At 40.0% G+C, this 72,089-nt stretch overlaps 1 protein-coding gene across 1 annotated transcript; it reads right to left on the bottom strand.

The window, feature by feature from the left end:
* Window positions 1-31,726: 31,726 nt before the first annotated feature.
* Window positions 31,727-55,474, bottom strand: TMCO5A (transmembrane and coiled-coil domains 5A; the record flags this gene model as incomplete). Its single annotated transcript, XM_081114194.1, has 12 exons — window positions 55,358-55,474; window positions 54,749-54,793; window positions 46,536-46,685; window positions 45,986-46,109; window positions 45,380-45,430; window positions 44,298-44,369; window positions 40,944-41,000; window positions 40,061-40,120; window positions 39,562-39,626; window positions 38,386-38,443; window positions 36,103-36,143; window positions 31,727-31,925 (listed from the first exon to the last, which is right to left on the bottom strand). The coding sequence occupies exons 2-12, from the start codon at window positions 54,781-54,783 to the stop codon at window positions 31,727-31,729; spliced, it is 912 nt and encodes a 303-aa protein (XP_080970320.1). The 5' UTR covers window positions 54,784-54,793; window positions 55,358-55,474.
* Between the last annotated feature and the right edge of the window lie 16,615 nt (window positions 55,475-72,089).

A 72,089-nucleotide genomic window follows, 5' to 3' on the forward strand; every position in this document is an offset into this window, starting at 1 on the left:
TGAAAGATGGCCAGACCTAGTCTGGGGGACAGAAAAAGCTCCTAAGAAAATGCTATTTAAGCGGATATATGAAGCAATTGTGGTAACGAGAGGAAAGGAGCAGCATGGGAGAAGACCCACAGGTAAGAGGGAACCTACCATGGTTCTGGAAGTGAGAGAAGTTTAGCAAGGAGCAGCGGACAATGGTGGAGCTAGAGTGTTATATTAGTTGTCTATTGCTACTTAACAGACTTTAGAACATAGTGGATTAAAACAACAAACATTTATGATCTTATAGTTTCTGTGTAAGTCGGGTATCCAGGAGCGGCTTAGATGATGATTCTGGCTCATAATCTCTCATAAGGTTGTAATAAAAACATTGGTTGTGGCAGCAGTCATCTGAAGGATTGACTGGGGTTGGAGCATTTGCTTCCAAGCAGGCTCTCGCATATGGTAGCTGGCTGGATTCTTCAGTTCTCCCCTGGCTGTAGGCCAGGGACCTTGTTTTCTCACCACAGGGTCCATAGGGTGGCCCACAACAGGGCAGCTAACTTTGTCCAGAGTAAGTGACGCACAAGAGAGTTAGAGAGAGGCAGAGGATGTAATGATTTTTATGATCTAGTCTCAAAAGTGAGATGTCATCACTTTTACTATATGCTATTGGCCACCCAGACTAATATTGATACAACACAGGGCATACTTCACAAGAATGTTAACACCAGGAGGCTGGGATCATTGCAAATGGTAATGAAATAGAGGCTAGGTAGAGTAGGGTGTTTAGATCATACTAGGGTTTTTAGACTTTATTTTAAGAACCATGAGAAGACTTGGAAGAATTTTAAGTAGAATCCAGCCACAGGACTGGAGATTTAAGGGCAAGATTACTATCCTGGAGAGTGTGAGGGAGTGAGCAGCAGGACCTCATTCCCACGGCCTGGGTGTGCATTAGTTCACTCAGCCAATGTTTATTGTGGAGCACGGATGTGCCAGCCTATATATCAGATGTGAGAATGCAGAGATGCCAAGACCTATTCTTACCCTGACCTCCTGGGGCTTACAATCCAAGAGAAAACAGAGATTAGCAAGTGAGCTGTTATACTTCAGCACAGGAACTTCTATAATAGGGTAAAGTACAGGTTTCTATGACAACGCTGGGAAGGGAATATAACTCACTTTTGGGGAGCCAGGAAAGGACTTCTGGAGGAGGTACCATCTAAACAGGGACCTGAAGGATGAGTAGGCAAAGGGTAAATGTTCCATGTGTGAACATAGGCCAGGAAATGAGAAAGAGAATGGCTTGTTTGGGGGAACTGAAAGTAGTTGAATATGTCTGGATTCTAGATTGGAGGTGAGTGTGGGTGGAAGGGTGAGCAATACGAAGTCAGTGTGGTAACTGGGGTTTTTACCAGGATGAGCTCTTTATTCCTGTTAAGGAGTTTTGACTTTATTTAGGGAGCAAGAGGAAGTTATTGCAAAGCTTTAAGTTGAAAATAGACACTCTAGAATGATTACTCTGGTTGCAACATGGAGAATAATGTGAGAGCAGAAAATTTCGAGGCTTGGAGAGGAATTCAGAGGCCAGGATAATAATAATGCAGGTATGAATCGATGGTGGCCCACATTGAGGTTAGTGAAAATTGGAGTTAAGAGCTATTTAGAAGGTAAAGTTGCTAGAATCTGATGATTATTCAGTTGGGAGGTGAGGAAGAGGAAGTCTAGGGTAGTGCCAGCATCATGGCTTACTCTTCTGAGTTCCAGGCAGTGACTAAGACTAGCACAGAAGAAGGCAGGAAGGGATATGGTCATCGGAACTGAGGTACATGTTAACTGATCAGTTACTAGGGGTAGAAGGAGATCATCAGTAAGTATGGCTTTATTTTAAGTCTTCTGAAAGTTATGCCCTATGCCCTGGGAAGAGGGGAGCCTGCAAATGTGAAGTAGCTCCTCTTACCCTGGGGGCCTGAGGGCAGAAAATAAAGCAGTTTCTAAGAGTTTAAGAATTTCTTCAACTCTAAGAAATTCTTAGAGTTGAGGGCAAAGCAATGAAGAATGTTTATGTACCCCAGAAGACAATGGGGTGAATCCCATGAGACTTTACATGGTGCAAAAGAGAAGTTAATTCTTATCTGAGATATTTTTATCAAAAACATAGTTCTAGCTGGTTTTGCTCCATGGATAGAGTATCAGCCCACAGACTGAAGGGTCCCGGGGCCAGTTCCAGTCAAGGGCACGTACCTCAGTTTCAAGTTTGATCACAGGACCTGGTCAGGGAGGCAACCAATCAATCTCTCTCTCTCTCTCTCTCTCTCTCTCTCTCTCTCTCTCTCTCTCTCTTTCTCTCTCCCCCTTCCACTCTTTCTAAAAACCAATGGAAAAATATCCCCAGGTGAGGGTTAATAAAAAAAATTCTATATCAGCAAATTTGCCTACAATAAGAAACTATAACCTTTTTACTGGGATAAAAACCTCTTGCTCATAAATGTATATCAGTTGTTCATACTTTCTCTTTAAGCTTCTCAGTTCTAAGAGAGTTGAATTAGTGATGAAATCCACTTTACAATACCAATATCCCAAATGCCACTTCTTAGAGTAGTGAAATATTAGCAGCAACTACTCTGTGTGTGTGTGTGTGTGTGTGTGTGTGTGTGTGTGTGTGTAGATACTATATACATAATAGCCCCAAGTGAGACATATTTGATATTGGGTGTCAAGAGTTAAAATTATGTCAAACACAGAGAGCCAAATAACTTTCCATTTGGCTTTTTCTTCTCTCCACTTTATCCCAGATCATTACTACTCTTACTGGTCCCTTTATACACCCAAGCTAGTCTGATTCATCTGCTTCTCTTCCCTCCTTCCCTCCTACAGAAACTGCTAAAATTATTTTCTACTGAGTTTTAACAGCATTTCTCTAGAATCCCAAGCTCCACGTTTAGGTTCCATTGAAAATAGGCTCAAAGATAAGTCTTCACTTGGGATGATTTTTCTGACTTTCTTGGTTGTGTGGTCCATTTTATGACCTCATGGAAGAAGTGTTTGGGGTCCGTTGGGACTCACTATGCTGCATCAAATAAGCTGGAGACCTTTTCTGGCAGCAAAAGCAGCTTTCTCAAGCTGTTTGCTGCTCTGTCCCTCTCACCTTCTCCCACTGCAGCTCTGTGGACTCTCTCCCATTGATTGTAATTCTGGAAACCCTTTATGCAACCACAATTAACTTGACTTTTTTATTTTCCAAAAAATGACTCTGTAAGCAGAACTTGTGCTGTATTCACTTCCAGAATATTTGCGTATGAGACATTTCATAGAGAAATCAATCGGAGCAAAAGTGAGTTTGCACCATAGCTGCATTAGCTGCGAAGTATTGAATGGAATGTCAGCACTGGCTGAGCCAGCCACTCAAGTCAGAGGTTTGTCCCATGGGGCAGCTGCCATATAATGAAGCATGAGACAGGCTAAATGAATGTGGAGCTAGCAACTCACTCCTGAACTCTTGAACTCATTTCTCAGCCTGTTACCTGTGAGACTGGTCGTTTGAGCTATCTGTAACAAGTGCACAGACAAAAACGATTCTATTCAGCTCCACCTGAACATAATCACCACCAACCTCAAATATCTTTTCAGGTCTCTACATATAATTAAGTGTTATTCCCATTGTACAGATGAAGACAGTAAAGACTAGGGGTTAGGTGACTGTATCTAGTTACTATGTTACAGTGAGTAAGGAACTGAGCTAGACAAAGAAACCAATTCTCTTAATTTGTGGCTTAATATTAGATCCTCTCAAAACTCTCCAAATTTTAATTTTTCTTTTTCTTCAACAACAAGTGTTTAGAAGAGATGCAAGGCGCTGTCATATGTTAATGACAAAAGACACAGATCCGACTGGCATGTACCTTGTAGATATGTAGGTCCTGGGGATAATTGTATACTTAGAAATAAAAAAAATCAGTATACATGAAGATCATTCCAATTCACAAATACAGTGAAAAACAATGTGAGCGTGGTTTAGGAAAAGCTAGAAAAGGTGGAAATAAGGCATAAGATCCTTTTCATACTTTCTCTTTAAGCTTCTCAGTTCTAAGAGAATTGAATTAGTGATGAAATCCACTTTATAATACCGATATCACAAATCCCACTTCTTAGAATAGTGAAATATTAGCAGCAACCACTGTATGTGTGTGTGTGTGTGTGTGTATAGATACTATATACTAATATTGTGTGTGTGTGTGTGTGTGTGTGTGTGTGTGTGTATAGATACTATATACTAATATTCCCAATTGAGATCTAATTGACATTGGGGGTCAAGAGTTAAAATAATGTCAAACACAAAGAGCCAAATAGTTTTTCCATTTGGCTTCTTAAGGCTGGTAGGTGGGTTCTGGAGACAAGATGACTACTTTGGTTGAAGAAAGGATTTACATAGGGTAGTGCCTTGTAGGCTTGACTGCAGAGTCTTCCATAATAAACTGAGTGTGAATTTCCCTATGAAAGCTACTAACAAGTTCCTAAAATTTTGGGCGGCAAAATGATAGCTTTCCATAATATATTTATTGACATTTATATATCAGATACTGTCCTAGTGTAGAGATTCAACATTAAGTAAGACAGTGTCTGCATTATTACCAAATTTTCAGTTTAATGGAGACAGACAAGTAGACAGGCATCTATAAAATAATTCTACTGTTTATAATCACTCAAAAAATAAAATACTGAAGATATATCTAACAAAACATGTCCAGCACATGTGTACTAAAACTATAACATGCTGATGAAAGAAATCAAAGAAGATTACCTACATGGAGTGACATACTGTCCTTATTGATTGGAAAATCAAGAGTGTAAAGATGCAGTTCTCCCTAAATTGATATGCAGATTTAATGTACTCCATATCAATATACCGGGAAGATGTTTATGTAGATATAGATTAGACTATTCTAAAATTTATGAGGTAAGGCAAAAGCCTAGATCAATAAAACAATTTTGAAAAAAGCAAAAATAGTTGGAGGAACCAGTCTAACTGATTTCAAGACTTATTGAGTTACAGTACTCAAGATTGTGTGGTACTGGTGGAGGGATAGACACATAATCAATGGAATAGAATTGAGAACCCAAAAATAGATACACACAAATATGTCCAACTTATTTTTTAAAAATATGTTTTTACTAGAGGCCTGGTGCACAGGGGAACGGGCCTAAGCCGGCAGTCGGACATCTTTAGAGCTGTCATGGAGGCAGGAGAGGCTCCTGCCACCACTGCTGCACTCACCAGCCATGAGCCTGGCTTCTGGCTGAGTGGTGCTTCCCCTGTCAGAGTGCGCTGACCACTAGAGGACAGCTCCTGCATTGAGCATCTGCCCCCTAGTGGTCAGTGCACATCATAGCAACCGGTCGACCAGTCGACTGTCTGCCCCCTGGTGGTCAGTGAATGTCATAGCGAGTGGCTGAGCGGCCTTAGCATATCATTAACATATTACACTTTGATTGGTTGAACAGCTGACAGGACGACCAGACACTTAGCATATTAGGCTTTTATTATATAGGATTGACTTTAGAGAGAGATGAAAGGAAAGGGAGAGAGAGATAGAGACATCAATGAGAGAGCAATATTGATCAACTGCTTCCTGCATGGTCCCTACCAGGGATTGAGCTGGCAACCCCAGGCATGTGCCTTGACTGTGAATTGAACCAGTGACCACTTGGTGCATAGGATGACACTCAATCTACTGAGCCACACTGGACAGGCATGTCCAATTTATTTTTGACAAAAGTGAAAAATAAATTCAGTGGCAAGCTACAGACTGGGAGACAATATTGGCAAACCACATATCTGACAAAGGACCAATAACTGAAAAATATGAAAATCTCTTAAAACTCAACTACTTAAAAAATCCAATGAGAAAAATCCATGAATAGCTATTTCACTAAAGAGGATATACAGGTGGCAAGTAAACACATGAGATGTTCAATATTATTAGCCACCAGGAATTATAAATTATAACCACAATGGGCTATCACTCCACACCTAAAACAACAACAACCACAAAAATAAAAACACCTAGTGCTGGTGAGGATGCAGAGAAACTGGATTGAATTATTCATACATTGCTTGTAGGAATGTGAAAAATCATAGCCATTCTGGAAAATGTTTTGGCAGCTTCCTAAAACAAAACTAAACATGCAGCAACCATATGATCCAGCCATTATATTTTCTCATATTTATCCCAAAGAATAGAAATGTTATTTTCATTCAAAAATCTTTACATGGATATTTATAGTAGCTTTATTCATAAAAAAATACCCAAAAAACCAGATGGTTTTAATAAGTAAGTGATTGAACAAACCATGGTGCATTCATTCCATGGAATATTATCAGCAATAAAAAATTGAATTGTTGATATATGCAACAACATGGGTGATTTACCAGAGAATTTTGCTGAATGAAAAAAAGTCAATTTCCAAAGGTTATAAATTTATTACATAATTTAAATAACAATCTTGAAATAAAATTATAGAAAGGGAGAAAAGATTAGTGGTTGCTGGAGGTTAACAAGGGTATAGGGGTAGAAAGGAAGTGAATGACTATTATAGGAAAACTAGAGGCCCAGTGCACAAAAATTTGTGCATTCGGGGGGATCCCTCAGCCTGGCCTGTGCCCTTTCGAAGTCTGAGACCCCTTGGGGGATGACCACCTGCTGGTTTAGGCCTGCTCCCTGGGGAATTGAGCCTAAGCTGGCAATCAGACATCCCTCTGGCAGCCCAGGAGCCCTCGGGGGATGTCCACTTGCCAGGGGGGAGCAGGCCTAAACTGCAGTCAGACATCCTTAGCGTTCTTGCCAGCGGGGAGCAAGCCTAAACTGCAGTCAGACATCCTTAGCGTTGCTGAGGAGGCAGGAGAGGCTCCCACCACCACTGCTGTACTGGCAGCAGTCAGCCTGGCTTGTGGCTGAGAAGAGTTCCCCCTGTGAGAGTGCACTGACCACCAGGGGGTAGCTCCTGCTTTGAGTGTCTTCCCCCTAGTGGTCAGTGTGTGTCATAGTGACCAGTCATTCCCAGTCTTTCTGCTATTAGAGCCAGTTTGCATATTACCCTTTTATTATATAGGATAGAGGCCTAGTGCATGGGTGGGGGCCAGCTGGTTTGCCCTGAAGGGTGTCCCAGATAAGGGTGGGGGTCCCACTGGGGTGCCTGGCCAGCCTGGATGAGGGGCTGATGGGTGTTTGCAGGCTGGTCACACCCCCTTCAGGGTGGGGGTCCCCACTGGGGTGCCTGGCCAGCCTGGGTAAGGGGCTGATGGCTGTTTTCAGGCTGGCCACACCCCTTTTAGGGTGGGGGGGTCCCCACTGGGGTGCCTGGCCAGTCTGGGTGAGGGGCTGAGGGCCGTTTTCAGGCTGGCCAAGCCCCCCGGCGACGGAAGCTCTCAGCCTTTCCTTTTTTTCTTTAATTCTGGGATTTATTTACCTTCTATAATTGAAACTTGTTGCTTCGAGTGGAGCTCAGAGCTGGCTGGGAAGCTTGGCTTCCTCCATCACTGGAGCAACCAAGCCTCCTGCTCCCTTCAGCTCCGTGACTGCCGGCTGCCATCTTGGTTGGGTTAATTTGCATATAGTCGCTTTGATTGGCTGGTGGGCGTGGCTTAAGGCATAGCAAAGGTATGGTCAATTTGCATGTTTGTCTTTTATTAGATTAGATATGAGGAATCCTTGTGATGGAACTCTTTTATATCTTGACTATATCAATATCAATAGGCTCTGGTATTATACTATGGTTTTCTAAGATGATACCATTAGGGAAACTAGGTAAAGGGTACATGGATTATCTCTTATCTCTTTATTATGTCTTACAACTACATGTGAATATATAATTATCAAAGGTAAAACTTTAATTAAAAAAATTAAACTGTTTTTAAGATTGAGTTAGCCTAGAGGCGATAGGGGAGGAAGGCATTCCAGGTAGGTGGAAAAATGAACTGAAACTATGTCAGCAAAGCTGGAGTGCAGGGTACTTGTTGAGTGGAGATTAAGGTTGGAGGGGTCAATCAAGGCCAAATTATAAAAGCCATATTTTAAAGAATTTGAAAATTTTAAAACTTAACAAGAGCATTTGAGAAATTTTAAGTAGCAGAGTGATACAATCAGATTTTTGTTTATCGTGATAATTGGAGGACTAGAAATCCAGTCAATAGACAGGAGCTGACAGACTGGGGGAAAGGTGAGATGAAATATTTGGCGGTGTTGATAAGGTATAAGAATAGGCCTAGTGAGAATAAAGAGTAAGAAAAGGTAGAAAGATGCAATTTGGGGGTAGAATAGTTTTAGAAAATAGCAAAGAACTGGGTTTGGAATAAAAGTAAATTGATGAAATAAAGTGGAGAGTCAAAAGACTGTGGTCAGCTAGGTAGTGCACTTGGACATCAAATTCATCTGGAACCTAGAATGATGGCAGATCTAGAGAAGAAAGGAGGGTAATAAATACGAGCCAGGTGCCCAAATACGTAATAAATATGACTAGTAACTGGAAAGTCAATAATAACAACGACAATGGGAAGAGTGGGAGTTACAGATAGGTACTATAACCCTTAAAGGAGGTGTTTTTCTACAAAGCAGGAGGGGTAGTAATCTGAAGGGAGCAATATTGAGCAAGAAAAATAGGATTTTTATCCCTCTTATTATATGGGCAATGAGGCAAAGAGTAATTTAGGATTGGGAGGTGGAAATAAGCAAGTAGAGGGAGTGTTTGGGGGAAAGGTAGAAAATCGAGGATAGCTTACAAAGAACAAGGATCCTAGAGAGTTACATGAGAAGGGCTAAAGGATTTGTCAATAATGGAAGGGATGATAGGTGGATTTGGGGGCAGAGACACAGAACCGAATGGGGTGAAAATAGAAGAAAGGACACATGACCAGAGGGGCTTGCATTTTGGAAAGTGGTGAAGGATGACAGTCAGTGACAGGCATGGTTGAATTAACTGGCCTCCAATGCTGACTGGATTTCTGCCATCAGATGGCTTTTAGACTGGCAGAGCCATTAGGCCCTGGTGGTATCTGAGACAGGGTGACATATGTTGTTTGTGTCCTGGTCAGTGATTGCAGCGTAGCCTTCAGAAAGCAGTTGGTTTCTGTTCAGTAAAGTCCAATCCAAAGGATGAGGTTGGAAAGAATTTCCAGCATTGGCAAGACTCGGGTTTTGGGAGAGAAGGTTGATGTGGTTAAGTTCAGGCAGGCCTATCTCTAACATTTGTAGGGCCTGGAGCAAAAGGAGAAACGAAGGCCCCAGCCTGTGGTTCACCCCCTTGTCTTCACAGCCCTGGCTTTGTTCTGTAACAAGAGGAGTCCTGGGGATTCCCCAGCCCACACATCCAAGCTGTGTCCACTAAATCCGGGCAGCTGCCTCTTGGCTGCCATTCAGGTCTAGGGGAGAGGACACTGTTGTCCCAGCCCTTGCTCAGGAGGTGTGTTCTGGGAAAAAGTCCAGGTAGGCTTTGAAATGAGTTCCAGGCTATTGGTTGGGCAAGGAATTCTGAGGTTCTGGGCACCTAGACTCTTGTCTAGATAGGGTTGAGTATGGGCATCAGATTGGCATGTTCTCATGAACCCCTTGCCCTGTGGAAAGGGCACAACCGGATGATGGTCAGAAAGGGGCCATCCAAATGACAGGCACAGCTCTGGACACATGGGCCTGAGTCTAAGGGGGGCACTGGGCTCGAGTCAAGGTGAAGTGATGTTCTTGAGGTCTTTTGGCCTGAATGAAGCACAGCATGTGGCAGAAGGCAGTGACATGTTTAGAGCCATTCCTTTACCCTTCTTCCTTCTCTCCAGTTTCATCCTCCAGAGGTAACCAATGTACATGGATGAAGCATTCTTCCATTTATTGTTCAACAATTGCTTTTTGTTATTCTAAAGATCTCATGGATGTGCGTATCAGCTGTTGTACATAGAAATACAACATATTTTAAATGGTAACCTATTTTTTTTTTTAGTAATAGGGTTACTGTTATTTATTTAGCTAACATTAAGGTTGTTTATAAGTTTTTTCACTATTATAAACAATGTTGAAATTTACCCATTTATTTAACATATACTTATTGAGCACCCACTGCTCCAGGAATTATTTTGTCACTGGAAATACAAGCAAGGAACAATGACAGCAAAAGTGGGGTGTACATGCCACTGGAACAAGTTGGGCCATAAAAATAATTCAATTATATAGAATCTCAGATGAGGGTAAGTGCTGCAAAGAAAAATAAAACAGGGAAGGGTGTTGCAATTTTAAATAAGGTGGTCTAGGGAAATTAATATTCTTGAGAAGAACAAGGAGATGAGAGGACAGAGGCAACAAATGTCTGAAAAGAATATGTTTCAAGCAGAGACCAGTAGTGATTTTCTTTATGTCCTTGGGTTAATATTTACATAAAATAGATTCTTAGATGTGTTATAGCTGGGTCAAAAGCCAGGTGCCTTTTAAATGTAACTAATTTATACCTCTATCAGAGACTTGTCAAAACTCTTGAAAGCAGCTATTTTGGTGGGAATATATTTGGTAAGACTTTTAAGGTGGGGGATGTACCTCCAAATGAACTTGCTTTAGCTATAATAGTCTCTGAATTGTTTTCTCAAGAGGTTCCACCTAGCTATCTGAAAGAGTTTTATTGGTTTGTAATCATTTTTTGAATATTTTGGAGACCAACACTTCATTATGTGTGTTGCAAGTATTTCCACACATATAATATTGTCCCTAGGGGTGGTGGACCACAAGGTGGATGCATCCTGAGTTGCTGTATGACATCATAGAGAGCTACCTGCTGACCAGCAGCACTTCCTCTAAACCCAAATAAACTTCTTGTCCTTCAAGCAACTGAAATATTGTTGTTTATTTGTGAGGGCAGCTTAACTGACCCTAACTAATGCTTTCGATTTTCTAGGTAGATAATCATATCATCTAGTAAGAGTATATTTAGTTTTGTAAGAAACTGCCAACTGCCTTCAAAGTGGCTGTACCATTTTGCATTCCTACCACCAATGACTGAGAGGACCTGTTGCTCCACGTCTTCACTAGCATTTTGTGTCGTCAGCATTTATATTTTAACCATTCCAATAGGTGTGTAGTAGTATCTCACTTGTTTCCTAAGCCCATTTTGACATGGTCTAAAAAATGTCTTTGCTTAGAGAATCTTTAAATGCCATAGAATTAATTATGTTCCTCTACTGATTATATATATATATATATATATATATATATATATATATATATATATATGAGAGAGAGAGAGAGAGAGAGAGAGAGAGAGAGAGAGAGAGAGAGAGAAGCAGAAAGAGAACTTAACAGAGATGGAAATAAAATAAGCAATTTTAGGGTTGTGGGACGGGATTTTGTGTGTGTGGGCATGCACATGTTCTTACACTAAATAGGCCGTTTTCCCTTCTGTTTAGTAATCTAGAAATCTCTCCAACTCTTGAGAGTTCAAGACAATTCAAGAACATACAGAAAGGTTGATAGAGTAATTTAGTGGTATGTGGGAGGCTCTTGAGTCATTAGGTGTAGTAAATTTATAACCTAAAGTATTATCTATTTTATTGTTTAATAAAAAGGAATTACAAGGAGGAAGTTGGTTAAATAAAAATTTCTTAGGACGATTAAGAATAGTGGACCTGAAGAGAAACTAAAGGTATCTGGTGACCCATTATGGCACTTTGAGAACTAGGTAGGAAAGTTTAGAGACCCTTTTATATGAGAAAATATACCAGGTTACATTCAAGAGACTTAAAGTTTAGGAAGGACTGTATGATAGACAGAATAATGGCCTCCTGAAGATATACACACATTCATCTCTAGAACCTGTGACTATGTTGCCTTCCATAGCAAAAGATTTTGCAGATATGATTAAATTAACAACCTTCAGGTGGGGAGATTATCCTAGTGGGACCAACGTAATCACAAGAGTCCTTGAAAAAGGGAGGCAAGAGGAATGATCAAGCAGAAACTGTGAGGACTGAAGCAGTGGTCGGAGAAGAGGAAAGAGAGCCGTACACTGCTGGCTTTGAAGATAGAGGAAGGGGCCACGAGCTGAGGAATGCAGCTTGCCTCTGGAATCCTGAAAAGAAAAAGTGTTCTCCCACAGAGCCTCCACAAGGAACCTGAGCTCTCTAGGAGCCCACCGAGAGCCTGTGTTAGCACACACTCAGGTATGGCTGACGTGGGCTTATTATGAGTACCAAAAGATATTCCTTTTACTCCTGCCACTCAGGAAATTTCAAGAGTTTCAGAAATTTTTGTGTCAGGAACTGGGGAAGAAGACTGAAAATATATTTCTTATTATAGTTACAGTATCACAAGCAACTGTAGAAATCAAGTAATGATTTTTCTTAAAGTTTGGTATCTGGCAAAATAAAGTAGAAAAAAATACTATTCATGTGAGCTCTAGGAATCTTGCTAAGTGTGTTTTGTTTGTTATTTCCAGTCATTAAGTGTTAAATTAATAGAATGGGTCATTGGAACTATGAAACTCAAAATGTTCCGTAGATTGAATTAAGGAAAGACATCATGCATGGACTCATGTGTCTAAGACTCCCCTGGGTGTTAGCAGGCTCAGAGAGCTGAGACTAGAGCTGTGCCTCTTCATTGGTGATGCGAGTTCACCCCTCTCAGCTGGGAATCCACCCTGCATTGTCATGCCTGAAGTGGATCTTGTAACCATTTCTTCTTTACCTCCAGGCACCGTGTTAAGTTTTGTCAGTAGTGGGCAAAGAGGAAACCCTCCAGGCAGGGACTTTCCTTCCGGGTTCAGAGGTGCTTTTCTGTCCTTGTCCCTGTGGTGTTTGGCCATCCTGCTGCAGAACTGCCAGTGGAGGGGCTGGGCCAGCAAGCTTCAGCGGTCCCAACGCAGGCAGCTTCCTGAAAAGCGGGCTTCTCTGTGAGGCAAGCAGCATCCCTGTGGGTGGGGCCTGTGGGTGCCTCTGACAGCTTCCCATGAATGTCACAGCCGCCTCTGCTGGCGGCTTCCATTGGCACCCAGTGGTGGTTCCCTGCACCCCAGCCTTGGCCCTCTGACTGCAGAACAGCTGTGGCCTCAGGCAGTCCAGCAACTTCTCTTGCATCCCATAGGCTACCCCACAGCCTCTAACCAGGTCTGATAGCCAGCCTTGGGGAGGGTCCTCTATCTTCTTTGGGTTCCCTCACTCAGACCTAGGGTAATCTTTAGAGTTCGCTTTGATCCCCTTTTGGTAGCTGATCCCCTGGAAATAGTTCATAATTCTCCATGTTAAACCTTTCCTATCCAAATTACTATGGGGTTTCTGCATCTTGACTGGCCTTTGATTGATATTAAGACATGAAGCCAAGGAAAGAATTAGGTAGTGTTCCACATGGGGCTAAGTTCACACATTAACTGCACTTCCTTTCAGAATCCTCATCACAGTGTTATTTCTTTCGGATATATTTTTTTTGTCCTGGCTTGGGGTTTGATGTTGTTACAAACATTTCCTGAGTACATTTTGTGTACTTGAGAACTAATCGGAGTATCTAAAAGCAGTGCATAATGAACGATGCATACGTGCACATGAACACACACACACACACACCACACACACACACACACACTAATTTCATGAGGAATGAGACAATAGGCTCTAGACTCAACTCTGACCCTGACTCTGAGAGTAAGAGAGTGTCAGAGAGAAATCACTCGGAGCTTTGCTCTTCCAGAGTTTGATGAGGCAGAATTAAGATATTTTCTGCTCAAAGGTTCTATGAAATTTGATCTAAGTGGTATGAACATTCAAACAATAAAATGTTGCTGAAACAATAGGAAAGTTTTGAAGCTTAGATCCTGGGGTGGAGAGAGACACATGTGATCCTGAGACATAGAACATAGTCATTGAGAATGAGATGAGCCCTGGCTGGTGTGGCTCAGTTGGTTGGGCCTTAGCCTGTGCACTGAAAGTTTGCTAGTCTGGTTCCCGGTCAGGGCACGTGCCAGGGTTGTGGGCTTGATCCCCAGTAGGGGGTGTGCAGGAGGCAGCAGATGGCTGTTTTGCTCTCACATCGAAGTTTCTCTCTCTCCTCTTCTCCCTTCCTCTTTCTCTAATAATCAATAAAAAAATGTTTTGAAAAAGAGAATGAGAAGAGATGTAAGCTGGAAGTTATTCTCGTTGGGCCAAAGGCAGGGAAATCTAGAAAAGTCCTCTCATCAGAACAGTGACAGATAGAAGCCATTTCTAGGCAGCTGCATAGCCAACATTTTGTTTAGAGTTGGAGTGGTTATCCAAAAACACATGGAAACAGATGTAAAGTTACAAAAGTATTGTTGATACTTCTTTATTTTAAAGTCTGAGTTAAGCATTTGCAGATTGAAAGACTGGGATTTTATTTTATTTTTTATAAAACAGTCCTGCATTTTACAATAAGCAGATCAATGTGAGTTAGATTAGTTCAATATTTTTTTTTTTAAAAAAAATCAGCTGATTATGAAGAAGATCCAGGAAAACTATCAAATTAAAAAGATTGTGTGCAGTAATTATTCTGGTCTTGGACCTAGAGAATCACTTTTAACCAGGACAAAGAAGAAAAACAGGATGGGCTATCCCTTTGAGAGTAGGTTAAAAAAAGACGCTGGCTTCTATCTTCTCCCTCTCTCTCCATCTCTCTCTTGCTCGTTCTGATGAAGTCAGCAGCCATGGTGTGGGCTGCCCTATGGAGAAGCGCCTGGGACGAGGAACCGAGGGCAGCCTCTGCCCAGCACTCAGTGAGAATCCGAGGCCTGGAGGCTCCTGAAAGCCTGAATCCAAGTCCTGCCTGTTTTTCTCATTCAAGTGTAAAGCTGAGACCACAGCCCACACTTGGTCACAGTTTTTTAAGAGCCCGTGAGGCAGGGATGCCTTGCTGAGTTGTGCCAAGATTCCTGACCCACAGAAACTGAGACAAAATAAATGCTTGTAGCTTTACGCCACTGAGTTTTGTTATGCAGCAATAGAGAATTAACATCAATGTCTAAAAATAGCATATTCGTTTACTATGGCTGCTCTAACAAACTTGATGGCCCCTAGAACAACAGAAATTTGTTCTCTCTCAGGCCTGGAGGCCAGAAGAGCAAAATCTTTACCACTGGGCTGAAATCAAGGTGTGGGCAGGGCTGCACTCCCTCCAGAAGCTCTGGGGACAATCCTTTTCTCTTCCAGTTTCTGGTGGCTGCCGACATTCTTTGTCTTTTGACCACATCACTCCAGTCTTCAAGGCCAGATCCTTTAAATCTCTCTCTGCTTCATCTTCAAATTGGCTTTACCTGTGTGTGTGTGTGTGTGTGTGTGTGTGTGTGTGTGTGTGTGTGAGAGAGAGAGAGAGAGAGAGAGAGAGAGAGAGAGAGAGAGAGAGAAATCTCCCTCTGCCTCCCTTTGATAAGGATACCTGGGCTGCATTTAGGGCCTCCTCAGGTAATCCAGATATTCTGCCTGTCTCAAGCTCCTTAATTAATAACGTCTCCAAAAATGCTTGTTCCAGGTAAGGTAACATTTAAAAGTTCTGGGATTTTGGACATGAATATCTTTTGGAGGGCCATTTTCAGCCTACCACACATAGCTAACATTTAAAACTCTTATTATGCTCTAGATTCCATTGTAAATACTTTACATGTATTTACATGTGTTTATTTACATGGGTTATCATTCCTCATTTATGTACAAAGAAGCTGAGTCTCAGAGAGTTTCATGACTTTGACTACGTCACACAGCGAATATGCAGTGAAGCCAGGGGCACCCACGCAGTCTGACCTCCGAGCTTGTACATCTAACTGCTATGTTGTCTTGCCTCCCTATAGGTTCATGTGCTTGACCTCACTAATTAGAAAAGGGAATGTCTATTTTACTGCATGCCATATGTTCCGTGAGTTCTTGTTAACATTGTGTCTTTTGCTATCTTTTAAATCTTTAAGTTAAAAGAACCCTTTCAATTATTCTTAAGGAGAGACACTTGAACTGAGAGGACCTTACTTAACACTTAGAATAAAAATCCTGTCCCTATTGAAGATAGACCAAGTAACTCAGCTTCCATGCAGAACGGATCGTGGACGAGGTCTATGCCTCTTTGGATGTGCCACAGAAAACAGTCTCTGTGATGGAGGATCTAAAGAGCTGGAATAGCCCAAACCTCATTTTTTTGTGCAAGGCTCTCTAGGAAAACTGATTGCTTTGAGCACGTACAAGCACCTCTCCATCATTAGTTTTTGGTGGATTTATTTTTATCTTTCCTGGGAAACAAGGGTCTAGAGATGAAATATGAATGGAAAAAAAGAAGAAGAGGTTATGCTTGCATTGATCGATGTTCAAAATGAGAATGTAGGTAATGGATTCCAGATTAGGTTCTGCTTAACATTTGCTATGTTATTCCAACAATTTGCTGATTTTCTATGTATGACCTGGTAGTCTAAAAATTCCAGATCACACACAAACTCCAGCCCTGTGTAGATTTAAGCTTTGGGTTATGAATCTCCTTTCCAAATGTTTCTTCATGGAAGCAAGTAGATCCCAAATTTAAGAAAGTAATGGTGTTGGAGGCCTTAGGGCAAATCTTGAGCTTTTGCTTTCAATGCCACTGCATTAATGATGGCATGACCATCCCTTCCTCAATGTGACATGCCTGAGCAGGTGTGCACATGGTTAAAGGACTAGGGAGATGGAACTCAGATGGCAGATGGTGATACCTTGTCATGGTTCCAAGCACACTTTGAACATTCTGTTCCCCCTCAGACTTACGTCACTTCAGATGGCAACCTCATTTGGAGGTGAATTGTTCTTTGCTGTTGGTTGTTTTTTTGTTTTTTTTTTCATGTTGGAGTTGACCTCATGCCTGGCACTGTGTGAAATGGATTGGCCTGCTTTCTGCCCCAGGGATGACAGTGGCTTTTTGGTACTTAGTGTGTGCTTTGTCATTGATTTTAGAAAATAATGCCTGAAGAGATCCTCTAATTGTGTTGAGATTACTCAGTCACTGGCACTATTCTATTCACCTCAGAGCAGTATCTCTCCAAGAACAGGTGCTTCATGGAAGGAATTCTAGAGTCAAGTGAGTTGGGATGCTTCCCAGTAGAAAGTGTTTAGAGGGCAAATGAAGTAAGAGAATGTTGACATCCCCATGACCCCTGTCGCCAACATGTTGACACTCATACTTTCTCTCTTCATCACCTCTTTGAATATAGCCTTGGTAGATGTTTCTGACAGTTCACCTAGAGTGGTGAACTGTCATCTGGTTCAAACATCTGAGATTTCATAGGAAGTTTGCAGACATTATTTAGCCCAAGGATAACTAACTATGGCTTATGGACAAAACTCAGCCTGCTGTCTATTTTTTATAGCATGCAAGGTGAGAATAGTTTTACATTTGTAAATGGTTGAAAAACATTTTTAAAAAATAGTATTTCATGACAAATAAGAGGAAGAAGAAAAAGGTAAAGATACAAATCATGAACAACAAATACGCATCTATCAACAAGTGAATCTAAAAATCAAGTGAATAGCCGAAACCGGCTTGGCTCAGTGGATAGAGCGTCGGCCTGTGGACTGAAGGGTCCCAGGTTCGATTCCGGTCGGGGGCATGTACCTGGGTTGCGGGCATATCCCCAGTGGGAGATGTGCAGGAGGCAGCTGATTGATGTTTCTCTCTCATAGATGTTTCTAGCTCTCTATCTCTCTCCCTTCCTCTCTGTAAAAAAATCAATAAAATATATTTGAAAAAAAAAATAAAAATCAAGTGAATAAATAATCTGATGAACAGAATGAACTGGTGATTTTAATAGAATATGGGACATAGAAAGGGAATGAACTGACTATTCTTGGGGGGGAAAGGGGTGTGGGAGATGCGGGAAGAGACTGGAAAAAAATCGTGCACCTATGGATGAGGACAGTGGGTGGGGAGTGAGGGCGGAGGGTGGGGTGGGAACTGGGAGGAGGGGAGTTATGGGGAAAAAAAGAGGAACAAATGTAGTAATCTGAACAATAAAGATTTAATAAAATAAAAAAAAGTCAATGTGAAATTCCAGCTTTAGTGTCTATATATAAAGTTTTATTGGAACACAGAAACACCCATTTGTTTATGCACTGTCTATAGCAGCAATGGCAGAGCCAAGTAGTTGTAACAGAGACTGTATGATCCACAAGACTAAGATATTTACTGTCTGATCCTTTACAGAAAAAGTTTGCCAGTCCCTGATTCAGATTCTTAAAAAAATGAAAAGAATTGCATAAGTCCATATATGTATATCATCATCAGTCAATAGATGGTAGCAGATAAGTCAGAGAGTTGGGAGTAGTGCTTGGGAATTCTATTCCATGAAGCACTGCTAACAAGCTTCAGTGGATTTTGGACAAATGATACTGCATTTTAAAATATCAGTATCCTTATTTATAAAATGGAGGGACTGGACTGAGGCTTCTTAAACTCTATTAATGTTTTTAACTATTTTCTTAGATTCTGTATTTGTCTATTTAGCACTCACTAATCAATCACAAGGTCAAACTAATGGCCAGAGTTGTTTATAGCTCCCATGCAATCCAGTTTTTGCAGGTGTGCAAAAATTATATTACAAATTTTCCAACCTATCCCCAATCAACTCCTTTATCTAACGCTCACCAAAGCAATATTTCCCCTGCCTAATCACCCAGGGCCAGGTACCAGAAAACTAGAGATCACCTCTTATAACCCAAAAGCTGCCAACATTGTTCAAACTTGCCAATCTTAAGCTGCTTTTCCTTCCCTGCCTTTCCTCTTCCATGACTAACAATCCAAGCTGCAGATCCTGCTGTCTCCTCTCTCCTGCTTCCGCCTCCTGATCAGCTGTGGTGCTTCCCAGTGGCCCTGCCTGGTGTGCCATGACTCTCATTCCTAGGGGACTGTGAGTAATAACACACTTCTTTTAGCGGCGCTGATCTCTTCGTGTCGTCACTTAGTCACCTCTGTAAATTCAGACTCAGGCACCAACTATTTAAGCACAAATGATTTCTAGTTCTGTGCAACTGTCTAAGAATTTAATGTGTATGATCCTAGAACATGAGTTGTCCCTGATGTTCAGCCCATGCCACGCCTCTTATTGCAGCTCAGTTCCATCACTCTTCATCCACGGGCTGTGGGAAAGTGAACACATAGGCTGTACCCTGGCCGCACAGGGAGCCGTGGACCATTTCATATGACTTGTTAGTAAGTCTTGTGGTTTGCCTCCTCATAAATCGAAAGCTGAGATTCAGGAAAGCTTTCTCATCACATCATATGGTTTTCCAGTTGTCTCTCCTCCTCTCACTGCTCCGAGTCCCTATGTTTTCTACTTACACCAATGTGAGCTGTGCTGTATTAACTTTCCTAGGTGTTTTCTTTAGTTCTGTCAGGTATGACCATGTCCTTTTCAGAAAGTTGTCTGTCTTCTGGGACCTCCCCTCACTCTTGGCGTCATCATCTTCCTTTTAAGGATTCTGTCTCTATGTGGCCCTTAGGAATCAAGATCAATTAGGACTGACAGGGGAGTGGTGGTGGCACTGATGGCAGACCAAGTAGGACACAGTAAGGGTGATGGGGGCTATGGTGAACAAGTGACTATATCCTCTGTTGACTTGGCTGCTATTTCTCAGCTTTGAGTAATTATTGTTACATGAACATTCTGTCCAGTGGTGACAAAATTTTTTATTTTTTTGAAGAGAAGTCCAAAATCTATACTTTTAGATGGCATCTCCAGAATTTTAAATATTTGCAACAAATGCAAATTAAAAAACAAAGCAGAACTATATGAGCCAAACCAAATGTAAATGTGAATTTGATGGAGCCTGTAAGCCATCACTGTGCTATGCATGATCTGTGATACATGGGAAAATTCTTGTAGACTTATCCTTGTTTGTACCTCAGTTTATTTCTTGACTTTAGAACTTAGGACTGCCAAACTTTTTGGCCTTTGTTGGCACTTAATTTTCCCATACACCGTCTTCACAGAATCCAGCTTCTTGCTATTCTAAAGGCGAATTAACCAATCTAATGAACTCATTTATTCTAGTGGGAATTTTCCCTAGGCTCTTTCCTTCCTTCTCTGTTAAAATGTATGCTTTATGAGTGGAGATATAGAGATAATATTCTTAGCAATTCTTCACTAAAGTTGAGGATTTTAAACATGTAAAAGAATCAAAAGTCTATGGCAAGCCAGAAAGGGCTATTTAGGTATATTGCAAGTGACACTTTGTCCTACCTCCCAAATCAGCAAGCTGCCAGTGTCTAGGGCCAGGTCTGAAAACACTTTGGACCAGTATCATTGTGCTCATGGTTGTATTGTTATCAGTACCAGCATCTGGTAAGGGCTGATTTATAGAGGACGTTAACGAACTTTTATCAGTTCTCCCTTTCCAAAGTTGAGGGAGCTTTTTGGTGTTGACAGGTACCATGTTTTTAAAAAAATCATTTGTTTATACACCTGGTAATTGGCTCTATTGATAATTGGTTCTATTTGGCATCTTCTATATCGCCTAAGACTATTTAGCATATTTAACAAGATCCTCCTGAGCTCTAAAAACATTTAAATGGAAGATTTAGATTCCATGAAAAGAAGAGGCAGCTGGTGAGACTTGGTCGTATGACAGGTTGAGAGCATATTTTTGGGTTGAGAAGCTCAAAACAGACTTTCTAGTCTTTTCTGCCTATTGACTTGGAAGGCACCACATTGAACCCGCCTTCTTTTATTCAGCAACACCAGTGAAATGTCTGCTGCTTGCATCTTCTTCTACCGCCAGCAGCACTTACCAGAACCCGCTGAGGAGCCTCCGATGGTTAGTCGACCAGCTCCTTGTCAGGCATAGTAGGGTCCTGTGCCAGGATTGCACACATATAACAGCACAGCGGGAGTCATTCTTCTGCCCCAAGCGTTGGTAAAAATCCAATCAGTGAGTTGAAGAGAACGGTGATTTGGTTCCTTTTATTTCCACTGCCAAGTAGAGTGAGGATGAAGATTATTAGCACGCAGTCAAATTTTTTAGATGCTTATCCGCAGAATTAATGTGTAGTCCCCTTGGGGGAGGGATGTCTTGACCACAGTGTTAAATTTTATCTTTAGTGACAGGAAAGTGAAACTGTTTTCAGTTCCTTTTGGGGTAATTTTTTTGAGGCTAGCACCACCATGTGGATAAAGTGGATACAGGCTTCTCCTTGGCTTGCATAACAGGCCAACATCGTGTCTCTGGAAATGTGATTTTGGTATCTTCTTGCCTATGTCTTATATCTCTTCTGAGTCATCGCAGAGCAGCATAGTGATAAAAATATATTTTTTTCAGCAGTGTGATACTGCTCTCAAGAATCTGCTTTTATAAAATGACTGAACTGCATGCAGGAACATGACAGTGGAAGATTCACAGAGCAGCTTTGTACTAGGCAGAGTGGAAATCAGACCCCTTGTTTGGAATCAGCTGATTTGGACTCTGAGAAATGCCAGGGGCTGTTATTGAGGCAACTTCCTGACCTTTATTGCCCAAGGGATGTGGGCTGTATCAAAGAAAAGGAAGAGAAATAAAATCTGGTTGTAGGGTGCAAAATAATTTTATCCTATCACCTTTCCCCCCTTTGACTCTTTTGGGTGAATGAAGAGGAAAGAAGAGAACAATTAGAAACACTCTACTGACTATGGCTGTAGTCCTAATAACATAGTGGGGGAGTGGCTGGCAAAGATAATTTTCTTTTTTTACCTCCACAGTGGCCTTTCCCGTGCCACTGGCACCAAGATCCCTGGAGAGGGGAAGGCCTGCTTCTCAGAGGTTCCTCATTTCCAAATTGGCTGGTAAGCATCTCAGGAGAGGGCTCTGATAGTGGAGATAGGGAGAGCTGTTGCTTTTCAAGATCTAGTACCACTCTCAGATGTGCTACCATGTTCCTCTCTTTGATGAGCTACTAAAGTGATAGGAAAATGTATGGAACAGTTTCTTGCCACCCATCACTATTGCCTTAACACATCCCCTCTACTCTTTCCCATAACCAGTCTTGCTCCTGCAGCTGTAGACATTAATATATCTGGAGTTACAGATTGAAAGAACTTCTTGTGGTTGAATATGCGCTGATGCCCATCTGGGGAGAGTTTCTAGGGACATATTGAGGCGCTGTCCTCTGTAGAAGGCCATTTATCAAACTTAAGTGTGACAAGAAGCTGAGTGATATGTGTAGATTTAGAGTTAAATTAGGATTAGAACACAGATAAATAGAGGACAGCAAGAGAAACCAAAAGTTAGTTCTTGGAAAAGATCAACAAATTGACAAACCTTTAGTTAGATGACTGAAAAGAAAGAAGGGTTAAGTAACTAAAATCAGAAATAAAAGTAGGAGCATTATTACCAATGCTACAGGATTTAAAAAGTATTAGAAGAGAGTGTTGTAAACTTCTGTAAATCAACAAGTTATATAACCTGGATGAAATGGACAAATCCTAGAAATACAAAATCTGTCAAGACTGGATCATGAAAAAGGGTAGAAAACCTATTCTATGTAATAGATTTATAACAAGTATGGAGACTGAATTAGTGATCACAAATCTCCCACCAAAGAAAAGCCCTGGATCTGATGGCTTCACTGGTGAAATTTAACGTTTAAAGAACTAACACTAATTAGTCTCACTTTTCAAAAAAAAAAAAAATGAAGAGGGGGGAACACTTCCTAACTCACTCTATAAGGCCAACATTTCCCTGATATCAAAACCAGACAAAGGCACTATAAGAAAACTAGAGACAAATTTCCTTATAATTATTGATGCAAAATTTCTCAACAAAATACTAGAAAAATCAAGTTTAGCAGCACCATGACCAAGTGGGATTTATTCTGGGAATGCAAACATGATTGAAATGAAAATTGATCAATGTATTACACCCCAAGAACAGAATGAGGATAAAACCTCATGATCATCACAATTGATACAGAAAAAGCATTTCACAAAACCCAACATTCTTTCATGATAAAAATACTCAGCAAACTAGAAATAGAAGGAAAGTACCTCAACATGATTAAAAAGCCATATATAAAGAAAATCTGTGGTGAAAGCCTGAAAGTCTTTTCTCGAAAATCAGGAACAAGGGAAGGACGCTGGCTTTCACACTTCCATTCAATACAGTGCTGGATATTTTAGCCAGAGCAATTAGGAAAAAAAGTAATAAAAGGCATCCAAATGGGAAAGGAAGAAGTAAAATTATCTATGTTCATAGATTTTACACACACACACACACACATCCCTAAAGATGTTACCAAAAAACCTGTTGGAACTAATAAACAAAGTCAGCAAAGTAGCAGAATACAAAATCAACATGCAAAATTAGTTGCACATGTAGATACTAACAATGAACAATTTGAAAGAAAATTAGGAAAACAATTCCATTTACAGTAGTGTTAAAAAGAATAAAATGCTGAGGAGTTAACTAAGGAGGTGAAAGAAATAATAAAAGCTACAAAACATTGCTGGATGAAATTAAAGAAGACATAATTAAATGGAAAAATATCTCATGTTCATGAATTGAAAAAACATAATGTTAAGATGCCAATATTACCCATAGCGATCTACAACTTCAATGCAACCCCTACCAAAATTCAAGATCCCAATGAATTTTTATTTTTTGTTTTGCAAAAAAACAAAAACGCATTCAAAAATTTATATGTAATCTCAAAGAACAGTGGATAGTCAAAATAATCTTTAAAAAAAAGAAGAAAAAAATGTAGGACTAACATTTTTCCGATGTCAAAACTTACTACAAAGTTATGTAGTACGCTATCCAAACAGTGTGGGACTGGGATAAGGACATGCACATGGACAAATGGATCAGAATAGAGAGCCCAGAAATAAATCCTCGCATATGTGTTTAAATGATTTTCAACAAGGATGCCAAGACCATTCAATGGAGAAAGGTCATTTTTATTTTCAACAAATGGGGCTGGGAAAACTGATTACCCACATGCAAAAGAATGAAGTTGGATCCTTACTGGACGCCATCTACAAAAATTAGATAAAATGGGTCAAAGACCTAAACATAAAAGAATTTAAACTGATAAACATAGATGCAAAAATCCATGATAAAATTCTAGCAAAACAAATTTAACAAAACATTAAAAGTATCATACACTATGCTCAAGTGGGATTCCAGGGTGCAAAGATGGTTCCATATATTACATCAATCCATATATTACATCACATTAATAAAATGAAGGATAAAAATCATATGAACATTTCAGCTGATGCAGTAAAAGCATTTAGCAAAATTCAACATCTTTTCATGATAACTCTCAACAAATTAGATATGAAAGGAGTGTACCTCAACATAATATATGGCCATATATGACAAGTCCACAGCTGACTTTATACACAGTTGAAAGCTTTTCCTCTAAGATCAGGAAAAATGTGCCTATTCTCATTACTTCTGTAAAACATAGTACTGGAAGTCCTAGCAGATTAATTAGGCCAGTAAAAGAAATAATAGGTATCCAAATCAGAAAGGTAGAAGTAAAATTGTTTCTGTTTGCAGATGATATGAACTTATACAGGGCGTCCCAAAAATGCATACATACTTTAACAGCTAATAGCTCAATTTTGAAAATGAGATGTATTTTAATAAAACCTGCCTTTATAATTATTCAAAATGTGTGTATACTTTTTTGGGACACCCTATATATAGAAACCCATAAAGACTCCACCAAAAAAAAAAATAAGCGTTAAAACATATAAGTGAATGCAGTCAAGTTGCAGGATACAAAATCAACACACAAAAATCAGTTGCATTCCTATACACTAACAATGTCTTATCTAAAAAAGAAATCAAGAAAACAACTCCATTTATCCTATCTAATAATAGACAAACATGGTAATTAACTGTACCTCTGACACGCTTCCCATTGGCTAATCAGGGTGATATGCAAATTAACTGCCAACCAAGATGGCGGCCGGCAGCCAGGCAGCTGAAGTGAACAGGAGGTTTGCTTGCTCCAGTGAAGGAGGAAGCCAAGGTTCCCCGCCTGCCACTGCTGGGCTCTGAGCTTGCACTCTAAGAAACAATGTTGCAATTATAGAAGCTAAACAATCCCCATGCTTTCAGCCAGCTGGCCAAGCTGGAGTTGCAACAGTGTTTTAATTATAGAACCCAAACAAACCCAGATACCTGCTTTCAGCAGCCGAGGCCTCAGAGTTGGAGCCGAGCCTCAGAGATAAAGCCGGCTCTCAGTTCCAGTGACAAAGCCGGCTCTCAGTTCCAGTGACAGCCATAGAAAGTAAATAAATCCCAGAATAAAAAAAAAAAAAGAAAAAAAGGAGAGGTTCGGAGCTTCAGTCACCCGCCAGCTTGAAAACGGTCCTCAGCCCCTCACCCAGACTGGCCAGGCACCCCAGTGGGAACCCCCACCCTGAAGGGGGTGTGACCAGCTGCAAACAGCCATCATCCCCTCATCCAGGCTGGCCAGGCACCCAAGCGGGACCCCTGATCTGGGACACCCTTCAGGGAAAACCAGCTGGCCCCCACCCATGCACCAGGCCTCTATCCTATATAGTAAAAGGGTAATATGCCTCCCAGCACCGGGATCAGCTGAGCAGCGAGGCCTCACTGCCCCGGTGTCAAGCGGAGCCGCAAGGCCTCCCAGCACTGGGATCAGCGGAGCTGCGAGGCCTCCTGGCCCCTGGAGCAGCATGACAAGGGGCAGCGCCCAAACCCCCTGATCACCCTGCGGCTGTGTGTGTGACAGGGGGCGGGGCCACAACCCCCTGATCAACCCTGCTGTGTGTGTGACAGGGGGCGGTGCCACAACCTCACCATCAACCCTGCCTTGAGTGTGACAGGGGGCGGCGCCCCAACCCCCAATCGGCCCTACCCTGAGCGTGACTGGGGGTGGCATCGCAACCTCCCGATCTGCCCTTCTCTGTGTATGACAGGGGGCGGCGCCCCAACTCCCCAATCGGCCCTGCTCTGAGTCCGACCAGGGGCTGCACCTAGGGATTGGGCCTGCCCTCTGCCACCCGGGAGCGGGCCTAAGCCAGCAGGTCGTTATCTCCCGAGGGGTCCCAGACTGTGAGAGGGCACAAGTGGGGCTGAAGGATACCCCCCACTACCAGTGCACAGATTTTTGTGCACTGGGCCTCTAGTAATATCATAAAAAAGAATATAATATTTAGGAATAAATTTAACCATGGAGGTAAAAGACCTGTTTACTGAGAACTGTAAAACACTGATGAAAGAAATTGAAGAAGACATAAATAAATGGAACTGTGGAGCCTACACATTCAATTCAATCTCTATCAAAATTCCAATGGCATGTTTTGCATAAATAGAAAAAACAATCCTAAAATTTGGGTGGAACCACATGAGTCACCAAATGGTTCAAGCAATCACTAGCAGGAAGAGCAAACGGGAAGCATCACACTTCCCGATTTCAAACTGCATCGTAATCAAAAGAATATGCTATTGGCATCAAAAGAGACATAGATCAGTGGAACAGAATACAGTCCATCATTAAACCCAGGCATGCATGGCCAACTAAGTTTTGAGGAAGGCCTCAAGAATACACAATGGGGGAAATAGTCTCTTTGATAAATGGTTTTCTGGATAAACTAGATATCCAGATGCAAAAGAATGAAGTTGGATCTTTACACCACAGATAAAAATCAACTCAGAATGGATCAACTCAAACCACTTAAAGACCTGAAACCATAAAATTCCCAGAAGAAAACATAAGGGAAAAGCTCCTTGACATTGGCCTGACTCTGGAGAAAACCAAGAAGAAAGAAGAGAAGGATGTCTAAGATTCTTCTCTAATCTAGGTGTCACCAGGGCCCCCCACTCTTTGATATTAGCTGAGATTGCCTTTCCTGCCACCCTCCACATTCCAGGTTTTTCTTCTTTTCCTGAGATTTTTTGCAAATCTTTTCTCCTAGTCACTTCTCCATTCTATAACTTACAAGGCTGTTTATCTCTGATTCAGCATTGATTTAAACTTGAGACATAATCCTTTATTTTCTCCCAAAATTTGCTCATAAGAGTCAAATATCTACAATCACGTGTGGTAGATTTTACTAGCAATTGAAGTAAGTGTGTGGGAGCATAGGTTGCAGCACCACTTAGAAAATAAAATAAAATTGAAAGTAGCTTCTAAAAGTCCCTTTATCATTTCTACCAACTTGGATTTCAGTGTTTCATCCCATCTCAGCTTTCTCTCTTGCTTCCTCTCTCAGATGTGACAAAAATTCCTTTATATCATGATTTAAAGAGCATTTCAGCTCTAGCTCTTACTACTCCCCCACAATTTACACTTTGCATAGCTCAAGATTTATTAATGCTCTCTGCTAAAAAAAGGTTGATGTGTTCCAAATGTCACCCTTTCTTCTCTTGCCTTCCCTGTTAGTTTCTATAGGAGCAGGGACAGAAATATGGAAATTTACTTCCCCAGAAGTAAGAATTATACCTTTACTTTAGAAGACAGGAGGGTAAAGTTGATTTTGGTTTTAAATAAAACAATTGCAACAAAATTGCCATTATGTTGGTGCCTTACCTTAAAGGCTGAAAGAGTCTGGGAATGCTAGTTTACTAAAAGGACCACTGAAAAGGGACTCAAGAGACCAGTTCTTGTCCTGGTTCTGTTACTAACTAGTTGAGTGATCTTGGGGAAAGTACCTCACTGGATTTGAATGAGCGATTCCCAAATTTCCTGCCAATTCCACGAGTCTATGCTTTGTTCGAGAGTCTCCCGGTTGCCTAATTCTTCTATAAATGCAATTGTGGCTGGGATTTTCCCTTTCACAGGTGGGTGAACATACCAACACTCTGGACTATGAACATACCAACCTCTCCCTGGACAGCTGTCTGGTCAACATCTGCTGTCAATTATAGGGGTTTTACAGGCCAAGCTTTGGAGCCAGACATAGGCATGGATCTTGGTTACTTCAACTCAGAACTTCAGTTGCTTGATTTGCTTTCAGAACCAGCTTCCTTATTTGTAAACTGGGCATGATAATATCTACCTTGTAAGACTGTGTTTAATATAAGAATGCAAGAGAAACACTAACGTGCCTGGCCTATGATAAGAGTTCAATAAATGGAATTTATGATCATTAACATCATGTCTGTTGTAAAGGGGCTGAGTGATTGTCATGGCAAACTCATGCTGTGCTCTTTCTGGATCTGCTGAGGAATTCTATTGTGGGTGGTAAAAAGAACTCAGTTAACTGTATAGGTCTCTCCTAGACTGTAGTTTTGTTGAGTGGGAAATACAATCTGAGAGGGAGAGCCAAATGGTTCTAGGCAGCAATATTTTTTTAAGGCTGTGTGGAGTAAGAAGCAAGCAGATTATTGAAAGAGTTGGGAGGAGAGAGGACTTTAAAAAGGAAAAATAAACATTACCAAGAGGAAACTTGGTTAGGTTTCTGCAGAGTGATGAGCACCATGCACCCCTTTTTCCTCTGACTTCATAAATTTTAAATATTTATAAAACTTTATTTAGCCCCGAGGAGTACGATCTGTTGTTTGGATTTATCAAAGTGTGGAGTCCTGCTTCAAGGTGGGCGTAGGTGTTAAGAACAGAGTATGTTAAGGAAATTTACTCAGAACATACATTTTGAAGATTTTAGGCGGGTTATAATAGCTCTTGGGATAGGGTACTACGTGTGTCATCTATGCTCTTGAGGTTCAAACCTTTCTGGCCTAGGAACCTGCGGGAAAAAATGGGACAAGTTTGCTTTTATCCTGGACTTGCCCCATCTGGTCTGCATCTAGCAGGCTGGTTGGTAATGTTAAGAAAGAGCGGGATGGCACAGGCATCGTGAAACAGTGCCCTCTACTGTTCCTGAGGGAACCATGCAGCTGTGGTCAAATCATGAGGGAAGTGCAAGGCTCCAGAGCAAAAAAAAAAAAAAAAAAAAAAAGCCGCTCTGCTGTCTTCAACCATTAGGACACTGGGAGGCCAGCTGCTGGCACCTATAGCCTGTCTCAGCTATACATACTCAGCAGAAGCAAGACAGCCCCGCCAGCAGCAGCTTACCTCCCTACTCTAGTTTCTAGGCAGGCGCTGACCCCGTGCTGCCTGTGAATGCTGCCCTCCCACTTCTCCCTGCAAACACAGAAGAGTTCCTATTAGTTTTGCTTCTTAGCAGAAATAATTTTTAAAATATTTTAAAAATTGATTTCAGAGAGGAAGGGGGAGGGAGGGAGGGATAGAAACATCAATGATGAGAGAGAATCATTGATTGGCTGCTTGCTGCACACCCCACACTGGAAATGGAGCCGGCAACCCCGGCATATGGCATATGCCCTGACCCAGAATCAAACCTCGACCTCCTGGTTCATAGGTTGATGCTCAACCACTGAGCCATGCCAGCCAGACAGCAAAAATAATTTTTATTATTTTTTATTGTTATTTTTATTTTTTCGAGGTTACTGGTTTGTTATAAAAATCCAACTCGGGAACAGACAAATGGAAGAGATGCGAGGTATGGGGAAAGGGAAGGAGCTTCCATGCCCCCCTGAGCACATCACTGCCCCCAAATCTCCACATGTCACCAATCTGGAAGTTCCGCCAGAAAGAATTTTTAAAACAGTGATTTCAACCATTGAACTTTGCCTTTAGAAGACCTCCATTTCTCAGTATTATGAAATTAGAAAATTTAAACCACTTTAAGGAGTCTGTCATAGAAAACAGTTCATTCAAAGTTTATACCAATAAGGGATCAACATATTCTTCTTTCCTTTTCTTTTCTCTTTCTTTTTCTTTCTCCCTCCCTTGACTTCCCCCTCCCCCTCTTCCTCTTTTTTTTATTTTTTATTTTTTTTTTAAATAAAACCATCTAAAATACCACAGAATCTTTTTTTTTCATCTTTTATTTTCAAAGGCCACAGAATCATTTTCTATAGTAATGATGTTACATGGGGGAAGCTGTTTTGCTAACTTTCTCTACCTTCTGGGAACAGGTTAGATTTATTTTTTATTTTTATTGCTGGCCCTCCTCACCTTCTGAGCAGACATCTGCGCTCTGAATTCTCACTCTCAACTACTGTATTCTGGGCGTGACCCCAAACTGTAGTCAGCTTTTTCGTTTACTTTAAACAACAAAGAGGAGAATTCTGAGGATCTTAAGCCTGCAGTAGGGATTTGCATTCTCTACAATAACTTTTGAGCTGTTTTCTCAGCATCATTCTACTTAGCTACAGCAAAGAAAATATAGTAATGAAAATGAGTAATGAAATAGGCATGAAAGGAAACATTTTAAAAAGTTTTCTTGAAAGACTCTGAAGCTTCAGTGTGTGAAAGTGCGTTTTCTTTCATGATTCCAAGTTTCAGTTCATGAGTTTAGAGCAGGGGTCTTCAAACTACGGCCCATGGGCCACATGCGAATACAAATATTGTATTTGTTCCCGTTTTGTTTTTTTTACTTCAAAATAAGATATGTGCAGTGTGCATAGGAATTTGTTCATAGTTTTTTTTTAAACTATAGTCCGGCCCTCCAACGGTCTGAGGGACAGTGAACTGGCCCCCTGTTTAAAAAATTTGAGGACCCCTGGTTTAGAGGGCACACATTTCTTCTCTATCATGTGGCAGGATGTTGGCAAATGGAAGCTGGTCACACCTTATCTTTCCCTTCCATCAAGAATATAGTCCATTTTAATGCAGCATTGGCCACCCCGTGGAAAGGAACTGCCAGGTGCCACTGGATCCCAGAATTCCACTGCCATTCATTACAGGAACAAGTGGTGGGGGGAATGTAGATCTTATTGACATTATGGAGGGTAATTTCCATGTAGGGTGCTGGGTAAATAACTCAGAGTTCATTGTATTGTCAGCCTGCGGGTATTTGTGCATTACTCTAGGCACACAGACACAGCTTTGGTGTTCTCTGAAGCCGGGAGTTAGGAATTTACTCATTACATGAAATTTACCAGATTAGAAAAGTTGCTCAATTTTTTGGTATTTCTATTTGATTACTTCTATTTAGTTACTACTATTTGGTTGCTTCTACTTAAAATATTCATCTTGGGTAGAAGATACTTTTAGTCTTTCAGTAAAGAATGGCTTTGCTAACACACGGTCAGCTGACTTAGTGCTTGGTATGTCATTTCCTGTCTCAGACTAGCATAATACATGGATCTGATCTCACCTATTGAACATAGATAGGCATGGGAATCCCTCCTCAATTGTTTCTATTGTGGGACTCATCATGTATGCATGTGCTTTATCTGTCCTTCCTTCCTACCTTCCCAAGGACATCTTGTCTCTAAGAGGAGAATGCCCATTCAAAGAGAGAGGAGATGAAACCCAATAACATTGCTTTGAGGCTTCTGAATCCAACCATACCTGAAGCCCCAGGCTTTTAGTTCCATGAGGCAATAATATTTTTTGATATAAATTTATAAATCAGCTAAGCGAAGGTCACTCGCAACCAAAGAGTGCTAGTATAAGTAGTAAGGAATCTTCTGCACTGCAGGGATCCAGTTTCTTAGAATGTTAACATTCACTAGAAGAATTGATAAACTCTAACTTTGCTCAGCCTCCATGATAATATTCTAAAAATGGTCTAGTTCGTTTACTGTCTGGTACTGTTTAGCTTATCCATAGAGCCACAGACATCTATTGACAGAGCTCTTTACTGGGCAAGGTCAATCTTGGAAAGACAGCATGGGGAGGAAAGGTAATCAGGTAGGCAAACCTCAAGGGGAAAGCGGAAGAAAACCTTTTCCCTCCTCAAGTTCTGCTGTCTCCTAGACGGACACCACTTGCTTCTTTTGTTCAAGGATATTTCCTGGGGGTCAGTGGGGTAGCATGTCCTCTGTCTCAAGCGTGAGAGATGGAAACAGGAAGCTTCTTAGCTTCCACAAGATGCCCCTGCTCAGTATCTTGGGCAGTACGTTGATAAGTACATCTGGATTTATAAAACTTATATGGAAAAACAAGTAGCCCAGAAGTCTGATGAAAAACAGGGTGATGAAAAAGGAGTATCGGAAAATCCTGAAAAGAGAAAGCCAATAAACTGTTAACCAGAGGTTCGAAAACCTGGAACAAAATAATAAGTCATATGCAAAGGCATGTCTAGCTTCTTCTGGGTAGTCAGATGTCTCCCACTCATTGCTGCTTTTATTCTCAACAACCCCTTATAAAGGCAGCCCCTACCCATAGTTACTCTCTCCTATCAATGGGTTTTACTTTGTTCTAGCATTTCTCACTGTCTGAAATGTTATTCCTTTATTTATTTATTTATTTATTTATTTATTTATTTATGTATTTATTTATGTATTTATTTATTTATGTTTCCAAAAATTGTTTTACATAGTGGTACCAAATTATACCCCACCAGCAAGATATATTTTTTTGTGAATCTGCATCCTCCCCAACACTTAATATGATCAAATTAAAAAAAAATGGCCAATCAAATGGACATAAAGTAATGCCTCAGCATAGTCTTGGTTTTTATTTTTCTGATGAACAATGATGTTGAACATCTGATCATAGGCTTACTGGTCTTATGTGCTTTCTCTTGCTTTCTTATTGATTACTAGAGGCCTGATGCACGAAATTCATGCAAGGGCCTTGGCCCCACCCCCCACCTGCTGCCGCTGTGGCCAGGGGCCTCTGCCCCCTCTGCCTTGGCACCCGTCCGCTGTGGCTTTGTCTGCAAGGAAGGACGTCTGGAAGGACGTCCAGTCTAATTAGCATATTATGCTTTTATTATTATAGATAGGAGTCCTTTATATCTGATATAAATCCTTTTCCATTGTGTGTATTTTAGTATCTTCCCTCTACTTTATAACTTTCACTTGCTCTAATGTATGAAAGAACAAAAATTACTAATTTTAATAAAGTTTAGTTTATCAGCCCTTTCTTTAATTAGAATCAGTGGTTTTTGTGTCTTGTTTAAAAAATAAAATCATTCCCTACCTAACAGACACTATTTTATTAAGAGTTTATGGTAGTTTAAAAATATGTCCACAAATTCTTTGATATTTTTCCCTTCAAGAGATTCCCCTCCATTGGAATGCGGACTGGACTCAATGACTTGTTTCAAAAGAAGAGAATATTGTGGAAGTGACAGTGTGTGACTTCCTAGACTGCACGCTGAAGACAGTGCGGCTTCCTCTTTACTCTTAGGAGGGAGCCAGCAGTCATGCTGGGAGGACACACAATCAGCCCTGGGAGAGGTCCACGAGACGAGGAACTAAGATCTCTTGCCAATAACCAACAAAATTTTCCAGGTGTGTGTATAAATTGCCTTAAATGTTGACCCCCTAGTCCCAGCTAAGCCTTCAATGACTCTGGCCAACATCTTAACCATAACCTCCTAAGAGGCCCTGAGCTAGAACCATCAACTAGGTGGTTCACAAATTCCTGACCCATAGAAACTGTGAAATAACAAATGTCTGTTGTTTGCAGCCACTAAGTTTTGGAGTCATTTTTTTTTTCTTTTGAAAATATTTATTTTGTTTTGTTTTATTTATTTTATTCATTTTATTTTTGCCATCACCATTTATCCCCTGTATGCCCTCTTCCACTTCCATCCACCCCCCAGTCACCACACTGCTGTCCATGTCCATGAGTTCTCTCTCCTTTTTCTCTTTTTGCGGCAGTAGATAATGCCCACTTTTGTTTGTTTGTTTTTTGACATTTAATTCCTCAACACATCTGGACTTGCTTTTTGTATATACTGTACAGTAATAATCTGGTCTTATTTTATAAATCTGGATAACCATTTTCTCCTCACCATATTTATAGAACAATTCTTCTTTTCCCCGCTGACATATAGTCGCTGTCACATATCAATGTTCTATAAGTGAACTGTTTCAGAACTTTTTGTTTTATTTCATTGGTCAATTTTCTAAGTCCTGTGACAATACTACACAATCATAATTGTTGTAGCTTCATAGTAATTCCTGGAAGGGCATGTTCCCCACTCCTTGCTCTTCTTTAAAATTGCCCAGGTTATTTTTAATCCTTACTCTCCCATATACAGTATTTTTTAGAACTTTATTCAAGTACATGAAAAATCTTTTGGGGAGTTTGGAGTTGAATTGACTCTATTAATCACTCGAAGACAATTGATATCTTTATGATGTTAAGGCCTCCTATCCATGATATTTCTCTTTTTTCACGCATGTTACCTTTAATATTTCCTGATAAATTTTTATAAATTTCACTATGGTATTCTTTATTTCTTCTTTAACTGATGTATTATTTTGCACCTGTGGTTTTAATATGATTTGCAGGGGGAAACTTCCATTGTTTGTGTTTGTTTTTGTATTACCCTTATCTACCTGTGCTGGGCTTCCCTCTGCCCCAGGACAAATTCACTACCCACTTTCACCCACAGTCAAAAACAGTGCTTCCCCACCAGCTTTTAACGTTTTCCTGTAGAGTTAATCTTGGTGACAGGATCCAGGATCCATTCTAATATAGCATCTTGGTCAGAATTAGAATCAGAAGCCCTTTACAAGTCTCTTCCCACCACTCTCCCTGAAGCTGGATATAACATTCATGAGAAGGTTTTGCGATGACATCTTAGGGATGACATTTCCAGGGAAAATCCTAGGAATAACCTAGCTTTCTTATCTCTTGAGTCAGTGCTCCACAGGATGTCAGAGCAGAACAAGAGGAAAGACATTTATAGTTTGATGTGATGAACTATACTAGTAGGATGTTGTGAGGTTCTCTTCTGGATACCAACTCTCTGTTGAAAGTATTACATATGTCCCCTTTTTCCCCCCACTAACCCCCTCCAGCCCCACCCCCTGCCCCAGGCCCTCACCATCCCACTGTCTGCATCCATGGGTTATGCATATAAGCATACAAGGTCTTTGGTTTATTACCTCCCCCCTACCTGCCCTCCCCCACCTTCTCTCCTAGATTCCACATTCTGTTCCATGCTTCCATGTCTCTGGATCCACTCCATTCATCATTTTATTTTGTTAATTAGACTCCACATATGAGTGAAATCATGTGGTACTTGTATTTCTCTGATTGACTTATTTCACTTAGCATGATACTCTCCAGGTCTCTCCATGCTGTCTCAAAGGGTAAGAGATTCTTCTTTTTTATAGCTGCATAGTATTCCATGGTGTAAATGTACCACAGCTTTTTTATGCACTCATCTACTGATGGACACTTGTGCTGTTTCCAGATCTTAGCTATTATAAATTGTGCAGGCAATTTCAGTTTGGGTACTGGTATTAAAGTATAGGTGAAAAAATTCTGCTAGTTGTTTAGGAAACTTTATATTTAGAGATATCAAAATAAGTAATGCATCACTTATCTGGTATGAAAATTTCCAGACAATTGAAGCTGACCTTTAAGTACCAATAATTTTATGTTAACTATTTTGATGGAACACTTTTTACATCCCATTTCAAACCACTTTGAATATATGTTTCTCTACGCTTTCTTAAGCAGATTATATTGAAGACAATTTGACCTTTTCTTGGAAATGCAAAGGCTTCATGAATACCAATTTTACTTTGCTATCAGAACTAATAATATCCACTCAGTTGTTTGAATCCTGAGTTCTTATTTAGTTTAACAAGTATTTCTTGAGCAATTTTTATGTGCTGGATAGTAGTGTTAGTTGCTATCTCTTTTCATAGTCATTTCTCTCTTTTATTTGCTGTTAGGCAGTGGTATACTTGCATTTAGAGGTTCTCTCCCATTTCTATTTTTTCCATGTCAGATGGGGTAATGTACTGACATTGTAACAAGGTTTGAGGGAGGAATATTGTACAAAATGCATGAAAACCCATTCATCATGCTTATGAACCACAGAAGCATGAAGATCTCCCCATTTTCAATCTACTGATGTTACTGGGGAACTAGATACATCAAGATAATTCAAATTGTTAAAGGCAAAATGTAGTAAGAGGAGATTTGCTGTATCTGTTTTAGGTGAATGATTCTTGTTTCTGATAGCCATTAGGCCATTATTTTCTAATATTGGAAAGTTGAGATTAGTAATTGCCTTTGAACAAAGAAGTCATAACATTAGAACTGAGAAATGTCGTCATCGATGACATTAGTTTGTTGACTTAACTGTTTGTGTATGTGTGTGTCTATACAAAGTTCTCCTTGTCTAGACTTTGCTTTCTGCCAGGATGGCTAAGCATAACTCCCAGTTTTCCAGGAAGTGTACTCAAAGATATTTACTTACCTTTTACAGAACCATATTCCCTTATTTTGGAGAGAATTAACCTGGGAGAAGGAGGAACATTGATAAGCAATTTCTGGAAGCTACCATCACTGTCAAATAATATTTTGTGATGACAATATATTTGTGAATAATATTCAGTGAACATTAGTTAATGTTACACAGTATTTAGGTAATATCTTATGTTTTAATATGCATAAATAGATAGATGGAATATTAAAAATGTTTTTATTGATTTTTAGAGAGAGAGGAAGAGGGGGAAAGAGAAAAGAAGATGGAGAGAGAGAGAGAGAGAGAGAGAGAGAGAGAGAGAGAGAGAGAGAGAGATGAGAGAGAAACATTGATCAGTTGCTTCTCACATGCACCATGACTGGGGAGTGAATCCACAACCTGGGCATATGCCCTGACCTAGAATAGAACTGCTGATCTTTAGGTGCATGGGGCAATGCTCAACCACTGAGCCGTACAGGCTAGGGCAACAAATGAAAACTTTAAAGATAAAAAAATATATATAAAATTTTATGTTTGCTTTTTACATACTGATAGGAATAAATGAAGGCATAGAAAGGTAAAGCATGTTGCCGAAGATCAGTGTTCCTAGAGACCAGGTGTTCTGATTCTTGGCTCTTTCAGGTGCACCCTTACCTTCTCTTTAGCCAGTAATCCTTAGAGAAGTTACAGGCTTTGAAAACCATACAAACTTATTCCAAGGGATACATTTTAAAAGTTATAAAAATGTAAAGGTGAGGATAGATCCTGAATTTCTGTGGTATCTCTATTCTAAAATACTTTCTTAGTTATTTCACTTTACTTTTAACTTTTAAAATAAAGATATGTACAGAAATTATATTCGTTCAAAGTGGGGGAAATGAAGTTCACAGAACTGGAATTAGAAACTTTCTGGGTTACAGATTTGGTTACAGCTGGAGTGAGATCAAGTGGCATGCTAGCTGGCCAGTTGCGCAGGCAGCCTCTCTATAAAGATTGCTCAAACATCGTAGGTCAGCAAGCCATCATGGGATTGATCATCTTGATAAAGACAACTGTTTTTCCTCTAATAGGTGGTCAGAGGGAACACTGATAGCCATTGGTAGTAGATGGTGAGACACATCAGGGAGCATGCCAAGCTTGGTTCTAGAGAGGTTAATTTCAGTTTTGTTTGCTGAGGGTATGCAAGCTTGGGGCCAGAGTCACTTGTTCAGGACAAAGGGAACCATAGCCACTGTGAACATTGTCTAACATATATCTAAACATCTGGAGAATCTAAACAAGGGCAATCAATGGTTGATTATTATTTTAAAATATGTTTTTATTCATTTCAGAGAGAGGAAGGGAGAGTGAGAGAGCAAGAAATAGAAATATTAATGATGAGAATCATTGATTGGTTGCCTTCTGCACGCCCCCTACTGGGGATAGAGCCCACAATCCTGGGCATGTGCCCTGATCAGGAATCGAACTGTGACCTCCTGGTTCATAGGTGGACACTCAATCACTGAACCACTCCCACTCGGGCTCAATGGTTAATTATTGATACTTGTTTATAAGGAACAGATAAGTTCTCTTTTCTTAGATTATAAAGACCCTATGTCATAACATAACATTTCTGGTGAATGCTAACCTTGGCTCTAAAGCCAATATAAATTACAAAAGCAAAGTCCAAAAAGTTTATTTTTTTTGTCCTATGTACTTGCTGCTACAAGATGTCACATGAGCCAAGAGGCCTGGTGCTTTATATCCAATCCTATTTCCTTCAGACATTTGCATGCTAGTATATTCTGGTGACATCATGATGTTAAATATAAACAGACATAAAGAAGCAATGACTTCCTATGTTTTAACTCGGGCCAACTCTGATTAGACAGTGGGAGATGCCTGATACTCTGTGTTGTAAAAGATTCAGGACCATGTTGGGATCATCAGGAAAGAGTATGTGTTTGTGGGAGATGGAAGGAATGAGTGGTGTATGTGCCATGTGCTGGCCTCCTCTCCATAGAGCGCACCCTCAGTTATATGCTCCTTCTTGCTTCCATTCTGCATTCCCTTAGGTCTTAGGCTAGTTTCTTTCAGAACATGTCATTTGTGTGTCTACAAAAAGAATGAAGACTATTGTTCCTCAGCATCCTCTTTGCTTGCTTAGATTTGGAATGTCTTGGAATGATGTCTGGTAAATGTTCTTGGAAAATGCACATGGGAAGATTGGTAGATGATTGGTGGCTTGTGGTATTTAGGAAACTCCTTTGAGAGGCAATGGCACTGAGAGAAGCTGAGGCACAGTGGAGTGCTTACCTTGTTATTTCGGCTGTTGTACTCTTTGCTTGCAGAGCTCATGCTCAAGACTTTTGATCTTGGGGAAAAGAACCAAAATAGGGATTGAGTAAAGTACACTCCAATATTCATATTATGGTGACTTAACAATTTTAGATCCTAAAGCTATGCTGTCCACTATTGTAGCTACATGTAGATATTTACATTTAAGTTAATTTAAAAAATCAGTTCCTCAGTGACAGCTCAGTAGGTGACTAGGTCCTACCTATTGGATAGCACAGAAAGTTCTCTTGGGCAGCCCTGTTCTAGGATCTTAGCTTAGAAGCCAGGCCATAGCTAATGCTCAGGAAGAAGTTGGGCCATCGTGAAGGTGTCCTTTAGAGGCGAGGATCTCCAAGTCCTGGTACCCTTACCCCCAGGCCACGGTGTGTATTTGGGCTATTCAGAGGCCAAATGCAGTTTTGGTCTCCTTCTCTTGATTCCCAAGATTCCAAACTATTTAATAAACAGAAATACTTCTTGACTAAATTTAGATTTGACTTATAAAGAGGGTCAAGAAATGGAAGTGAGATTTTCGGTTTGGGTTTCTCACCATTTAGACCCTTATTTATCATTTCTATTTTTTAAATTTTATTTTCCCCCCATCACCATGTATCCCTCTTATATCCTCTTCCACCTCCACCCATCCCTGCCCCTCATTTCTAATTTTTAATGTTCATAGTTTGATAGAGTTTGAGTTTTATACTATGATAAATTGAATGTGTGTCTAGGGATTAGTTTCATTTTCATCCCATATAGTTTCGTTTCCATATATTTGGAGGAAGTGAGGATGGTACTAAGTTTTAAGGCATTTTCTGTAATATATAAAGAGTGTCCTACTTATCAAGGTGACTGACCAATAACCCTTTCTAAAGCATATGTTCTTGACCTTAATATAAACTTGAATATTTGATAATATGATAAAAGTATAAGGGGAGATGTGTTTCTCAAGTCTTTTAAGAAGCATGGGAGAAGGACCTGCCCTTTAATGTTGGTGTGGTTTAAATGGAGGTCCACCAGATCACTGACAGGGGGACGCTGTGATTTGGGGCACCCTCAGTTCCAACTAAGAACTGGTCAGAGAAATGTTTGCTCTGACCCAGGCTGAGATGGAGTTACCACTAAAACCAGGATGTTCCTTTGTTTGCCAAAGCTCACACTTCTCTCTCAAGGAATCGGGTCTCTAATTCTTCTTCTATTTTCTTCAAAGTTTCCTGGTACTTCTTCAAAGGGAAAGAAAAGAAACCACAGTTACTAATGAGCAGCTTTATGCTTTTGCTAATCATAATAAGCATGTATTATTACATTGTAACATGAATGTTTGGTATTCCTATTGCCCGTTTGTCTGCTTTCCTCACCCCCACCCCCACCCCACCACTATTGATCTCTCACTATACTTGACCATTGGGCAGCACCCTGGGGTAACAGGGATTATAAATACGCAGAGTGCTCATTATTAATTTAAGAGCACAGAGGTTGGGAGAACATGGAAGTAATAGAATTATATTAGTGGTGGTGATTCGAGGGCCCTGAAGTCTTTTGTAATACCACCTTGAAGAGTTAAAATTGTTTGAGATAGTATTCTTTGAAAAGCCTGGTTACATTTCATCCTGTGCCTTATCAAACCCGTTGCTAGCCCTTTACTTAGGAGCTGTACCTTTATGCAGAGGGCCTGGTCTTCACAGAGCTGGACCACAAATGCAAAGTCTTCCATTACCTGAGAAGCCAAAATTCAGTTTTAAAATTCTCTCAGTAAATTGCTTTAAGAACAAGAGTATGCTTGTTTTGTTCTACATCAAGACCCCAAATGTGAATTGTTCTAAGTATGTTTTAGCTGTATGTGTGTACTCATTTTTCTTTTTCTTTCTTTCTTTCTTTCTTTCTTTCTTTCTTTCTTTCTTTCTTTCATCTTTCTTTCTTTCTTTCTTTTTCTTTCTTTCTTTCTTTCTTTCTTTCTTTCTTTCTTTCTTTCTTTCTTTCTTTCTTTCTTTCTTTCTTTCTTTCATCTTTCTTCTTTCTCTCCCTCTCCCTCTCCCTCTCCCTCTCCCTTTCCTCCTCCTCCTCCTCCTCCTCCTCCTCCTCCTCCTCCTCCTCCTCCTCCTTCTTCTTCTTCTTCTTTTTTTTTACACTGTACTAGGATAGAATGAACCACCTCAGTAGCTTCTGAGGTTCTATCACCACAATTACTTTAGCAAACCTGGTTCCCTTCACTTCTGCAACATCATTCTTTTTTTTTTTTTTTTTTTTTTGATAAACAAGCAGTAAGTATTTTCCAATCCCAATGGGAAATACTTGGGAACAGTTGGAGAAAGATAGATACTAATGCTGAATTTATGGATTATGGAATGTACCCTGTAGCAATGTTAGAAAGAAGTATTAGGGGACTGTATTACTGTTTCTTCCTCTCCTCCTTGGCCCCTCATGGTCTGGATCTGGAATCCTATTCGAACTCAGTCGTTTGAGGAATGCATTAGATGGTCTGACCAAGGATCAAGTTTCCCTTCCTTTGGGAGAAGTGATGTTGAAATCCCTGCCGTTACCTTGGTCAGCTTCTTCTCTTGTTCAGCACAGGAAGCTTCCAGCTGCTTTAACTTAGCCTGTAGAAAGGAAAGGAGATTGGTAACACAGCAAAGTGGAAACCAGAGGGGACCCCATTCTGAAATGCCCTCTCGAAGGTTATCCCACAGGTGGCTGGAGTCCATCAGGCACGATTGCAGGTGTCTTTTTGATGGAGGAGCCAAACCATCCAGCATCCTTTGCAGCTCTCTGGGGACCTGCTTTTCTAAACTTTCGACCTCTTCCATCCATCAGTGCTGCCTTCACCCCTAAACTTCAATTCTCAGCTTCCTTTTTAGTTTTTTCTCTTAGGGAAAACATCAATCTTGAAAAATTTCACTATTCCTTTTCCTTTTATAAATCCATTGCTCACGCTCTCCTCCCTCTCTGCATCCCTTCTTCCCTCTTTTCCTTCCTTAAATATTTGTTGAAAGCCAGTTCTATATTGGCCACTATGCTGGAGTGACAGGAGGGGGCAGGGGGAGCACTGAGGATGCAGGGGTGGTAGGATTGATAGGCTCTCTGCCTCTCAGAGCTGACATTCTAGTTGGGGGAACCTAACAAATAAGTCGACATGATAATGATCAGTGCTATGAAGGGAACAAAAACAGAGGAATGTGGTGAGAGTGAGTGACGGTGTAGGAGCTGTTAGAGGTGGTTGGCTGAGGCCTCTCTGATGAGACGCTATTTTAGCTGATGTCTAAGTGATAACTATCACACAAATGGATATCTGGGAGAAATACGTTCCACGCAGAAGTGACAGCAAGGGCCAAGACTGTGAAGTAGCACAGTTTGGTGTGTATGGAGAAGTTATGTGGCTGGAACATGGGAGAGACTGGTAAGAAGAACATGAGGTGAGGAATGTTAGATACGGATGAGAGTATGTGGGGTTTTAGAATTTCTAAAATTAGTTTGATTCTTTATACTAATTGCAGTGAGAAGCCAAGAAAGATCTTGAAGTAGTAAAGACACAACCTAATTTTTGTTTTTGAAGAGGACGTTTCTATGCATGGAACATTGCGTAGGAGTAAGAGTAGAAGCAGGAAGACTAGGTAGGAGGCTCGTGTGGTGTGAAAGGCTATGTTGCCTTGCAAAAGGGTGGCAGCAGTAGATAGAGAGAAATGATGCAGTTGTGGTATATTCTGTAGCTAGAGCAGTCATGATTGCATATCCCTCCTTTTATTTTTCAGCTCTATTGTTCTCACTTTCATCTAGGTACCATTATTTCACATCTGTGCTCTTCTAACAGTTCATTTCCCTTCCAATCAATTACATTCAGGGCCAGACAATCAAATGTGCTAAGGGCTATATTTTCAAGACAATGATCTGAGTCACAAGGAGTTGAAGCGAGCATCCTATTAAACTGCTGAACTGATCACCCACATGCAAAAGGACCAGAAGCAAAAGAAATGCTGTATATTTCATAGAATTAGAGACATCACCTGATAATTCTAAGTCACAGGTGGGCAAAGGGGAATGATTCAAATAGTTAATAATCCCCTAGAACTCTTTAGGGCTGGGCTGATCATTGACAGGAAAAAATAGCCATTGTTCTGACAATGCCTGGAACTCTATCTATTGTCTATCAGCTCAGCTCACCTAACATAGCCAGCACAGCCAGACTTAAAGTGTCATCTCTAGATTCTGGCTGGGTTATTGTCAGAAAAACTTGTCCTGGAGAGAAGAAGGAAGAAAAACTCCTCATTGCTGTAGTTATATAGCAAAGGAAGTCAAGGGGCTTCATGATCCTTTCTAGTCTGAGCTCTAATTTCTTCCCAGTGTACACTATACCTGCAGGCTCCAGATTCCTTCCTTTCCAGATAAATTTCCTGGATAAGCATGGCCAAGCAAATTTACTTGGTAGATTTGAACTTCTTGTGTTTTTTTAGGTCATCAACACTAATTGGCCAACAGAAGATAGGGGAGTAATTCCTGTTCTTTCATTTTCTGTTTCTATTTTTGGTGTGTTCATATCTTTGAAGATTTCATACATACAGTGTGAGCTTAAGTGTGGGTTTAAGAAACTAAAGAGAAGTTAGATAAGGCAAAGAAAAAGACTAATTCTACAGAAAGTATTTAGAATTTTATCTGCTCTCTGAATAAAATAGGTAAGTCTTTAATTCTTCTTGTATCTTTGATCAGATGGCTGTGGTTGTGCCCAGATACTTAGCTTTGGAACAAAATCAGAGAAATGCCAAGCCCTGTGTGACGTGCTTAGTAGGTAGAGGTCACTATATACATCATATAGACAATGGGGATCCTTTCGCCATGCTCAGAAAATAACAAAGCCTTATCATGCCAAGTAAATAAAGCAAACTGAGATGTGGATGGAAGGGTGGATTTTTTTTTCTTTTTATTGTTGTCAGTATTATAGATAGTCTCCATTTTCTCCTTTTTTGCTGCCCTCCACCCAACCCCTGCCCCACCCCAGGCTTTCCCCATACTATTGTCTGTGTCCATGGGTTATGCATATATGTGTATATATATATGATTTTGTTTAATCACTTCCTGGCCCCTCTATCCCCTTCCCCACGGAGACCTGTTAAGTGTGTTCCATGCATCCATGCCTCTGGACCTGTTTTGTTTGTCAGTTTATTTTGTTCATTAGATTCCACATATAAGTGAGATCATGTGATATTTGTCTTTTGCTAACTGGCTTATTTTGCTTAGCATAATAGTCTCCAGGTTCATCCAGGCTATTGCAAAGGGTAAGAGTTCCTTCTTTTTTACAGCTGCATAGTATTCTATTGTAGGTTACTAAATATTTAAGTGAACAATTGAACAAATTCTTTCTGGATTGGAATTATTAACAAGGTGTGTGAACTGCCTAATGCATAGTAGATTTACAAATCCTAGTTCTGCCTCTGGATTCATACATATATTTCAGTCAGACTTTTAAATAATGACCTTAAAATTATGTGTCTTTTTAAAGTTTTTGCCCTCCAAAAAAGGGAAAAATTTTATCCACACAAATTTTTATATACACAACCTCATTCAATCTTCAAATCGAAGCTGGCAGTAACTGATTAAATTGCTCAACTTCATACATCAACCACACTAAATGCCGGGGCCAGGATTTAAACTACAGACTTTACCTCCAATGTTAATATGTATTTGTGTTCTACTTTTCCTGATGGAAGTGAGAACAAAATATGTAGCTTCAGAGTGAAAATTCTTACTAACGGCAGAGGAGAATTCAGCATTCAGTGGCTCTGTCTTAAGCTTGACAGGGACTAAAACTACAAACAATTCATTCCAACCTTGACAATTGTTTCCACTTGAAGGCTTATTTCCTAGTCACATACCCCAAACCCATTTAAAATAGTTTTTTCGTTTACCTTTGACTCTTCTGGTGTTCCCTCTAGATTGCCCTTTTCAGACCTGGTTGCTTTAGGTGATTTTCTTGAAAGCTATGGTTTCAAATAATAATAATAATAAAGCATTTCAAATAAATAAAAATACATCAAATTAAAAGCTATAGGAGAAAAAGACATTTTCTGATGTGTGGGGCCAGTAACTTGGTCTTGATAAAAAAAAACTACAAAAGGTCTAGCTGGTTTGGTCAGTGGTTAGAGCAGCAGCCCACAGTCTGAAGGGTTGCGGGTTTGATTCTGGTCAAGGACATGTACTTCAGTTATGGCTCAATCCTGGCCCAGGTCAGGGCGTATATGGGAGGCAACAATCGATGTGTCTCTCTCATGTAGATGTTTCTCTCTCTCTCTCTCTGTCTCCCCCCACCCTTCCACTATAAAAATCAATGGAAAAAATGTCCTCAGGTGAGATTTAACAGAACAACAACAACAAACAAACTGCCAGGAGATGGTCCCTTGGTGGATACACAGGAACACCTTAATTCTACTTTCATCTTCTCACTAGTCTTAGCCACCAGAGCTAGAGTCCACTCAAAACACCAGTACTTCCCTGAACCCAATTTTGGGTCACTCAGGGTTGCAGGTATGGGTCATAAAGTAGGGTAATCATAGGAAATCCACTGAACTCTGTGTAGAAGTTGGGGTAGAGGGAATGCCTGGACAAGGGAAAGGAAAATCTTGGAATTAGTTTTTTAAAAGTCTCTATTGAATATAAAATTAACTTCACCGCAAAGGCTCCAGTCAATTACTTCAACAGAGATTGTCTGTTGGAATTCATATTCTGTGGTAGAATGAAGAACCCATGGGATCACTGAATACCTTGGATATCCCACCCGCTGCTCTCACCTGGTGCTTCCAGGGAGAATTGATGGCATTTAGATCGTGAAGCTCAGCCTCAGGAAAGTAGAGCAGGAGTAGTACCCCCCTCCCCCACCCTCCAGCTCAGGCCTCCCTGACATCTGGGTTCCTCTATAATGATTTTCCCTCCTTGCCTCTTCGATGACTGGGAATGGTGTGGGGACACTGGGGAACACAGAACTCCATCCCACCTTTCTTTGAAGTTCTTCTATACTGTGGACCAGAGTCTCATTCTTCCTTTCCTGTTGAAAGAGGTAGAGTGTAAGTGTGCATCTGTACACCACCATCCTTCTTTATTCAGTGGACTCTTCTCCAGCCTGCAGTACCTCTACCTTGCTTCATAAAGCACCTGTGGTTTGATCCCAATATATACACACCAACTTTCCAGGGACAGAGACGCCCACATGTAGGGCCTACCAATATTAAATGTTATCAAAGAAACTCTGCCTTCCACACATCCCTTTCCATGCATGAGCCCATTCTGCCATGACTTTTTTTGTTTTAATTAAATACTTTTAGTTCTTCTTTTTCAAATTTATTGATGACACTATTACAGCTGTCCTGTACCCCGCCCCCCTTTACCCACCTTCACCCAACCCCCACACCCCCTTCTTCTGGCCATCACCACAGTTGTCTATGTCCATGGGCTACGCATATACTATGTTCTTTGTCTGTCATGATTTTTCAGCTGACTCTTCTTTGAATATAAAAAGGGAGGACTAGCTTTTCTGACAATTGATGAAGGACAGGATGAGGAATAAAACTTATCAAATAGCTCTTCCCAGCTCCTAGCTTACAAGTCTATCTGTTTCTTCTTCCAGCTCCTGCAAGGCTCTTTCCCTTTCTAGTGCGGTGCAGTTTTCCTTCTCCCACTCCTCATCTTCTGCCGAATCTCTGGTCTGAGTGACCTCACTTTCCAGCCTGAATGGCACAAGCACAAACTGTGAGAAGCTGGCAGTTTCAAAATTGATAAAACACAGATATCAGTTTTAAGGGTACATCAAGGACAATAAATACAGATCTCAAGTTTAGAACCCTTCTCTCCTGGATCCTTAGAATCAGATTCATTATAAAGGTAGGAAAAGTAACACTCCCCTGCTTTCTAAGTCAAACACACAATGTTCTTCCTACTCAAGTAAATGTCACCTGGTCTCCTAGAAATCTGCTAGAAACTTACTATATTTCAGGGCATAAGCCAAAGAGAAATGCCCAAGCATGAAGAAGAAAGTTTTAGCTAAACAAAGTAGAGGTCTCTAGAGCAAGCTGGTAAATTTAATCGTGTCTCTTCTTCGCCCTCCTCCCCTCTTTTTGGATTGGGAGTTTCGCATATGAAACCCTCACACTCACCTCTGAATCTCATCTTCTTTCTCGTGGATTTTGAGGAGAAGTTCCTGATTTGCTTCGTCTATTCTCTGCATATCCTTTTCAAGGTCCATGTTCAAACTGTTAATGTTCCTCTTTGACTGGGCCAGTCTTAAGATTTCCACTTTCTTTGACCTATAGGCTCAGCCCCCAAATAAACAAGGGCCAGTTATCTTAAGATCAATAAACTTTGGGCTAAAGGGGGTATCTAGTAGGCCTGTAATTCATCAATATCACTCTTTCTGGGAGCAAGCCTTTTATTTCTCATTCTTAAGAAATTATATTTCTTAATCATGCTCTACAAACTCAGCCAGTAATGGAGCTCTTCCCCCAAGCTGTTTTGTCCAAAGTGCTCCACTCTGATTGCAGAAGCTTTGCTTCCCTAAATCTCCTAGTGCCATGGTCGGCAAACTGCGGCTCGCGAGCCACATGCAGCTCTTTGGCCCATTGAGTGTGGCTCTTCCTAAGCCTTAGGAGTACCCTAATTAAGTTAATAACAATGTACTTACCTATATAGTTTAAGTTTAAAAAATTTGGCTCTCAAAAGAAATTTCAATCTCTGTACTGTTGATATTTGGCTCTGTTGAGTAATGAGTTTGCCGACCATTGTCCTAGTGCATTGAAGAGAATGGTTGCTCATACACATTTTTCACAAACATCTGCTCATTCAATCAATACACTTTTATTGAGTACTTTTATCCAGCAGGTGGCACATCATGTACGGTTGGGCCCAGGTCTGTGCAGAGCCATAAGAGGTTTCCACCAGCAGGTAGGGCTTTAGTCTTTCCCTCCCTCCCATCTCAAATATTCTCCATTGCCTACTAGAAAGCTTAAGAGCTACCATGGGAAATCACGCCATTGAGCACACAATATGACTGAAGCATTCATTTTCAAGAATGCAAACATTGGAATCAGAGGAATGGCAGTGTGAGAGGTTCCCCTATTCTCTTCCCTTAAAGTTTCAACAATTTAAACAGCTATAATTCAACAAAGGATTCCCTGCTCAACGCACAACCATGTCTGAGACACAGGCACACTGAAACTTCTGAAGGTGGGTGAGTGGGAGTGAGCCGGGGAAGAGGGCAGGGAGAAGCGTGGGATAGTGCCACTGACTGACACAGCCTGTAGCTCATTGTGGGTCTTGGGAGAGGGGAAGAACCAGGTTGCTGCCTGCACTCCCTGAGCCTAGAGAAGCAAGGTGACACTGTGAGCTCTGCCAGAGTGATCGGTGCACGCTGTGTAAACCCATGGCCCAGGTGGAGACAGAGCAGAGAGGTTACTGTGATTGTCTGGCAGCTGCCATTGCCAGGCAGAAAAACAACGCCAAGGAGCCTGGCCACCTCCCTTCATCCACCCAGAGTTCGCTCCCCCTCACCCTCTCAGAGCTTGCAGCGGGCCCCAGAAGAGGCTGTAGTGGTGAGTGCTGGGCTACAGAGCACATTGTATTCAACCCTGAGAACTGGAACAATAGAGGTATTTTTTTCCCCCCTGAGTTGTAGGCACATGCTGCTGCTCATCCCTGTGACAGGGGTAAAGATACAGAGGTGATATCTGGCAGTCACCATTACTTGGGGGAGACAAAGCTACAAAGGTACCAGCTTGTCTCTCCCAGCTCATCTCACTCCCACTCATTGTGGCTACGCTGTTGGCAGAGGCTGGTTGCAGGGTACAGCTTGGAACCCCAATGCTCAGCACATTCCCCCATGGGGGTGGTGCCCTGAGACCAATGAGACCTGATCACAAAGAAGATGCCGACCTCACTAGGAAATAAAGGGCATTTTTCACTACCCTCAGAGAGCCCAGAAAAAAGATAAAGCTGCTATAGAAGCCAGAACAGTGCAAGAGAAACTAAAAAAACGCCAGTGCTTCATTGCCCCTAAGTGGGAAACAAAAGAAAGACTTCTCCTTATCAACTAGAGAATGCCACTCTTAATAATATAATTCCCTCAGATGCCTAGACAGAGAAGGAATCTATCAAATACCTAAAATAACCAAAATAATGAGGTAGCTCAGAAAGAAAATGAAAAATCCCCAGAAAATAAATGTAAAGACAGAAATATGTGATTTAAATGACAAAGAATTCAAGATTTCAGTTCTGAAAAAAATTCAATGAGACACAAGAAAATGCAGAGAGTTTAATGAATTCAGAAATAAAATAAATGAACAAAATGAATACTTTACCAGAGAGATCGAAACTTTAAAAAAAGAACCAAATAGAAATTCTGGAGATGAAGAACTCAGTAAAAGAGATGAATGATTAGCAAGCTTAGGAAACAGAGTTGACTAGATGGAGGAAAGAATTAGTGACATTGATGATAGAAATCTAGAAATGATGCAGATGAAAAAAAGAGATTTGAGAGTAAAAAACAAACAATAAACAACAACAACAAAAAAACCAAAAGATGAAAAAACTCTACAAGAACTATCTGACTTCATCAGAAAGAGTAATAGGCTTACCAGAAGGAGAAGAGAGGGACAAGGGAATAGAGAGACTATTCAAATATTTGATGAAAACTTTCCAAACCTATAGAAAGAGCTAGATCCTCAAATCCAGGAAGCAAACAGAACACTTAATTATCTCAATCTAGAAAGGCCTTCTCCAAGGCATATTATATTAAAATTGGCAAAAGTTAATGACAAAGAAAGAATTCTCAAGACAGGCAAGGGAAAAGAAGACAGTAACATGTAAAGAAAAACCCATTAGATTTATCAACATAAACCCTACAAGCCAGGAGAGAGTAAAATCAAATATTTAAACTATTGAAAGAGAGAAACTACCAGCCAAGAATAATACTAGTATATCCAGCAATGTTATTCTTTATATATGAAAAAGAAATAAAGGCTATTCCAGACATACAGAAGCTGAGAGAATTTACCACCACAAAATGAAGTGGGTTAATTATATCTGAAACAAAATTATGAGTAAGATTACTAGACAGACAGAAGCAGTATATTGTATCCCTTTTTCAGAAATGGGTATTATACATTTAAAAATAAATTTTAGAGGAAGTAAAAACATTGAAAAAGGAGAGAAGGCAAAGACAATATTACTGTAATTTGGAAATGAACTCACAGCAAAAATGGAGATAAATTGTGACAATAAAAACATAAAAGGGGAGGAGGTAAGGTCTGAATTTGCAAAGGGGAATGGAGATAAGAGGCATTCAGAAGAAAAAGGACTTTCTTTTGCTTATACCCAATGGTAACCACATACAAAAAAAAAAAATCTAAAACTGAGACACATTAGTTAAAAAAAGAGAAAACAGAGAAAAAAAATCATAGAATACCACCAAACTAAACAACAGACAGACACACAAGGGAAAAGGAACAATGGAGACACAGAATTATCAGAAAACAAAAGATAAAATGGCTATAGGAAATCCTCATACATCAATAATCACCCTAAATATAAATGGACTGAATTTAGCAATAAAAAGGCAGAGGAGCAGATTAGATAAAAACAACAACAACAACAACAAAAAAACACAAAACAAACCCAATCATATGTTAGCTTCAGGAGGCACATTTTAACTGTAAGAACAGATATTGACTCAAAGTGAAAGGGTGGAATATAATTTTTTGAGCAAATGAGCAGAGAAAAGTGGATGCAGCTATACCCACATCTGACAAAATAGATTTTAAGATAAAGTAGTAACAAGAAACGGTGGACATTTTATAATGATAAAGGGAACAATACTTCAAAAAAATATATACTTTTCAACATACATACACCCAACCAGGGAGCACCAAAGTATATAAAGCAACTACTAACAGAATGAAAGGGAAAAACTGACAAAAACACAGTTATAGTAGGGCGTCTATATACACCATTGACAGCTATGGATATATCATCCTAACAGAAAATCAATAAGGAAATATTGGCTTTGAATGACACATTAGACCAAATGGACATAGTTGACATTTACAGAGCCTTTCATCCCAGAACAACAGTTATACATTCTTTTCCAGTGCACATGGAACATTCTGAAGGACAGATCATATTTTGGGATGCAAAACTAGCCTCAACAAATTCAAGAAGATTGAAATTATACCAAGTAAATTCTCCGACCACAATGCTCTGAATCTGGAAATTAACTGCACAATGCAAGGGAGGAATACCACAAATATGCAGAGATTAAACAACATGCTACCAAAAAAACTGGGTTAAAGAAGAAATAAAAGGAGAGCTAAAAAGATCCACAGAGACAAATAAGAATGATAATATGACGTATCAAACTATTGAGATGCAGCAAAAGCAGCAATAAGAGGGAAGTTTATATCATTACAGACTATAAAGAAACAAGAAAAACCCTAAATAAACAACCTAATATTACATCTTAAAGAACTAGAAAAAGAAGAAATGCAGCCCAAAGTTAGCCAAGGGGGGAAAATAATAAAAATTAAAGCAGAATTAAATAAAACAGAGAATAAAAATACAATACAAAAAAATTAAGGCAACGGAGAGTTGGTTCTTTGAAAAAGTTAATAAAATTGACAAACCTTTGCCTGGACTCACTAAAGAAAATAGAGAAAAGACTCAAACAAAACCAGAAATGAAAGAAAAGTTACCACATACATCATAGATATACAAAGGTTTATACATGAATACTGTGAAAGCCTATATGCCATCAAACAATAACCTAGAAGATCAGACAAGTTCTTAGAAATATATAACCTTCCTAGACTGAATCACGAAGACTTGGAAAATCTACACAGAATGATCATCAACAGTGAGGAAATTGAAGCAACCATCAAAAATATCTTAAAAAGTAAAAGTCCAGGGCCAGATGGCTTCACTCATGAATTCTACTAAACATTCAAAGAAGATTTAATACCCATCCATCTCAAACTCTTCCAAAAAGAAGAGACAATACTTTCTAACACATTTTATGAGGCCAACATTACCCTGATACCAAAACCTGGAGAGAATAACACACCAAAAAGAAAGCTACAAATGTAAAACTCTGAAACAAAATACTAGCAAACTGGATACAACAATACATTAAAAAGATAGTACATCACAACCAGATGGCGTTCATTCCAGGAGCTCAAGGATAGTTCAACATACGCAAGTCGATCAAAATGATACACCTCATTAACAAAATAAAGGATAAAAATCATATGATCTTATCAATAGATGCAGAAAATTAATTTGACAAAATATAACATTAATTATGATTAAAACACTCAATAAAATGAGTGTGTAAGGAAAATATCTCAAAATAATAAAGGCCATGTATGACAAACTGTCAGCTCAGCTAATCTCACACTCAAGATGAAAAAGTGAAAACTTTTCCTCTAAGCTCAGGAACAAGACAAGGTTGCCACTCTCACCACTGCCATTGGACATAGAAATCCTAGCAGGAGCAATCAGGCAAGAGAAAGAAATAAAAGTTATCCAAACTGGTAATGAAGAAGTAAAAATGTTACTTTTTGCAGATGGCATGATTCTTTACATAGAAAACCCTAAAGACTCCAGCTAAAAACTATTAGAAACACTAAACAAAATCAATTTGCAGTATACAAAATCAATCTACTAACAATAAAATTTCAGGGTAAGAAAAAAATAATTCCAATTGCAACAAAAAGAATAAAATACCTAGGAATAAACTTAATAAAGAATGTGAAGGACATATACACTGAAAACTATAAGACATTAAAAGAAATTGAAGAAGACACAAAGAAATGGTAAGATATTTTGTGTTCATGGATTGGAAGAATTAAAATAGTTAAAATGGCCACATTACTCAAAGCAATATACAGATTTAATGCAATCCCCATTAAAACCCCAATGGCATTTTAAAAATAAATATAATAGCCAGCTGGTGTGGCTCAGTGGTTGAGCATTGACCTATGTATGAATCAGGGGGTCACAGTTTGATTCTAGGTCAGGGCACATTCCCCAGTAGGAGGCAGGCAGGAATAGCTGATCAATGGTTCTCTCTCATCGTTGATGTTTCTCTCTCCCTCCCTCTCCCTTTCTCTCTGAAATTAATAGAAATATATTTTTAAAAATAGAACACAAAGTCATCAGATTTGCATGGACCCACAAAAGACCCTGAATAGCCCTGACTGGTTTGGCTCAGTGGATAGAGTGTTGGCTTGCAGACTGAAAGGTCCCAGGTTCGATTCTGGTCAAGGGCATGTACCTTGGTTGGGGGCACATCCCCAGCAGGGGTTGTGCAGGAGGCGGCTTATCAATGTTTCCCTCTCATTGATGTTTCTGACTCTCTATCCCTCTCCCTTCCTCTCTGTAAAAAACCAATAAAAATATATATATTTTTTAAAAAGACCCTGAATAGCTAAAGCAACCATGAGAAAAAAAAAAAGACAAAGTCAGAGGTATCACACTCCCTGACATCAAATTATACTACAAAGTGACAATAAACAAAACAGCATGGTATTGGCAGAAAAACAGACACACAGACCAATGGAACAGAATTGAGATTCCAGAAATATGCACAGATATATGGGCAAATAATCTTCAACAAAATAGCCAAAAGCATACAATGGAGAAAAGAAGTCCTCTTCAATAAATTGTCCGGGGAAAATTGGAAAGCCACATGCAAAAGAATAAAACTAGATTGCTAACTGTCACCATACACAAAATTTAGCTCAAAATGGATCAAAGACCTAAATACAATCCTGAAACAATAAATTACATAGGAGAAAACATAGGTACTAAACTTATGGGCCTTAATCTTAGAGAAGATTTTATGAATTTGACTTCAAAGGCAAGGGGAGCAAGAGCAAAAATAAATGAATGGGACTATATCAAGCTAAAAAGCTACTGCACAGCAAAAGAGATTTTCAACAAAACAAAAAGGTAACTAACCAAATAGGAAAAGATATTTGCAAACAACACTTCCAGGAAGGGTTTAATATCCAAAATATATAAAGAACTCATACAACTCAACAACAAAAAACAATTCAATTAAAAAATGTTCAGAGGACCTGTACAGATACTTCTCCCAAGAAGACATATAAATGTCCAACAGATATATGAAAGAAAAGATACTCAACATCACTAGCTATTAGGGAAATGCAAATAAAACTACAATGAGATACCACCTCACACCTGTTAATGGCTATCATCAATAAGACAAGTAACTGAGTGTTGGAGATATTGTGGAGGAAAAGGAACCCTCATTCACTGCTGGTGGGAATGTAAATTGGTACAGCCACTATGGAAAATAGTACGGAAGTGCCTCAAAAATTAGTAATAGAGTTACCATATGACCCAGCAATTCCTGCTCTCAGTACCTACCCAAAACATTTGAAAACATTTGTAAAGATAGATATATCCCTATGTTCACTGCAGCATTATTCACAGTAGTCAAGACATGGAAACAACAGAAGTGCTCTTCAATAGATGATTGGATAAAGAAGATGTGGCACAAATATACAATGGAATGCTTTTCAGCCACAGGAAAAGATGAAATATTGTCATGTGCAACAACATGGATGGATCTTGAGAATATCATGTTAAGTGAAATAAATCAGATGAAAAACGTTAAGAATCCTATGATATCACTCATATGTCAGATATAAAACTGAAAACAACCAATGAACAAGACAAACAAATAAAAACTCATAGCCACAGACAACAGTTGGTTGTTACCAGAGGGAAAGGAGGGTGGGGAGGAGGTAGGTAAGGGTAAAGAAGGTCCAATAGATGCTGACAAAAGGAGATTTAACTTTGGGTGGTAAACACACAATGCAATATACAGATGATGCATACAGAATTGTACATGGAAACCTATGTTATTTACCAATGTCACCCCAATAAATTTAATAAAAAAACCAAACATCTTTTTTTGAAGTAAATTTGCAAAAAGGAATGGTAACACTAGAGTAGTCTAGAAAGGGTGCTTGGCACATGTGAAGCTTCAATAAACTTTTCCTTGGTTTGTCTTTGAAATGATTAACCAGAATTAAGGTAGTGAGATAGAAGGACTTTGAGTAAGAATGAGATGATTTTAGAAAAGAAAGTCCTACCCTGGAAAGCTGGCTTGGACAGGGAATTTGCAAATGTTCTCACTTCAGGTAGGCATAAAGTCCTTGGCGTGGAGTGCAGTGGGAGACAGATAGGTAAGAGTAGGAGAAAGGGAGATGAGAAGATGAGGGAAAGCACCAATAGCAGATCTGCTTCATACCTTGGTCCTTGGATGTGGCTTTGCATAATCATGATTACTTACTCATAATCTAGCTGATTTTCCTTGTGTTCTTCCATTGTAGATTCCCTAAAATACCAGCAGAGATGTTACTAATGAATTGGGGAAATGGGTCTATGTATGAAACATAGAGTGACTAGCTAAGAGTCCAAATATAGGAACAACATTAAGTTAACTGGTTTTCTCCCTTCAATCCTCACATTTGGCCATGACAAAACCTAGCCTTTTGATTCTTCTGCCCATATCTGATTATGCCTTAGAAAGGATACACTGAGGAGACAGGGATAATGCTGGCAAGTTAAATATATGTCCTCCTAGTAGGTATATTCGGAGATGGATCACCTACCCAAAAACCTTTGGAAGTTTATACACAGAAGTAAGAATAAGGATTATCAATTATTCTTAGGTCCCTTTTTGCTCTAGGCCCTGCTGCTTTCTTTAAGGCCCCAATGAGAATGGTGTGCATAACCACCCTAAAAAGTAATCTCTCTGCTCTCTAGCCTGGCCTCTGCAAGAATCCTTCTATATTAAGATCTTTGATATTAAATTGGCTAAGGAAAACCAAGCCAAAGTTTTTTGGCTCATTCTGCCCCTTAGTTTCCTCTTTTACTTCATTTCTTCAACAAACTCTACCTCCCCTCTGCTGGATATGATCTTTCTGACTCTGCCCTAGTCAATAGTCTTCTGAAGAGTCTAATCTTTTCCCACTGGAACTATCCAGTAGAATCTCAGAACCTCCCAAGTGGTCATAGCTCTGCTGTTGACATTAGGTGGGTGGGGCAGCATGTCACAATGGGAAGGATGACAATGGGTTCTCATGACTGGTATAGAGTTCAGAGCCTAGATGGGCGCATGTGTTTCATGGCCGAGTCTTCCCTCTGGTAGCAGTAGGTTTAATGGGCCTGATTTCTGGGGAGCATGAAGGGGTAGCCCCTTTCTTTTTTATTCCTCTGGCAGGTTGAGCTCCCTCCCAAGTGTGACTTCTATGAGAAGCCTGAGTCCCAAGACCAGCAGTGTGATGCCATCATGTAGCTAACTAACTAACTAACTAACTAACTAACTAACTAACTAACTGTTCATTCATTCATTCATTCATTCATCAAGTACTGAAACATTGAGAGAGCAGCTGTGTATGCCAGATAGGCACTGTTCTAAGCACTAGGCAGACAGAGTGAACAAAACACTTTGCTCTCATGGAATTTACATTCTAGGATGTGTGTTTATGGGGGGAAGCGTAGCACAAGCAACAAAATAAATGAATCTATTTATTTTTATTTGGTGTGATAACAGAGGAGAATGCTAGGAGGAAACAAATGGGTGAAGTGGGTAAGGGGAAATGCATTGTGTATTGTGTGTGGGAGAGAAGGTGTTGCAGTTCTAAATAGGGCAGAGCAGAGAAAGCAGCTGAGCATTTTCAGAGCCAGTAGTGTAGATGTGTTAGGAGGCCTAGTAAATGGGCCACCTTATGTCCTGCTGAGATAGATGCACAGTCCACAAACATCACAGTCACGGGTAAGAGCAAGTCTGCGGTCGGTAGTAGCGTGGGCCAGCATGTTGCTGGAAAGGCCAGTGGGTCCAGGAGCAGTGAGGGGAGGCATGAAGACCCGAAGCTCCTCCTTCAGTGCTTTAAGGATACAGCGCTTTCCCCTATCCCTCCCACGTCCTGAGACAGAAGAGAGCTCTGGGGAGAGAGAGAATCTTCTTAAAACACTGGGAAATTACCCCAAAGACATTTTTTAACTGGGAAAAGTTCATGATATCTTGAATTGGCCTCACTGAGTTTCCCTCTACCCTCCCCCCCCCCCCCCAACTATAGGCATAGGAGCTAGAAGAGGAAGATAAAATCAGTTGTGGAATACATACAATGAATATGTTTCTGTATACTGGAGTATGTACATTTTGGGCTCATTATGCACCATTGGTAACTTGTTGTGTGTGTGAACCATGTAAACCTGGGAAGTTTGGATCTTGGCTTGATAAGGACCGCATTGAGTTGATTTGTGGTCCAGAGTGACTTCTTAACACAGTGTAGTTTCCAACAAACTATTTGTAAAATTAATGGCCTCTGATGACCCCATTACCATCTCCCTTCTTCCTGAAAGAAGGCATTTCATTGCTTTATGAAGCTGTACACAGAAGAGTAATTAAGTAACAATTCAGGCCAATGGCCTCTCCCAGGAATTAATGGTAGGGAGAGTTCATTAACCCCAGCAGGTTATAGCATCTCCAGGAAATGCCCTGGACCAAGGTTATCGTAGCTATTAATGCATTGGATAGGGACTTTAACTGGGATAAAAATAAAGCTCTCTCTCCTTCCAGGGGAGCTTTTCTCCTTGAGGAGCCACCAAAGACAAGCCCATAGGAGCAGCAGAACCCCAAGGTTGGGGCCTCGTGTGGGATGAGGACAACAGATTGCTGTTAGTGAGAATTGCTAAATCAAGGTAAAAACAGGGCCTTGGGGGCAAATTAAGGTCCTTGATATAAGCCTTCCTGCTATTCAGGAGGTGGCTTGATTAACACCCAGTGCAGCTTTAGAGCAGCTGTTTCACCTTGCTAACTTTTCCACGTCAGGCCCTGCCCTGTGCAGAAGGGTCGCTGAGAGGGGTCAGATTTTGCTACGCTGCTGCCAGGAACGCAGTGGCCTTTGTGTGGAAATCTGTTGTGAAAACACTCCCACTTTTTCCAAACTGGGCAATCAGGCTGTTTGCTGGGCCTTTACCCTTCTGCAGGGAGGGGACTGGCTGGGGACATGAGCCATAAATGGAGGTCCTGGGCCTTGGCCTTCCTGCTGCCTCACAGGGTGGAAAACTATTTCTTCTGCTCACCTTGCTTGCCTGCATGTCACTCTGGCAAATTTTTCTTAGGTAATTTATAAATGAGCCCAGTTTTGAGGCTCATATCCAGGCAAGGCTCTAGAACCTCATTTTAAGTCACTGTTTTTGAATACAGAATCAATTTTGCTATTTTCCTTATGTCCCTACTTCTTTTTATTTTTACTTCTTTTAAAAAAAATATCCTCACCTGAGGACATTCTTATTGATTTTTGTTTCTTGAGAGAGAGATAGAAAGAGAGAGAGAGAGGAAGCATTAGACTTGGTTGGAAAGTTTGTAAGGAGGACATTCTGAGAAAAGGAAGTGTGTGGAAGGCCGCCTGCCCTGTTTATGGGAATTCCGACTTAGGGGAGACTTAGGGGAATGTTGAAGACAGCACCCCTAATTATTACTTGACCTTTCCAAACAATGCTGTGCATATGCAGATCCCCGGGTGTTTACTGGAATCCTTATGCTTAATCTTCGGGTGACCTTGCCAAGAGGACAATGCAAACACCTGTGTCCTCCCAAGATTAGTCACCCTACTGATTGTATCTAAAGATAAAAACTCCAATAAAAGCCTAACGAGGCAGACAATTGAGGCTGCCTGGCTGCTATCAGCCAGGTTGTCCCTTAGCCCTCTCTTTCACAGTGCAACTGTGTTGGAGTAATCTGATCATCTGTTGTTCAGGGGCTGCTGGTCAACCCCGGCAAGAAAGAAACTTCTATCAGTTTTCTCTTGCACTTGTCCCAATTGGGTATCAAGCCTGCAATCCAGGTATGTGTCCTGACCAGGGATTGAGCCTCCAACTAACCAAGACATCAGCCAGAACTATTTTTAATTTTCGGTCCCTACTTATTTTTAGTGACTATTTCTGTACAATATTTAGGTTCATAAACTTTGCTTGAATTTCCTTTCAGAATCTTCTCAAAAGTAAAAACTTCAATTAAAATGTGAAGGAGAGAGAGAGAGAGAGAGAGAGAGAGGGAGAGAGAGAGAGAGAGAGAGAGAGAGAGAGAGCCATTAGAAACAATTTATGGTAGTTTGAACCAGTAAAAAATTATGTATTTTCTTTTAAAATTAAATGTTTTTAAGTTTATTGCACCATTGCAATTATGACAGCAATAAAAAAATAAAAAAGAAAGTTTATCAAGGATCTCACATTAGCAAAAACCCTGTATTTTTCCATTTCTTCTATTACCAAACCATCTTTTATTATCATAGAATAGAAATATTGTTGTGTTTTGCCTTTTCACTTAATAGTTTTATAAACATTTTACAGGTTGCTACATAGTCTCTATAATTTTTATTTCATTCACTGCTTAAAATTCTGCTAGTTGATCAGATTCATAATTTGCTTCACCATTTCTTTCTAACCATAAAGTTTCTCTGTTTGCATATCTGTCTCCTCTTGAGGGCCAGGAGGATGCCTAGATTCATTTTCTAGGGCTGCCATAGCTGAGTACTACAGATGGGGGGTACGGGGGGGAGGGTATGAACAACAGACATTTGTTTTCTCACATTTCTGGAAGCTGTGAGTCCTGATTAAGGTGTTGGTAGGGTTGTTTCTCCTGAGGCTGTTTTCCTTGGCTTGTAGATGGCTGTGTTCTCTCAGTGTTCTTACATGGTCATCCCTCTGTGTGTGTGTGTCTGTCTTAATTTCTTCTTCTTATAAAGATACCAGTCATTTGGGATTAGGGTTCACCCCAATGACCTCATTTAAAATTAATTACCTCTTTAAAGACCCTATTTCCAAATAAAGTCACATTCTGAGGGATTAAGATTTCATTCTATGAATTTTGGGGACACAACTCAATCTACATGAACTATTCAACAAGTTTATAACATTCAGGTGGTTTTCCCATTCCCCAAATAAAAGCACTTCAAAAATATATTTAGCTTGGCTGGCATGGCTCAGTGGTTGAGTGTCAATCTATGAAACAGGAGGTCATGATTCACTTCCCAGTCAGGGCACATCCTCAGGTTATGGGCTCGATTCCCAGTGGGGGGCATGCAGAAAGCAGTCAATCAATAATTCTCTCTCATCATTGATGTTTCTATCTCTCTCTCCCTCTCCCTTCCTCCCTGAAATAAATAAAAATACTAGAGGCCTTGGTGCATGAAATTCGTGCATGGGTTGGGTTCCCTAGGCCTGGACGGCAAGGCAAGCAGGGCCTTCTGGCTGCTGGCCAGCAATTTCTTTCCCCAGCTGCTGGCTGCTGGCTGGGGCCTTCCTTTGTTCTGCACTGCCCCCTTGTGGTCAGCACACATCATAGTGAGCAATCAAACTCCCAGTCTCCCCGTCGAACTCCTGAGAGGACACTTTGCATATTAGCCTTTTATATATATAGACTAGAAGCCCAATGCATGAAGATTTGTGCAAGAATGGGCCTTCCTTCCCCTGGCTGCTGGCACCACCTTCGCTCTGGCTAGAGCCTCTTTTCTGCCTTTGCTCCAGCCCAGAGCTGCCTTTCCGCCTTCCCACGCTACTCAGAGGCCTGGAGCGGCTGGGGTGGGGCAGAATGCCTGCGTTCCAGCCGCTAGGTGCCTGCATATGCAAATTAACTCACCATCTTTGTTGGGTTAATTTGCATACTCATTCCTGATTGGCTGGTGGGTGTCTTGAAGGTAAGGTCAATTTGCATCTTTCTCTTTTATTAGTGTAGATAGTCATTAATTTTTTTTAAAATATGTTTTATTGATTTTTTTTAAATGCAATGTTTTATTTATTTTTTTAATATATATTTTATTGATTTTTTACAGAGAGGAAGGGAGAGAGATAGAGAGTTAGAAACATCAATGAGAGAGAAACATCGATCAGCCGCCTCTTGCACATCCCCCACTGGGGATGTGCCCGCAACCCAGGTACATGCCCTTGACTGGAATCGAACCTGGGACCTTCCAGTCCATAGGCCGATGCTCTATCCACTGAGCCAAACCGGTTTTGGCATAAATATTTTTTTTAGGTATAATCAAATCATGCACTTAGATTTTTTCCATTTTAAATTTTTATACATTCACACATCAGTCAACTGTTTTTTATTTTACAGATGAGGAAATAAGGATAAGAGAGTTTAAATGTCTTGTTGGAATTAAAAAGGAAGATTAAAATACCTCCTATACTGCCCTGGCTGGCTTGGCTCAGTGAATGGAGTGTCAGCCTGCAGATTGAAGGGTCCCGGGTTCCATTCTGGTTGAGAGCACATGCCCAGATTATAGGCTCAGTCCCCACTGAGGCATGCAGGAGGCAGCCAATCAATAATTCTCATCATTGATGGTTCTATCTCTCTCTCCCTCTCCCTTCTCTGAAATCAATAATAAAAAAAAAAAATCTCCTATACCTGAGACCACACCTCTCAACATTTTTCTGATTTATTCTTCTGAAAGCCTGAGGAATTACCATAGGAAGAGGAATTTCCTTAATTATAGCATGGAGCTAGTATTACAGAGCACTTATTCAGTGTACCCTACACATTAGTGACATTATTTTTGTTTTCAATGAGGTAATTTCTTTTGAAGTTAATTGATGCTTGATCTCTGCTTTAAGCACTCTTAGCTTTATTTTAAATTTGCTTCTTTGGCTTTACTTTTTAAAATTTGCAATTAGAAAGTGAGCAATAAATAGAGGATTCCTTAAAAGGAATTTCTGCAAGCAAATGTTTATAATAAAAATTACACTGATATTTGGTGCAATTTTATACAACCTTCTCAATTGTCCTGTGTTCTTTTGTGCTACACTAGAAACACAGCCCTTTACGTATTTTTGTTAGTCCCATTTGATAAACATAGAGAAGTCTTTTATATGTTGAAATTTTGGAATGTATTTTGTTTGACAGAAATAATATAATGTTAGAATATTTATAGCATAAATGACTTATGATTGGCTTAGCTTTGGCTATACACAGTTATGCGCTGCTTTATGACAGGGTATGTTCTGAGGAATTAATCCATGGACAATTTTGTCATTGTGCAAAGATCATAGAGTATACTCACACAAACCTAGATAGTGTAGCTCACTATTATAATTGTATGTGCTGTACTTTTATATGACAGGCAGCACAATAGCTTTGTTTACATCAGCACCACTACAAACACGTGAATAAACACGTGTTACACTACGATATTATAATGTGATGATAGCTATAATGTCATTAGGTGATATGAAATTTTCAGCTCCATTATAATTTTATGGGACTACTATTGTATATACACTCTATCATTGATAAAATGATATGTGGTGCATGGCTATATTCCATCATTCTTCATTTATTTAGCGAACATTCTTATGAGTAACCAATAGGTATTGATCTAGATAATGAAATGACCCAAAGATGACTAGAGAACTAAGTTTCATAAGTCACTACAATGTGGGAAATGTTACAGTGTTGGCAGGTAAAAAGAGTTTAGGGATACAGAAGGGAACACGTAATTACAATTTAGGGACGCTTCAAAGGGGAGGTGTCTTATGGGCTGAACTGAGTCCTAAAGGAAGAGAGAAAGTTTACAGATAACAGGAAAGGATATACTAAGAGGAGGGAACAACAGGTTCAAAGGCACAGTATACTCATTGGTAAAAAACTTACTGTCATTCCTGTCTAGAGTAGCATATCCCAGTGTTTGTTGCATGAACAATTGGTGGTGAAACAGATGGTTTTAGGTGGGACACAGAGGTAACATTTTTAATTTTAAGAATGAATTTTAATAGCAATAGATAATTAGTAACACTATAAGTAGTACATTAAAATTTGATTTAAAGACATAGCTTTGAAAGAGACTAAATTATTTGAGCAAAAACAGTACTAAGTTAATAGAAATATATTTATTAGAGAATTCTAATAGGGAATGTGAATATAGCAAACACTGTGAAGGTGGTATGTAAGTAACTGAAGATACTCTATGAGCATTTGTGGCAAGGTGGGGGAGAGACAGCTAGGTCAGGTGGGGAGCACTGCATACTGTGCTCAAGACTTTGGGTTCATCTTGAAACACCCCCCAAGAGGCTCAGATAGTTTTTAGGCAGAAGAGTGGCATGGTCATTGTATTTAAGAAAGATAATTCTGGGGCAGTGAAGGGTGCATGGGAGGAAGAAGGCCGAGTGCTGATTCAGACTGTGCATTACAACCAGACATCTTAGGGGAGCTAGATTACCTTATGTTTCCATTTTGGAATGGGGTTTACATTTTCGTTAACATTTTTTTCCTATTGGAAATTGTATATTGAAATTTTTCCCCCTTTGTATTATTTATCCTCTGGTTTACAAAGGCAGCATTGAATCTTTGTGGTTGAACCATGTCCACCAAACTTGCAGTGGAAGAGCTTTTATCCCTAACTCCTCTACCTAGCCCTAGGTGACTATTGTGTTGAACAACTGTAGCACGTAGATTATTTGGTCTCTCATTGTTCTTTTAAATTGTTTTTATTAGGGATAATTCTTCCCCTAATGAAAACTTGGCATTCTCATGACATTTTCTGGTTGCTTTCAGTCACAAAACAATGTTCCAGTTCAGTAATCAAAGGATCCAGTACCACGTCATAATCAAAACTCTACATTTGGTGTAGTGTCAAGGGTTCTTTCCCCTGGCAGCTGAGGCCTACTGGTAGGTGGGAAGGCAGCAACTGGGAATGGGTTTATTTGACTTATCTCTTTCCACATGGAATACCTCTCCTTCTCCTTCTCACTGAGCTGGCCACACTTTCAGACACCCACTAGGTCAAAGAGGAAGGAAGGACTTTAAAGTCTTTACTTGATTGATACAGTTGTGCCCTGACACCCTGTGCCCTGAGGCCTGGTTGGGGTGCTCTTACAAAGTTTGTGGAGGTCTCCCAACCACTGTCATGATGGACCTAGAATTCCCTAGCTCTGTTTTGGGCGCATGTCTAATACAGCTAGCTATTCACTTGCTTTTCCCTCAGTCACTAAGTCTTTTGTCATTCTGCCAGCTTCTCTTGCTAGTCTTTGGCCCTTCCATGTGGCCAGCACTGGTTACAGAATTTGCTGAACTCAGTGCAAAATGAAAATGTAGAACCTCTTGCTCAAAAAGAATGATGAATTTCAAGTCAGTGGCAGAAGAACATTAAACCAAGTACAGATTTCTTTTGAAAGCAGGTCCCTGTATGTCCATGAAGCTGGCCCTGCAAATAGCTTTCATGAATAAGATCTAAGATAATCCTATGTAGGCAGCACACACTCATGTATCCTTTGTCTAAACAGGCTCCGGAACATAGACCAATTCCCACTTGTTTGCTCTGCTGTCAAAGCAGTTCGCTAACCTGCGTCATGTCCTGAGCTCTCCCAGGTGAGAGTCCGACAGCCGTTCCCAGTACTTGCTATGCTTTTGAGGTCACGTAGTAAGACCTCCCAAGAAGCTCCCCAGAGCCTTCTCTTGTTTTATTAGTTTCCTATTGCTGCTGTAATACATTACCACAAATTTGGGGCTTAACACAACACAAATGTGTTATCATACGGTTCTGGAGGTCAGAAGTTTGACATGGTTCTCACTGGGTAACAGCAAGGTGTCAGCAGAACTGCGTCCCTTCTGACGGCTCCAGGAAAGAATCCGTTTCCTTGCCTTTTCCAGCTTCCTGAAGCCACCTGCGTCCTGAGGCTCATGGCCCATCCTTCGTTTCCAATGCCAGCAGTACAGAATCTTCAAATCTCGGACTCTCTGACCTTTGCTCCTATCGTCACATTGCCCTCTCTCACTCTCACCCTCGTGCCTCTCTGTTGGAAAGACCCTATCATTACCTCTGGCCCATTTCAATAACCCAGGATAACCTCCTTATTTCCAGATCCTTAATCACATCTGCAAAGGCCCTTTGTGTGAAGTAACGTATTCACTGAGCATTAGGACAGACATGTTTGGGGCCGACCTCACTTATCTTGAGGAAAGGGAGAAGCAACTCCCTCCTTCCCTTTGGCACTCACATCTCACTGGGCTGGGAGGGTAGCACTCTCACCTCCTCATTGTGGGCATCAACTCACACAGGGCACAGCTCTCTGAAGAAATCTTTCTTCCAATCCTGGCTCAGGTTCAATTCTAAAAGTAGGTGAGGGTTTAAGAATCATGTAAGAAGTTTTCCAAGTAAACTATTTATACTGAAGTCCTTATCTTATGGTTTGCTTCAAGTTCATCTTTTGTCTTATGCTTTCCTATTTTAACTTTAAAATAGCAATTTATATGTCAACTTTGATATTTTAAAAAATGTTATAATCATGGTTAGGTAGGAAAAAATAACATAGTGGTTCAGTTTTTATGAGTTAACTGATTTATTTCCCTCCAATAAACAGTTAATGTGAAAATTGTGGGAGGCTACAGTTTTCTTTTACTTCCAGCTTTGAGTCCTAATGCCTTGCAGTTTTCACATTTATGTGACCCAGAGTAAAATCTTCAAGTGGCATTTCCAATAAAAGGTTTTCTCCCTTCTTTGAACATGTAATATTGGAGTAGATAGCTGTGTGTCACCGACAGATTCAGCTCCAAGTCAGGCTCCAGAATCACTCCCTCACTGACCATGGGAATCTGAACTCGGGTAGAATCCAGTCAGCCTTTCTTCCTATCTTCTCTGACTGTGCTCCTGGTATGGCACCTCAGCTTGTGCCTGGTCCTGTGACCAGGGACCTAGTTTGTTCCTCCGTTTCAGGGTCTGAAACTCTGCTACAGTCTACTTGAGAATGCAGTTCTGCCTAATGCTGTGGTTAGACTCAGTTCTTGTCAGAACCGCTATGCATGGATTTCTGACCCAAAGCTGGGGCCAATCCTGTGCTTCCCCATCTCTCCAAGGGCCTGCCTGCCCAACTCCCCACATTTCTACGGTCTGCCTGTTTGCTGGGGCATGCCCCTGTTACCGTTTATTGGATTTCCTTAGTTCTGAACAACTGCCCTGCCCTTCTCCTTTCTTTATACCAGCTCTCTAGATCTCAAAGGCTTCGTGGGCAAGCATCTTCCCTTTTGCTGCTGATCAGAACACTGAAGGCTGTTCCCTTCTAGAAGTTGTATTTCACCCATGTTCCAGCAGCTGTGGGCAGAATGCTTGTTGTACTAATGTTAATGTATGAAGTGGGGTACTTCTTATAGAAGTGAAAAATGTGACTTTAGAATTAGGATGTGCTTTGAAAATTCTATGCATGGAGTGTAGTCTGGTGACACTTGAACACATAAATCATTTTAGGGAGCTATTTTCACAAATCACATATTATTCTCAAAGGTTGAGTTATGCTACTGTCCAGGAGAGAGCATGTTTCCCTTTAAAGCTGACCTTTGTCTTCCAGTAATCACTGATTTTTATTTGGGTCCTTGTAATATTTAATAGTCCTTTTTCCTGAGGAGATGTCAACAGATAAAATTGAACGTTTTCTTAAGGCAACTTTAGTTTTGAACAAAACATATCTGAAAGGTGAAACTCAAGATAATTTCAGTATTCTAAACAGGTTTTATAACCTTTATTGGCAAGAGATCTGTATTTGCAGAATCCATAAAGCTTTTAAGGTATAGTTGATATTGAAACAATAATGACCCTGGAACAGGATATTTCCTGGAGATTAATGACGGGCTGGGAGGGGTTGATGGCCTGAGGTGTAGTTGAGGGCCATTAACCTCAGACAGTCATTAAAGCCCAGGAAATGTCCTATGTCTAGGTCGTTATTGTTATTATAAATTGAAAATGGAAAAAAGAAACAGGCACACAGATGATCTGAAGGGCGACTCCATTTCCAATGGTTTGAACAGGGAGCGTTCTGGGAGAATTTATTCCCCGTCCATTAGCCAACCAATCTCTCTCAATCCTCTGTCACATCGCCCTTCAACTGATGGGTCTTTGTGCTGGAAATCCCTGAATTCCCCAGACACTGGAGTGGAGAGTATGGTTCCCTCCCTGTGGCTCCTTTGCTTAGAGAGACTGGATTAAACAAATACTAATGGTGAATGGCTTTGCCACTGCTCTTAATTGCATCCTACATTGCTATCTACTTGCTTCCCCCTGGATCAGCTGTTTTCTTCTCTATTTCACTGCAGTAAATTTCCCACACCTACATTTTAAGCCCTTGGATATTTCATCTGTGCTTATTTCCCAGGTCTTTGGGGTGAAAGTGCATGTTATTCGCTTTGCAGTTACACTGTCTCTAATAATGCTAGATATGGCACACCTGTCCAATTCCTTATTCACTTTTCAAAAGGAACTATAATTTAGAGGTGTTTTGAATTCCCAACTAGTAAGTATTGCTTAGATTGGAATGTACTAAATTTCAATTTTTCTCTAAGTCCTGTAACAACAGATTCACCTTCCTCTTTTTTTTTTTTAAGCAACCCCAAAATTTAAAAGGCAAGGCCATCACTAAGTGTTTATAGTGTCTTTGTTTATTTTTTGTGTTTTTTTTTATAAATAGTTGGATATGATCTATTCAGCTGGAATATTCTGAAACAGAAGTTGCCAAACTTGTTTTATTCAAGGGCTGTAGAGATTTTGTCTGACTTAAAAAACCAGAACACTATGACCTGAGCATCATGTAGCTATGGCTCCACTGTTTCATTTATTCGGTTGTCACAGCAAGTTGGATCAGCTCAAACTCATCACCAGTAAATGTAAAACAAAAGAAACCCCTCAAAACATTGTCCTTATAACATTGCTCAGAAACAGTGGCTTTGTAGAAGAATAGCATATTAATGTACAATTTTAGGCTGCCAATACTGTCATGAATTTTATAAATATACATCCTTAAAAGACTTCTCCCTATAGTGCTACCTAAAATTCCTTTTACTTATGACTTTGAGCTAAGATATTGAAAGGCCCAGTTAAATTACAAATGCTAATTTTTTCAACCATTTTCACTTACCTTCATTAAAATTTATTATAGCTTCCAGACCACATTTAGCCTATGCATTCAATATAACCAAAACTATAAGATTAATAAATAATAAAGGGAAATATCATGAAATTATTCTTTTTTAAAATCCCTATTAATGTAATGTTTGAAATTCTTTTTCTTGACAGGGTCTTCAGAGTAGTTCATATTTTCTTTGCTGCCCCTAAAAGTATTCCTATCCCACTATTCATGCTCATTTTAACAACTGTTTATTGAACATGTGTTTTGTTCCAGTCTGTGCTCAGTTGCCCGCTGAATCCCTTCTTTTGGCTGACTTTTCTTGGTGAGGTGGGCGGGGTTTGTCCTTGCCTTAGGATGGCACAACTCTTGAAATGAATGTGAAGCTCTAGTATGGTTAGTGTTCCTCTGGCGAAGTGGGGGAAGAATTCTCTTTTCACCAGTACAACTATTTTTCCCCCCACAATAATCTGATTTTGAGTCTTCATTTTCTTAGTGTGCCTATTGATTTCCTAATTTATTTTAATAACTTGCCTCCCCACCCCTTTGATTTCCTGTATCACCCATTCTTGTGGGTTTTGGTGTGAGTTACTATTGGGAGGGGTTGGGAGATTCTAATTGATTTTGCCTGTAGGAAAATCCATCCTTGGCCCTCTGCTGTAACAGGTATTTTGAATCTCCCATCAGGGTGAACGCCCTTCATAGTTCACATTGCCAAGGAATCCTAAGGCCCTCTCTTTGAACGTTTCTGTTATCATGTCTCTACCCCATCTAGTCATTGCTGCTTGATGAAGGCCCTGCAATCTTTCAGTCCCAGGTAATCTACACAGAAGCCCTCTGGCATGTTGGAATTCTTGCATTGCAAAGGTGGAATTCGGGCCCTTTGAGGACTCTGACTTCAGATTATTCCTTCAAGTCATTTTTTTGTGCTGCTGTAGGTGGTACCAGGAGGCATAAATATCCTGAGTGCACAGTTACAATATAACTCAGACAAGGGAGGAAAGGGGAGAGAACATCAAATAATAATAATCTGACTGTTACCATTCTAAAAGAAGACAAAAGCATGGGAAGGTACAACTAAATATGGAGCAGGACAAAGGTAGGTTTACAGTTCTGAGTATGCAAAACAGTTCTGAGTTTATTCTTATATTATTATTTATTAATTAATGTATTAGTTTCCAAATGAACAACTGTAAACCTACTTTTGCCCCACCCTATATATTTGGTGAAGAATTTCTATTCATTTGGGTTTAAGCTTTCAATAACTGTTCTTTACTGTACCTAATTGCATGCAATTAATAACAGGTACCTTACTAACATGTTGGCCAGAATGAAGAATGTTCTTGTCACTTTTAATTAATAGAATAGTCTTGTGTTGTTTCAAAATTTTAATTTTATATTTTCAAAGCTCTTTTTTCCCCTTCATTCTACAAAGAATTGACTTCTCACTCTTGTATCTTCTGACCAGGAACTTTTCTTTCATGTTTAGGCAACATAGAAGAGGAACAGGGGCAAATTCCTCCTTACTTGACTGCCCGTGGGGAGGTTGAGTTCCCTGCTGGTTACTTGTCCTCATTGGTTTGACTCAGGGACGTCATTAATGCCTTCTGTGTGGCAGGCATGTAGTTGCTGGTCCTCTCACCTGTAGGTGGTTCTGAGGGCTTCCAAAGTCCTTCCCTTGTTAATACATAGTTCTGATGGGTGAAATCTGGCTTTACTTTTTCCACTCCCTTACCCCCTGCAAAAGTTACCCACCCCAAAACTACATCCCCTTTCTGATCAGCCTTCTTGGTGAACTCTGAGAAGACAGTTAAAATTCAACAACTTTTCTCCTTGTCCCTTAGGAAAGTCATTCATCCATAACATGTCAAATAATGGGGCAGGGAGCTTATTGGCTGACTTTTACCCCAGCTTTACTATGCCCTCTAATTTCTTTCTTATGTTTTGTTGTTGTTATCCTTGCCCAAGGATATTTTTCCATTGATTTTTAGAGAGCGTGAAAGGGAGGGAGACAGAGACAGAGAAACATTGATGTGAGAGAGACACATTGGTTGGTTGCCTCTACACATGCCCTGATCGGGACCAGGAATTGAGCCTGCAATTGAGGTATGTGCCCTTGACAGGAATCAAACACAGGATACTTCAGTCCCCAGGACGATGTTCTATCCACTGAACCAGACTGGCTCTGCCCTCTAATTTCTTTTCCTTGCCTCAAGTAGGCCAGGTGTGGTGGCCAAACAGATTGCCAAGTGGAAAATGAATTGCCCATCTTTCCTTCATGTAGTCAACCCTATTCTCAACATGAATTTCCTTTGAATCCTCTTTTCTGGGTTTTAGTAACAAGTTAAACTATATTCCTTAGTAGCATAGTGTCTCTTTAAAAGGCTACTCTCCTCACTGCCTTCTAAGTTCCCTTCCTACATTGCCCAGGAAGTGGTGATAATGGTTGGTAGTAAAGCTTATTCTAAACCGATACTGATTAGTAAGCCCTACAGGGATATTTTATATATTAGAATATGGGAGTCTGAGTGTATTTTAGTCTTCAGCTTTGATCATGAATACAATTCTGGGGACATTGTAAAATTCCCATTTGATATCCTGCTTTAATCCAGAGGAAAAAGGAAAGGGGGAGAATAATAACTAAAATAACTGCTGCTGTTCCTATACTAACAAAATGAAACCGGAGTCAAATAACTACAGATGATGGGCATAGAGGGAAATGTGCTGGCCCAGAGAGGGAGAGACTTGACAGAAATCTTAAAAGACGTCCAGAGAGATGAAACTCCTTTCAAAGGCAACTGGCACAATATTAACAGCTAACAGGGAAAACAAAACTCCTACTATGCTCCTGTTGGCTTCAGTACCTGATCTCTCTCTTAGAAAAAGTAGAACTGAAAATATGAAGAAAGGATCAAATTGTAAGGGGCTAGAGGGGTACCTAGAACCCCGATGTGCTTTAAGTAAGTTCAGATCTTCAGGCCGGGATACATTATACCCTAGGATGCAAAGAACCAATACAGATAATTTCTGGTTAGCTTTTAATCATCATTAAAAGTGCTTTTTTTGGTTGTTTCACTTTTTTTCTTGAAAGTTCACTGAAATGTTATATAGAAAATGCCAAAATATTAAACGAAGAAAAAAATTGAAAAGGAAGAGGATTTAAAAACATATAGCCTCTGGCCGAGTAGCTCAGTTGTTTAGAGCATCATCCTGATACACCAAGGTTGTGGGTTCAGTCCCAGGTCAGGGCACATATAAGAATCAACCAATGAATGTATAAAAAATAAGTGGAACAACAAATCAGTGTTTCTTTCTCCCCCCCCCCCCCAAAAAAAAGTATAGCCTAGTAATTCTGATGTTACTGTAAGTGTAATTCTCAACTAGACTATTAAGTAGATGGTTTATGAGCAATTATAAGGGGAGGGTGATCACTGAGAGGAATATGAGCTCAGGAGGAAATTTAACTGGACCAATTAGATCTCCTTTCCTTTTTTTAAAACTAATAATTCAGAGTAAAGTTACAATAATAATGTGTCCTAAATTCTATAGAGTATCTCACATTCCCTCATTGCATTCTCAAATACTTGATGGGGAAACCCGAGCAGTTTGTTGTTTGCTTGGTGGATTCACAGCTGTTTGAGAAACTATTCATTCATTCAAAAATATTTTTGAATTCTTACTGTAGCATGCCTGCCCCTCAGGATAAGAGCATTGAGAATTACTTTTTTTTTTTTTTTTAAAAGCCACACCTCATAAATTTTGGTTTGTTGTATTTTTCTTTTTCCTTTTTTGTATTGTCTTTTCTTTTTTTAAATTAAATGTAGTGGGGTGACATTGAGAGAATTAACTTTCAGTAAGTACTGTGTATACTTATACTAGGTGTTTTACAGATGGGTCCTCTTTTATTTGTCTGAGAAATAGGTATCATTATTTCCATTTTGAGGAAACAAAAGTTCAGAGTTGTTGCCCAAGATCATAATACTAGCACAATGCTGTAGCAGAGATTCAAACTTTAATCTACCTGATGATAAAACCATGATCTTCCCATGACATAATTTTTATTCTCCAAAGAATAGAACTAGGGTTAATGATTTGTAGTTACCAAGGGGTGAATCAGCATAAGTAAATTCAGCAAGGTGCTGTCAATATAAGGGGGAATTCTCTACCACTTAGTTATGAATCCTCTTGAGTATAAATCAGCTTTGTGCCTTGCTCCTCCCACTGTCACTGCAGGTCTTCAAATGGAGAAGGAAGGACCATCTGTCAGAGGTGCTGCAGATGTGGTAGCTGTATTAGGGGACATGTTGATTCACATCACCTCTGAAACCCTTTCCAATTAGAGTACCATTGAGTGTGACATTCTGCACCCTCCAAAAGTCCGTATACATCTGAAAAAAATGGGACAAAGAGGCAAGCAAGTTTTTAAAAATAATTTTAAAAATTTGCTTTGATTATCAAGATTATACTTATTATAGATAATTTGGAACATTTAGAAAAGTAATATGAAGAAAAAGAAAACCATTACCCAATCACCCAGTGATAGTCACTATGAACATTGGTTTACTTTTGTCCTTTTTATCTCTGTTCATATAATTTTTCAGTCACAATCATATCCAACACAAGTTTGTTTGCTGCCTTTTTGATTTAAGGATATAATAAAAATATTTTACTAAGCATTTCAAACTTTTTGTAAATATAATTTTTAATGACATAATTTTTGAAATTTCTTAAACATA

This window comes from Myotis nattereri, assembly GCF_964212035.1.
Source record: "Myotis nattereri genome assembly, chromosome: 1".
In the NCBI taxonomy this organism is placed as follows: domain Eukaryota; kingdom Metazoa; phylum Chordata; class Mammalia; order Chiroptera; family Vespertilionidae; genus Myotis; species Myotis nattereri.